General features: G+C 30.1%; 2 protein-coding genes across 4 annotated transcripts in view; both read right to left on the bottom strand.

Moving 5' to 3' along the window:
• Positions 1 to 621: 621 nt before the first annotated feature.
• Positions 622 to 28,500, bottom strand: LOC107436494 (palmitoyltransferase ZDHHC6). 2 transcript variants are annotated; one of them, XM_043050684.3, is made up of 9 exons: positions 27,896 to 28,500; positions 26,312 to 26,403; positions 24,055 to 24,211; positions 20,092 to 20,223; positions 16,959 to 17,012; positions 16,074 to 16,226; positions 7,377 to 7,564; positions 4,174 to 4,217; positions 622 to 1,548 (listed from the first exon to the last, which is right to left on the bottom strand). In XM_043050684.3, exons 1-9 carry the CDS (start codon positions 28,133 to 28,135, stop codon positions 1,451 to 1,453), a joined length of 1,158 nt encoding a protein of 385 aa, XP_042906618.2. In that variant the 5' UTR covers positions 28,136 to 28,500; the 3' UTR covers positions 622 to 1,450. The 2 variants fall into 2 exon arrangements, with proteins under 2 accessions (XP_042906618.2, XP_087017499.1); XM_087161373.1 differs by having other exon boundaries at positions 28,374 to 28,392.
• A 16,408-nt stretch (positions 28,501 to 44,908) lies between these two features.
• Positions 44,909 to 60,948, bottom strand: part of LOC107444278 (uncharacterized) — a 684,996-nt gene continuing 668,956 nt past the window's right edge. For both annotated transcript variants that reach the window (XM_071182438.2, XM_071182439.2), the window contains 8 exons: positions 58,576 to 58,671; positions 56,186 to 56,296; positions 54,385 to 54,581; positions 53,334 to 53,482; positions 50,957 to 50,999; positions 47,827 to 48,013; positions 46,525 to 46,660; positions 44,909 to 45,063 (listed from right to left, as the gene is read on the bottom strand). In XM_071182438.2, coding sequence (XP_071038539.2) covers positions 45,012 to 45,063; positions 46,525 to 46,660; positions 47,827 to 48,013; positions 50,957 to 50,999; positions 53,334 to 53,482; positions 54,385 to 54,581; positions 56,186 to 56,296; positions 58,576 to 58,671 — 971 coding nt within the window. In that variant the 3' untranslated portion in view covers positions 44,909 to 45,011. The remainder of the gene's footprint in view (positions 45,064 to 46,524; positions 46,661 to 47,826; positions 48,014 to 50,956; positions 51,000 to 53,333; positions 53,483 to 54,384; positions 54,582 to 56,185; positions 56,297 to 58,575; positions 58,672 to 60,948) is intronic.

Raw genomic sequence — 60,948 nt, 5'->3', positions numbered from 1 at the left:
ATTCTATTAAAAACGTGAGCACTTCAAGAAAACTAAATTTGTTTTTCTTGATTCTAAGGTTTTCTGAAAATGACAGCACTCTTTGATTGGTCCTAACCTCGTGAATTCAACAATAAAATAGCTTTATAAGATAAGATTTTTTTCATTGTCATATATATATATATATATATATATATATATATATATATATATATATATATATATATATATATATATATATATATATATTAAAAGTATTAATACTCAGAAGTCAATAACAATAAAAAATTCAATTATGTTGTATGTTCATTAAAAAATTTTTTAAACGACAATATGAATGCAGCATGGATTGTCTTGCTTCAAAAGAAAAAAATCATTAGTCACGTAGAAATATAAGTCGTCTTATCAGAAATAAGGTTATTCATCTTAGGTTTTTGCAAATGACACATTTGGAAGCACACTTCTTTTTTGACTTCTGGTATCTAAATCTATTAGCTCAGGAGGGATTGGTTCTTAATGAAGAGAAAAATTAAGTGGAAATGTGACTTTCTATTATCAAAAAAGATAAAACAATTAAATAAAAAGGGATAATTATTGGGTAATTCTGCAATACTGCAAAAGAAAACAAAAAAAAAATTTCTTAATTGTTTCACAATAATTAGACGGTAAATCAATGGCACAAATAGTAATTTTGTTGACACATAACAAATGACACTCTAAATTGAATATTACAAAGCTTAAACAAATAGTTTTTCAATTTTCCATGAATGATAATATTTCATTTTATTGCATAAAATTTGCTATACATTTCAATTATCAGATCAAAATTCATTCACCTGAGATACACTTTGTTTTGAGAGTGACTTTGTGTTTATGGATTTATGTGCTGCAAATATAGGAAGACAGGCCAGGAAAAAAAACTTAAATATGATAGTTTTAAAATGAAAAATAAATAACAGCAAAGTATTTTGGTGCAATTTAACAGTAGACATAGAAAAAATTTGAAAATAATTATTCATTAATATTGCAAGTCTTAGATGAGATAACAACACACTAACAATATAGTTATCTTAGAAAACAATATATTTTTGAATATATATACTGAGACATATATAAAAAAAAAGTCATTTTTTGATGAAAAATTGACTATGTAAAGTTCTAAATTAAAAACAAAATAAAGATAAATTGAAGTTGTCACCAGGAAAATACCACATACAACAAATTTTCACATTTTTAAGAGTTATTGAAAATTAATAACAATTAAAAATGTATACAATACAAAAATTATCAAAAGAATTAAATTCAAATTCAATCTATAAAAAATACATACATTCAGTTTTTGATATGAATGTGAAGTTAAATTTTAACAACCTTTTTTACCATAACGATAATTAAATGAAATCATTATTTCTCCTTTGAGCAAATGGCACCATTTCAGATTTAAGTATTGATAGGTAATTTTGTGATAAAATCAAGATAGTTTTTTTGCTAGTTTTGAAATTTCACAGTCAGTACTGGTAAATTCTACAGCACAACATCTTGGAAACCATCCTTTAATTTCATCTTTACCTATAAAATAAATATTTTCAGTATGAAATCGTTTTACTAAAATTAAAAATTAAGTTCATAATCAAACAATATTTTGTTACAAAACTAATTTTAGCAATTTACTATTTTCTTCACTTTGTTGATGAAATAAATTTTAAATCATTGCTTTATGGATTAATACTTATTCTATCTCTCCCCCCCCATAAAAATGGTAAAATTGGACTGCATTTCTGTTATTAGTGATATCAGTATGTCAAGTTTGCCTGAAAATGAAAGCATTGGAGTTTGCAAGGTTTTGAACAAAATAGCAAAACACAAAGCAAATGGGCAAAATACAAAAATACTGAGAAATTCACAACAAACAACAATACAAGTAATAATATTACTTAAACTAATATAAAATGTAAACTAATTAAACTAATAAATATAATTTTTTAAAAATATGTTTAAAAAAATACAAATGATTTTAAAAACAATTGGTTTATGCTTTCTGTCATAAGTTTTCTAAAATTAGATATTGTAAAGTAGTTAAATATGGAGAACATTAAAATAAACAGTTAGAAAAAAAGCAGATAAAAATTGAAAATACAGTAAAAAAATGTATTTGTCAGTTGGATCTCACATTTGAAAGGGTTAAAAAAAGTTATACAATTCTAGAACATATATAGTTAACTAGTTTCAGAATAATAGGTATTATACATTATAATAAAATTTCTGTTGCTTTTGTCAGTAAATCTCACCTATGTTATGCCCGAAACCCAATATAAACGAGTAAGCACTAGTTAGAACCATTTTAGGACATCAAAACAGTAACTTTAGGAAGCACATAATAAGGAATTTGATCAGACCTTGTAGAAATTATTTTAGAAGAAATTCACACCTCATAACAGACCCTTAAAATTTTTTTCATTGTTGAAGTAGATTCATCACAAAATAGTTTATTGTTAAAACAGAACTTTTGAGAAATATTTAATCATTAAAACAAATCCTTCATAAATTATTCTACAACAAAAACAGACCCTTCACAAGATTTCTTATTTTAAAAATGAACTCTTCCCCAAAAGTCCACTTTTGAAAAATAGAGTTTAGGGCAGCTTTAATTGATAAATTCAAAGCTAACATTCTTTGAAAGGCAGGGTTTTTGAGTTTATTTTACAAGAACAAGACTCTGACAGAAAAAAAAATCCCATTCCACCATGAGTATATACGTTCAGAAAATAAATATATTTTTTACTAATTCACAAAAACAGGACTGGTTTTGTCAATGCCATCTTTAATTCCATCATTTAAAGCTAAAACTCCTTGAAAGAAAAGATTTCAATTTTTTTTTTTAAATAAAAATAAGGTCTTAATTTCCATGTAATCACAGAAACAGGACTCTGACAGAAAACCCCCATTTCACAGTGATTATAGATTCAGAAAATGAGTCCATTTTTTTATAAATTCACAAAAACAGGACTAGTTTAGTAAACGCCGTCTTTAATTCACACATTTAAAGCTAAAAAGGTTTGATTTAATATGACAATATTTTAATTATTTTGAGAATAGTCCAAAACATGAAAAAAGGTAGAGAGCAACATGTGTGATTTCAGAAGTCATATGAATATGCATTGCAATTTAATATCGAAAGAGCAACTAATTACTTACTAAATTAATTATAAAACAACGTTAATAATCTCCATTGCATTAAAAACATAATCTCAATTTAGAACATTTAAATTGCCTATAATTTCATGAATATGTACCATTGTGTAGACTTCCAAAAAAAAAAACACGTTAATTTGGAATAAATTCTTTTTGAGACAGATAAGTAAGAAATGTTAGATAGATTTGTAATAATTTGCACTTAATGACCCAATTCATATGAATCCAAATAATGATATAGTACAGAAAGTCATTTATTTTATAAATACCTGTAGTTTAGTATCATTATTTTTTAAAATCTTTTGTAATATTTTTAATGCATTTTGACAGAAGCAATATTATGAGAGATTATCAAATTTATAAAAAAATTAAAAGCATAAAAAGTTCATAGTATAAGTATAAATGAAAACACAAGACAAATAATAAAAAAAATTTCTGAAAATTAATTACACATTTGTCCCCCCCCCCCAAATGTTAAGCTTTTAATTAACTCGTAAAACATTTACCATCGCTTAGTTCTACAATGTGTAAAAATAATAAAAACATCTGAAATAAGCTAAATATCTGAAATAACGAGAATATCTGAAATAGTCTTGATACATGAAATAACATCATATTTATAAACAAATTAGAAGTATAAAAAGTTCTTATTAAAATTATAAATAAAATAATTTTTTTTTGTTCTAAAATCTAATTACAAATAATCTTTTTTTCAAACTTCAAGTTTTTAATTAACCTATAAAAAGTTTGCCATCACATATATCCATAATGTTTAAAAATAAGTAAAATATTTGAAATAAGTTGAAGACAATTGAAAGTAAATTTCTTCTTATATAAAAACTCAAATAATTTAGAAAGAAGAAACTAAATACATAGAAACATATCAGCAGCACAGAATCTCATAATCGATGCTCTCAGCTCATGGCTGTGGCCAGAAGTTTTATTTGGAAAAAATATACATTTCAGCAATATTTACTACCATAATTAAAAAAAAAGTATTACCTGAATTATCTAAAGGATTGCACTTTTCACCATATAACCATCGGCTATAATTTAAACAAAGAAGAAAAAAGAAATAATCAATGAAAATCAGAGGTTAAAAGAGGAAAAAACATAAACCTGCTTTTAATAACAATACAAAGAAAAAAAGGTAAGCATAGCATTTTTTTTGTTGTTCATTAGAAATAAACTCAAATATTTGCTTTGATGTATGTCAGATAAGAGAAAAAATTTGAAAACAAAGTGAAGGAAGTTTACAAACAACTTTAATGCTTTTAGCTTCCAATTTTCACTTGTTAAAAGAGTAATTTAATTTTAAAATAAAAGCATTATTAGTCAGGAAGAATTGTTTAATATTGGTAAAGTGGCATTTTTAGTTTTGATATCGTAAAAATAAATTTGGAGGAATTAAACAAAAAATTTTGCATTGATTGTCATACGTTGAATTAAATACAGTGTCCAAAGTTGGCTTAGATTTTAGTATTGTTTTAATAAAATAAGATCTTATTATTTTATAACAAATACACACAGTTATGGAATAATAATAATTAAGATTCAAAGTGTATGGTACAATTTGAAAGAGTAAGCAGTAACTATTTATTTCACAAAAATACAAGCTTCAAGATGAAAATCTATGAAATTAATTTTTTCAGTGTTCTTTGTATCATTAATATTTTTATCACTTCTTTAACAAAATTTAAAAAAAAAAATAATGACTTTCCTTTTTAGAAACTTTATGGCTCTATATTAAACAGTTGACACTAGAAGAAACTATTTTCTGATAAAATTATTAGTCCTGTAAGGGAGACTGGCAAAATGACTTTTTTTAAGAGTTTGTTGTATCATAACAATTTAGGCTACATGTCCACTAAAAATAAAAGATAGTTTTTAACTGTTAGTAGTGGAAAAAATATAACAAAGATGCAAAGTGCAAAGCACCATTTTGATGAAATACACAAGTTGTAATAATCTATTGAAAGTAATAGATCCCATGAAGAAAAATTGTGAAGTGGATAATTTAATTATCGATTTTATAGTTATAACATCAGTAATTAAAAAAAAATTTGCCATTTCTGAAAAAAATTACAATTTAAATTCAAGATAATAGCACAATTTAAGATGTTTTGTCTTTATCTGAGGTCCTAACTTAACAGTTTAAGATTTCATATAAAATTCAAAAATTTATTTTCAAACAGATTTTTTGTAGGGGGCAGGGTAACATGAAATCTAGAAATACTAAAATGAAATTGAGAAGTTTGGACTAATCATTTAAATTATTTAACAAACTCATTTAAACTGAAAAAATTATAATAACTTTGTCTAAATGAGTCAAACCTTTAATTTATCAGGGCTCATTTTAAGTGAAATCAAACAAAATAAAAAAAATCTTGTTGCCATCATATCACAGATTTTCAAGAAAATTTTTTGTAGAAATGTTCCTGACAGAAAATAAAAATGACTGAAATAATTATTTCAGAATTTTGGACCATAACTAGTAACCATAGAACTCATAATGTTATTAACATGAAAAAAAAAATCAAAGGATATTTTTTTATCTTTAAAAAATAAAAAGTAGTTTTCAGTCAAAACATATTGAGATACTTTTACAGCCCTTTACTTGATCTCACTTTTACAGCATTATTTTAACTTGATCTCAATTTTTTTCCCACATTATGTTGAATGTCATATTTTTCAATATAAAAAAATTAAAAATTTAATTTTTGCTATAGGCAATGAAACAAATTAAAAAATTGTTTTCAGCCCAAATACTTTAAGATATTTTTATAGCACAAAAACAAACTTTCTGGACCTCAAATTTTTTTTTTTTCGTATCATGTTATTTATTATGTTTTTCAATAAATAAAAATTAAAAGTATATTTTCTGTTTTTGAGTTTAAAAAAATAAAAAGGGTTTTTTAGCTAAAATAATTAAAGCTTTTTTCAATAGCACAAAAACGAATTTTAGTGACCACACTTTTCCTCTTAGTGTAAAATGTCTTTTTTTTTTCCTTACAAAACCTCAAGAGGCAGTTTCTTATTTTTAACCATGAAAGAAATAAAAAAGTGTTTTTCAGCCAAAACATTTCAAGATTTTTTTATGGCATGAAAACAAAATTTCTGTAACTTTTCAGCATAAAAGAACTCTAAAAAGTTTTTCTTGGTCTTTAAAATAAAAAGTGGCTTTTAGCACAAATGTTAAAAATATTTTTTTTTTTATGTGAAATAATAAAAAAAAAAAAACATTCTCTTGATATTTTTTATATTGAAATATATGATATTTAAAATTGTGAGAAAAAAAATGAGGTCAAGAAACTTTGTTTTTGTGCTATAAAACACACTAGAAGTATTTTTGCTAAAACAACGTTTAAGTTGTTCCTAAAAACCAAAAACACGCTAGTGAATTTTTATATTGAAAAATATGACATTCAATATTATGAGGAAAAAAATTCTAATCAAAACACTTTGTTTTTGGGCTGTAAAAAATTTTGAAGTAAATTTTTCTAAAAATTATTTTTTTTCATTGTTCAAAAACAAAAGACGCCCTCTTTTTTCATATTGAAAAAAAATATAGAATTTAACATTACAAGAAAAAAAATTAGACCAAGAAACAGTTTTCGTGCTATAAAAAAAAATCTGAAGTATTTTAGCTAAAACCCACTTTATATTTGTTTTCAAAAACAGAAAACACCCTCTATTTTTTATGTTGAAAAGTATGATATTTAACTATATGAAAAATTATAAGGTGGTGACAGTTGTTACTTCCCTGTAAAATATTCTCGAAAAAATTAGTGTAATAATAAAATGTTTTAAAAACTACATAAATATTTGCAGCATTTTAACAGCCTAATTACATAGTGTTAACTTTCTTCTTCCTATTGATGCCAAAATTAAGAAAATTGACTCATAAATAGAATTGGTTTATAACATATGAACTACAATTTGCAGTTGCACAATTTTCATGAATTGAGTCGAATTTCAAAATGGCTCTCTAATCGTAGCTTTGTTCCAGGAACACAATAAAAGTTTTAGTCCTAAAAATATTTTAGTTGTTCTTCATCAAGAGCTTTTCAACAAAACATTTTCACGAAAGTCTGTAACATGACGCCAATAAGATTTTTTTTTGGTACATATCACTTGAAATGAGCCATAAACATATATTATAATTATAACTGATAATAAAACAATTAATAATGAAAATAGTTTACTTTCTCCAACGTGTTACGTATATTGTATCACCAACAGAAAGGGGAATGCGATACTCATCACTACATGGGGGCGTTAAGCAGGTTTTTATTCCTTTTGAAATAGGAAACCATGATCCAGAATAATTTTTTATAATAGTATATTGCTTCTTTCTTGCCTTCTTGTCTTCTTTTTGAATTAGCTGCTCAATCTAAATAACATAGAGAACTATTATTAATTTCAAAATTTGTACAAGCATAAATATATACAGTGGAACCCGCTTAAAAAGTTCCCTTTTAAGAAGTTTTCCCGCGTAAGAAGTTATTTTTTAAAAAAACCAATTACCATAATGTTAAATTTACTTTTATAAGAAGTTTTTTTCCCGTTTAAGAAGTTTCCACTCCTAATTTCAATTTTTTAAAATTTTATTTAAAATGTCTTATTTAGTTTTAACTTGCCCTTACAAACACATGTATGGGTACTGACCACTGACCTTCATCACTCCTTTGTTACAAAGAAAGGTGACTTATCAGGAACAGGTGTGAGCAAAGGAATGTGAACCTTTAGATGAACTATGAAACTGATAAGAATGTAGGGAATAGCTTTGTCATTGTGTCCACCTTAAATGAATAGCCTGGTGACTCACGAACTTCACTGCTGTCCACACCCATTCAATAACTGAAGAGAAAGATACATCTAAACATTTAGCAGCATTTCGTTGAAAATGTTCTTAGTGTAGGCGCTTATGTTATCTTAAAAATCATTGTAAAAAGTTTGATTTTTGTGGAAAATGTCCTGTAAAGGCATTAAGCGTAAAGCTCTATCTATTGATGACAAAGTAAAAATTTTAAAAGCTGTTGACAGCTATCCTCAATTAACACGAGTTCAAATAACAAAAAATTTAGATCTTCCTGTTACTACGTTAAATGGCATTATTGCTAAGAAAGACATCATCTTAAACTCTTCTTGTTCCGGTGCATCCCAGAAAGTAAAAAAAGTGAAGAAAGGAAAATACGAAAATATTGAAGAGAAACTGATGATATGGTTTAAACAAGCAAGATCCGCCAACATACCTGTCAACGGAACTCTTCTTAGAGGAAAAGCATTAGAGATTGCGGAGAAATTGAATGTTGATTTTACGCCTTCCAATGGATGGATTGATCAGATGAAAAAAAGAGCTGGTCTAGTTTATAAAACAATTAAAGGAGATTGTAACAGCGTTGATTTACAAGAAGCTGAAGAATGGAAAGCTAAATTACCTGAAATTATTTCAGGGTATCAACCAAAGAACATTTTTAACATGGATGAATGTGGACTGTTTTTCAATCTTTTACCAGATAAAACTTTTGCCTTTAAAGGTGAACCCTGTCATGGCGGAAAAAACAGTAAAGAACGTTTGACAATTTTAGTTGGGGCCAGTATGAATGGTATAGAAAAATTACCGATTTTAGTTATCGGTAAATCGAAAAAACCAAGATGCTTTCGAAATGTTAAGTCACTGCCTTGTGATTATGACAGTAATCAAAAATCCTGGATGACAATTAAAATTTTTGAAACGTATTTGAAAAAATTAGACAGTAAGATGCGAAAAGAAAAACGAAACATCATAATCTTCGTAGACAACTGCGCTGCTCATTCCAAGGAGAATAAGTACACTAACATCAAGTTGCAGTTCTTACCACCAAATTCTACTTCTGTTCTACAACCAATGGATCAGGGAGTTATTAAGGTATTTAAGCAGCATTATAAAATGCGACTTGTGAAACGGATGCTGGAAGGACTTGAAAATACTGGAGAGCTAAAAAAAGTCAATATGTTAGAAGCGATTGAGTTAATTGTATCAGCATGGGAATTAATAACACCATCTGCCATTGCTAACTGTTTTCGGAAAGCTGGATTCTCTGACGGAGATACAACTGAAGAATATCTCTTAGAAGCTGAATATGAAATATCAGATGAAGACGAAGAAACAAACGTAAATTTTGTTAATGATTGGAAGTCATTCAAAAATAAACTTAATTTCACAGCATCGTTTGAAGAATATGTATCCGTTGACGACGAAATTTTACCTTGTGATATGCTGACATTAGAGGATATTTGTGATGTTACAAATGATACAGAAGAATTCAGTGAAACTGAAGAAGATATTGCTAAACCACCTAGCTTTTCTGATGCCAGGAAAGGGCTGGATACTTTTAGGAAATTTATTTACACTGTTGAAAATGTACCCCCGGAAATGTTTAAATTTTTACAGCAGTTGGACAATTTTCACTTAAAGGTAGGTGAGAAAAGACAAAAACAAACCACTTTACACGATTTTTTCTCACAGAAATCTAGTCAATTATTGTAACAACGTATATTACATTGAATGAAACAAAAAATAAAGTAGGTTACTTTGTTTTTATTTATTAGCAATTTTTTTTCTAAATGAATATTAAAATTCAATATTTATTTCATTAGGCTGAGAATTTAATATAAGTTACACAATTTCAAATTTTTTAGTTTTTTATTAATGTGTTTTTAAGTTTCACCGTTTAATAAGTTTTCCCGTTTAATAAGTCGTTTCTTTCCACTCCCTTGAAAAACTTCTTAAACGGGTTCTACTGTATATATTTTTAATTAATTACTTTAATTTTAATGAAATGAAAAGTCAGATGTTAATCAAGGAAAATTGTGAAAGTCACATTAAAATTATATACATCAAAAACAAAAGAATCAAAAAAAAAATTTAAAAAAAACAACAATCATTTTTCAAAATTTAGAACACGCTTTACAATTGTTTTAAACACAAATCTTATTTTATAATACTTTTGGATTATATTTTTTAAAAATAGCTATTTAAAACTTATTCATTTTTTGTGATAAAAACTATTTTTGATTTTGAACGATGAATAGAATCAAAATACAAATACAATATTCAAATAATATTTATTAAAAGCCTTATAAAAGCTGTATCTGAAACAAAAAAATTAGAAATTTTTTTATCAAGAATATTTTACCAGCTCCTACTGATATAAGAAAATAATAATGACCATATTTAATGATTCATAGAAGATATCAAAGGGGGAAAGAGGTGTCGACAAATTAATGGGTAACAATTAAAATTATTTTTGAAAAAGATGCAAAGTTGTTTATAGATTGAAAAAGAATCAATCCAATAAATAGAGGGCTGTTAAAAAAAGTCCCAATAAATAAGGGAACATTAAAAGTAATCAAATTTTTTACCAGTTTAATATTGATTATTCTGTCATTGGAACTAAAATATGATTCTTGGGCTATTATTTCCATATCTAAGAGCTGCAGTGGCTCAGGGGATAAAGTATTCTCCTCCCAACTGGATGGTTTAGGTTTGAATCCCAGCAGTAGCCGGTAAATACAAATCCTGCACCCGGTGGGCATTGAACAGTGCTGATGTAAAATATCCACTATGATAGATAGATAATTGGTTAAAATCCTCTTGTCGTAGGGTTAATAGCAGAAGGTTTTCACGGTTATTCTCTCCATGTAACGCAAATTCAGGTTGGTTCCAACAGCTAGCAAAGCTAGCTTGTTTCAATTCCTCCCAATTACATGATCCATGTTCGAATCTCAACGGTGGCTGGTTGATACAAATTCAGCTCCTAGATCGCACAGACCACAGTGCTGAAACAAAATATCTTCAGTGATCATGGGTTAGAATATCCTTGCTGCAGGGCTAATGGTGGAAATTTTTCGAGGTTTCCTTCTCTGTCCAACACAAATGTGGGTTAGTTAGATCAAAAAGTCCTCCCCAAAGATATCAAAAGAGGCAAGAGGGTGTCGACAAATTATTGGGTAAATTTTCTCCATCAATTATATCAAAAAGATAATGGGTAAATTTTCTCTAACAATTAGATCAAAAAGTCCTCCACAAATGCTAGTTTGTCCAAATGCTTTATCCAGGGGTTTCCTTGTCTTTTAGGACGACTTAAAAAATACAAGGCTACAGAGTTGAACATTCCTTCCTCAATTGCACGACAGCCCCGGGTGGGCCCTGGCCATCTCAATCAACTTCCTCCAGGCCTGCCTCCGCCTGGCAGTTGTCTTCCAGTTTGAGACTTTTAAGACTGAAAAGTCTCTTTCCACGCAGTCGGCCCACCTCAGCTTTGGTCGACCTCTGGGCCTTGATCCGATGGGCTGAGCCAAAAAGATTATGTTTGTCCAGCGCTCTCTGTTCATTCGAATGATGTGACCAGCCAATTTAATTCTTTGGATTTTTACATACTTGACAACATCAGACTCTCTAAAAGCCTGATAGAGTTCTGAGTTTGAACCTCTGTACCAAGTACCATCAACTTGTTTGCCCCCAAAAATGGATCTTAGGATCCGACTTTCGAAGATTCCCAAGGAATTCTCATCTTTCTGTTCTGTTGTCCAAGTTTCTGAGACATATGTTAGGATAGGTCTGATTAAGCATTTATAAATCAACAGTTTAGTATCTCTTTTTAGTAGGTTTGATTTTAAATATTTTTTTAATCCATAAAAACATTTACTTGCACTATTGATTCTTCTTTGTATTTCGGGTGCAATATTGCCATTAACGTTGACTTCAGAACCAAGATAAAAAAAACTGTTTACTTTTTCAAACTTGTATTCACCAATTTGCAAGTGAGTTGTAGAATCAGTTATTTTGGTGCATTGCATATACTTGGTTTCCTCCTGTTTAATAATGAGATGCATTTTTTCTGCCTCTTTTTCCATGGATAGAAAAGCTTGCTTTAAGTCAGATTGTGTTCGCGCTATGATGTCAATGTCATCGGCAAATGCGAAAATTTATACAGACTTATGAAAGATATGTCCTCTGCTATTGATTCCTGAATCTCTGGTAATTTTTTCTAATGCCAAATTGAAGAGTAGGCATGCCAATGCATCGCCTTGCCTTACACCATTTTTTACCTCCATTGGTCCGAGAAGTCATTTTGGATTTTAACTTTCTGCATGGTCTTACACAGTGTAAGTGTGGTGAGTCGTACAAGCTTGTCCGGGATATTGAATTCTCGCATAGCTTCAATGAGTCGCTTCCGGTTTACACTGTCGTAAGCAGTTTTGAAATCCACAAATAGGTGGTAGGTACCAATTCCAAATTCCCTGGTCTTTTCCAGAATCTGTCTTATGCAGAATATTTGGTCAGTTGTAGACCTGCCCTTCCTAAAACCGCACTGGTATTCACCAATGATGTTTTCTACATAGGGGCTAAGTCTGTTAAATAGAATTTTTGAAAAGACTTTATATGCAGTGCAGAGCAGGCTGATACCCTGGTAGTTAGAACATTCAAGAATGTCTCCTTTTTTGTGTATAAGACAAATAGTGCTGTGTTTCCATTCTTCAGGGAGTATCTCTTTTTCCCATACTGATGTTAGAATATTATGTATGGCCTTTAACCCATCTGGTCCTGAGTTTTTGATGAATTCTGGTGATATCAAATCTGGGCCAGGAGCCTTGTTGTTCTTAATTTTTTGAATTGCTTCTTCAACCTCAATCATTGAAAGAGGTGCAATACACTCTTGGTTAACGTTTGGTGAGCAGGACTCTGTCTGAACGCACTCTACATTAAGTAGGTTGTCGAAGTGTTCATTCCACCTATTAAAATGTCAGTTATATCGCTTAAAATATCTCCATCTTTATTTCTGCAAAGGTTAGTTTTAGGTTTGAACTCCTGACGACCAAAGTTAATGCCACGAAAGAAAGCTCTGCTCTCATTAGACCCTCGGAGATGTTCGACATCCTTAAAGAGGTCTTCGTGAAAAACCTTTTTTTTCAACCTATGAACTTTCTTTTCTTCTCTTCTTGCAGTTTTGTATTTCTCTACTGATGTTCTCGAGTGTTTTTTACTGAGCATCATATTATATGCATCGTTTTTTCTTTGGGTCGCGTTCCGACATTCTGTATCAAACCAATCCTTTTTCTCAGCTCTTTTTATTTTGCTTATTACATTATCACATGAGTCCAATAGGGCTTCTTTGAAAGAAGTTCACTTTCCATCAATGCAATCAATATTTCCGATTGCTTTTTCATTAAGCTTTATAGTTAGTTGTGACTGAAAGTCATCCCTGACTCTAGGGGTCTTTAATTGTTCGCAGTCAAATTTCTCAAGATGTTTCCCATGACATTTACGTGCATTAGATAGCTTGGCCTTGATCCTACTCATTACCATGTAATGGTCTGAGTCAAAGTTGGCCCCACAATAGGTTCTAATATCTTGTATGTCCATCACATGTCTAGAGTCTATCAATATATGGTCAATCCGGTTGGAGGTATCTCCATCTGGTGATCTCCAGGTCGTTTGGGGAATTCTCTTGTGTTGGAAAAAGGTGCTGGATATGACCATGCTATGTTCTGCAGTGAAGTGAATGAGCCTCTGTCCATTGTCATTTGTTGTTTCGTGCAGGCTGTATTTTCCAATAGTGGGCCTGTGCTCAGCTTCCTTTCCAATTTTAGCATTTAAGTCACCCAGAATAATTTTGATGTTGTTTTGTGGACAGGAGTTATATAAAGAATGCAGGTTCTCATAGAAAAGTTCTTTCTCATCATCATCCTTGACTTCAGTAAGTGCATGGGCATTTATAAGACTGTAATTAAAGAGTTTTCCTCTTAGCCTAATTTTACATAGCCTTGAAGACTTTGGCACGAAATCCATGACAAGATGCCGAATCTATTTGCCCACAACAAAACCTGTTCCAAAAATATGCCTCTTCTTATCACAGCTATAGAAGATTGTGTGATTTCTCTTCTCGATTATTCCATCGTTAAGCCACCTCATCTCTTGCAGAGCCATTACATCAGCCCTGTAATTATCCAGCTGTTCCGTTAAGAGTTGCAGCCCTTTGCTTTTATACAAAGAGCGAATGTTCAATGTTCCGATTCTCAGTTCCATGTAAGATTTGCCAGGTCGTCTTCTAAATTTCGGTCTGGATTCATTGACTTGAGACTTCGCAACAAGATTTTTTTACAGGGTAGGGTTGTTAGCCCTACGCCCAACCCCCAACTTAGAGGACCAGTCCCCTGATATAATCCCCAGGAGCAGGGTACCCGGCTATACCCCCGGACACTGGGTGCCCATTTTAGTCGCCTTCTACGACACGCATGAGCTACGTTGGGACTAGATTCTCACCCCCCGGTCACCACACGGGGCAGAGTTGAACATTGATAGTCTTAAATTCCGAGTTGGGTCAACTGTTTACCGTCGGATATAATTAAAAGTCTTTGTTGAAAAATAACTTTATCACATGAAAAGTTGTATATATATAGGGATATCAAAGTAATAAATTACTTTTAAAGATTCAGACATTTTTATTTAATTTAATTCAGAGCGAAAAATTCAAACTATGCACAGATATAGAAAGTTGAAAAATAAATTAATTAATTAACAAAAAGCAGGAAACGAGAGGAATTTTTTGACTCATGCAACTTTTAGAACATAATCAATGGATTCAAATAGAAAACTATTGCACTGTGTAATCTGGAATGGCTGCCCTTAGTATACATATTTTTAATTGTTAAAAGTCATTATTAAAGAAAAATTCTGCACAGTAGGCCACAAATTAATATTAAAGTGAAAAGGAATAAAAATGTTTTCAAAACCTGACTAATATAATTAAAGCTGGAAAATACAAGGAGAGAATTAAAATCATCAAAAAAAAAAAAAAAAAAAGAAAAAAAAAAAAGATTTAACTTATTTAGAGACAATAAAATACACTTTTAGTTAGTTCGAAACTACCTTTAAGCTTACCTTAAAATAAACTGATTTTAATACCTTCTTTGCTGTTATATAATATAATGATTAGCATGAGTTTATAAATATTTTTGTTTTCCTTTACGTAAACATAGATTTCCATCTTTTAATGCTTTCACATTACATTTTTTATTTCATTTTTTACAAGGGTTCTATGACTATACAATAACGGATGAGACAATAAAATATTATCATCATCACTTTGGAGTTTGTGATATGAAATAAAATTTTTCATACCTTACAGTCTGAGCTTTTTGATAATAAAATTAAATAACAAATAATAATCAAAGATTTTTTTTCCTGGAAATTATCATTGCAAAGAAGTTTTATAAATAGAGAAGAAACACTGTTTGATTTTCATAATTAATTCATGAGATATAATGAAATAGATAGAAATATAATTAAGAACCTTAACTTTTGGCAGAGTTCCTGGCTAAACTATTTGTGCCATATTTTTCATAATTTGCACCTAACCCTTATATTTTGAGGGATAATAATCCATATCTGTTGAAAAAAGTATATTCAAAGAAGAAACATTTTTTGCCTGTCTTAACAAATTTAACGAGTTGCTTGCACCAATAAATTAGTCAGTAATAATAACCAAGAATGCATCTTCATATATTAAAATCTCATAATTAAATCAAAAGCTATGCAGGGTGATTATTTTTTTTCCAGCTTAGTAAGTTCAATGTAAAAATTGAAGACCTAAAGGTGGGAAAGCAATGAACCATTTACTTGTTTAGAGATAGGCAATTTTTGTTTTATCACCGATACTTCCTTGTTTCTTATGAAAATGAACCAAAACTGTGTTGCCCTTTTTGACAGACACTGGTGTTTTTCAAGCAGAATGAAATTTCTTTTTGAATTACCTATATACAGTAGAGAGATTGTTATAAATTGTGGGTTTTCACTTTTACCCCAAAGGTCTCCAATTCTTATAATACTGAAAATTAATAAAATTTAAACTTACAGTAAGGGTATAAGGATGACAACCAGCAACAATAGGCCAGTCTGTTAAACCATTACCAAGTCGATCCCAAAAGACTTGTTTCAGATTTTTCCAATAACCCAAGTGATAAGGATAAATAAATTTTTCATCTTCATGGCGTGGTCGACAAACAGCCTAAATACAAAGTTATTCGAACAGTAAGATAAAAATACTTTAAAATTTGATAAAGCATTATTTATTTAAAATAATGAGTTTTCGTAGAAACTCTCTCCAGTGTTTTCGAAAATTTCATCAAAGTATTCATTGCTTTGGGGTAGACTTAACTGGCTTTCTTTTCTAGATGAGATTTATACTCATGGATTCTAAATAACTGTCTTAAGTAAAAATTTTCGGAACACTAGAGAAAGTCAACATACCACGGCTCTGATTCTGGGTTTTTTGTTCACTTATTTTTTTTTATTTTTATTGTACAATTCTTATTATTAGTTTTACTCTGTCCAAGAAGGGCATGAAATTTTGATTTCACAACAGCTGTTTGAATACAGTAAATAAGTATTTTAGCAATTCATTGCTTAAAGTCATTTAAGAAAATTAATACACCATAAATTTAAAAAAAGAAATAAAATTTATTTCCCCCTACTTTTATTAGAACTAAACTGGTAAATAAAAACTTTCACTGATAAAACTAAAAAATTATTTCACATCTATCTGAATTATTTGACCAATTAAATGTAACTATTCAATGCTTTGTTTAGTGATTTGACACACATGCTACTGAGAATAATCAATTTTGGATGAAATTTTAAAACTTAAAATTAAATCAAATTCATTAAAAATTGACACATGAATGCAGATGATTATGTAATTATAAATATGCATAGAAATAATTAAATATACATGACTCACTTTAATTACAATCCAATTTTCAATACTAGTTTCATTCTTAAATATTTGTTTCATCTAAAAGAAAAGTAAAAAATTAGACCATTTTACCGTTCAGCGATGAAGAAATATAAAACAACATTCGGAAAAAAAAATGTATTGTTTAAAAGCTATGTCAAATTTATAATTTAAAATAATTTTATTTTTTATAATTTAATAAGCCAATTTTTTATCGAGCATTTCTCAATCATTTTTAAACAATTTTAGAACATTTTCTGAAATTGAAGTCATAAGAATATTCACAAAAAATTAATAAAATATTTAAGCAAAGAGAAAAATTATTAAATTAAAATCTGATAAATATACAGGTGCAATTACAGAAAACCATTTCGCCTGATGAAAATAAAAATGCAATACCAATAATTATTTCACTCTACCAAACAGAAATAGGTTTTAGTTAAATAAATATATATATATTATATTATATATATATGTGGAGAAATAAAATAAGAGATTTTACTAGTGACATTTTTTAGGCAAACACATAAAGTTTTGATTCATCATGCATAATCATGTAAGTATTTAAAACTATTTCATAATCATTGATAAAGAGCTGATCCAGTTTTGGGTTTACGGCTACTAATGTTCAACTCCGTAGCCTTGAAATTTTGAACTTAATCCAGAAGACAAAGGAATTCCTTGATCAATCAAGTATTGGGAGAAATTTGCCTTCGTGGAGGACTTTTTGATGGAATTAACCTGCATTTGCGTAACACCGAGAGAAAAACCACGAAAACGTCCCACCGATAGCTTGTTTGTAAGGGGAGATTTTAATTATTAACTCTAAACATAGCGCAGTACTGGCAATCGCACTATCTGTTGAGTAAGAAGAGAAGTATACTTGCCATCAGTGGATATTTCATTAACAATTTTTTTTTTAAAAATTTCTTCAACAAATAAGGAGAAATTTGAGAATATACATGTAAACAGGAGATAGTCGTAAAATACGGGATTCTTCGTTAAAAAACAGGAGACTTGGCAAGTATGCATATATATAAGGACTTCAATAATAATGTCTCTCATAGTCTTATAAAGTTTTCATGATAATGTATTTGATCCATAATGAGTAGGTTATGACTCAATTTTTGATAAAAGCTCTAAAAATGTACACTTTATGGCACTTGACAACAAAATTCTCTCTACATAAATTATAATTAGAAATATAAATAATTTAATTCACATATGTCAGAATAGGAATATCTTTATGATAAGTTCATGATCGAAAAGAAATAATGAAAAAAAAATGAGAATCAAGCAGACTGGTACACAAACAACCCATTATAAACTATATACGAACTATAAACTACAAATATGTTACACAAACAAACAATAATAAAAAATTCAAACTATCTTTACATTTTCTTGCATAACTTTCATTTTAAATAAGCTTAGTTTAATACTAAAAAGAGGTGTTCCAAAAGTAAAACTTTTCTTTTTAGTTTTGCATAAAACAGATAAAAATTATATTTTTAAAATATCTTTTTCAGGATTTACGTTTGAAATTTATTTCCATATATTGTAGTCACCTTATGCACATTACATTTTAAAAGAGAAATGCTGAAATGGTAATCAGTCTTCAGCATACAATGAGTAGTTGTACTTTCATTTAAAAGTTACATTTATTTTCTTTTATATCTTAACTTTGATTTATCGATTCGTGTAAAAAAGTATCACTAGTTACAATGTAAATATGGAGAACAACCTCTTCTTTTCTTTTCCAACTTTTTCTATTGATTTTTTTTAACAAAATTTTGATACTCACTAATTTAAATATTGTATTAGCTAATTCAATTTGGCTACACATTTCTTTCTCTTGTAAGGCTCTATAAACACAAGCCAAAATAATAAACATGTAACCATACTAAGTCTGAACAAAATAAATGTAATACTAATATATTCAGTATGTAGTGTGTCTACCACTACAAAAATACAATTTCAATTCACTAGTAAATAAGACATGTTAACTGGATTCAATGTTGGGGTACCTTTTCATACACGAAGGTTAACATGGTCGAAAACAACTATCCCCACATTAGTGTCCTTCGGACGTGATGTGAACATGCCTACCTTGACAGAATCTCTCACTTTGAAATGAACACGCCTATCTTAACAGTAATGCCCACTTCAATTTGAACAGTCCTACTAAGATGGATGGTCCACAATGAACAGTTGACTTGCTACTTGTGACTGTGACATTATCCACATCCTTGAGCTGTTGCTTCTCAGTCTCGATCACACATAACTTACATATACACTCGTCTGCTAAAGCACTTGTACATAACACAAAAGCGACCATGACAGTGAACTTAATACAGCTCTCCCGGCTTCTCACTATCAGCAATGAATCAACTAGTGGTTCATTGAATTCTATCACACATATAATTCGGGTAGGGGAGTACTCTAGGGTGTCTACCACTAAAAGAATACAATTCCAATTTCCTAGTATATAAGACATGTTAACTCGATTCTATGTTGGGGTACCTTTTCATAGATGAAGGAAGGTTGACATGGTCGATAACAACTCTCCCTACAAGTATTTTAGTTTTACAAAAGAAATCTGAAATCTGACTCAATAACTAAATTTTTAAAATCAATATCCAAAAGTATAACTAATAATTCAAAACTTGCAATATACAAAACCTAGTATTATAAGAATGTGTAGTTTATTATATTAGAGAATGATAAAGCAAAATCAGTGTATTCTTTGGTAAGCCATGTGCAAGATTTAAAAACTCTACTTTTTAAGAATGCCCCTTTAGTTTTATCTTCAAATAAATAAAAATGAAGTAAACAAATTTCCTTATGCCACACTAACAAAAGTATTACAAAGTTTATGCTTATAATTATCAGGTAGCTATAAGAAGTACTTAAAAAAATAACTGTAATTTAAACTGAATTTAAGATTCCAAAAGTTTAGATTACAGATTATACTGCATTAAGGAATCACATTTGAAATTGTTTTCCGTGCTTAAAATTAAACAGTTAGGAGAATTTTAATTTTTCAATTACTTTTTTCTTAATAACACAAAGAGATATAACAAAATGGCTAGGAATAGATATGCAAAACCAAGAAAAATAAATAGATAAAAGCAATTACCTGGACATAAAATAGACCACCAACTGCTAGAACAACACCTAGAGCTAATCCAAGACTAAATACAGTGAAGCCTAACTGATATATTGTAAGATAAACAACATATCTTCTATCTCCATGTAAAAAGTACCAGTTCTGAAAGAAGCAATAAAAATAAAACCATTAAAGAGTTTATAAAAACATGAGTTCTATAACTGCTCACAAAATTTTTTCAAACAAACCAAAACCTAACTTCAAACTTCTAATTAAAAAAATCAAAAAAATATTATTTATTTTAATATTTAATATTTCTTTTGAGCATCAAGAATATAATGACAATTTAACAGGTTTTCTTTTTAACTGATTTAATTCAGCATTTTAAATGATTATATTAATTTCAATAAGATATTAATTAATAATTTATTAATTTAATAAGATATATATTCATTTTCATTTATATTCATTTTATACATTAATATTCTTTATCTACTTATTTAGTAAAAAACCATGTTCTCCAAATATAGAAAAAAGAAAAAGATATCTTAAAGGCCAAGTGTTATCAATATAGTTGTAGCGTATCTACCACTACAAAATTACAACTACAATTCACTAGTATATAAGACATGTTAACTCGACTCTATGTCAGGGTACCTTTTCATAGATGAAGGTTGACATGATCTGTAACTACTCTCCCCACATTGGTGACCTTCGGACATGATGTGAACACGCCTACCTTGGTAAAAACGCCCACTTTGATCTGGATACGCCTACATCGGCAGTAACGCCTACTTCATTGGATGGTCCACATTGAACAGTTGACTTGCTACTTGTGACTGCATCATTATCCACCTCCTCACACAGTTGCTACTCAGTCTCATCTCGATCACACACAACGTTGGCTTGCATACACTCGACTGCTAACGGCAACACAGGAGCGACTACGACCGTGAAGTTAATACACCTCTCACTCAAAAAAAAAACAGTGATCTTAATACAGCTCTCCCGGCTTCGCACAAAAACAGCAATGAATCAACTAGTGGCATCCATCGAATTCTATCATAGCTATAATTCTGGTGGGGGAGTACTGTAGCGTATCTACCACTACAAAATTACAACTACAATTCACTAGTATATAAGACATGTTAACTCGACTCTATGTCGGGGTACCTTTTCATAGATGAAGGTTGACATGATCTGTAACTACTCTCCCCACATAGTTAAGGAATAAAAAATTTAGGAATATGGTTATATTTGGAGGTTGTCCCTGAAAGAGTATAAATTACTGAATAGAATAGGTTTGTCGATGTATTTTTCTTTCGTATTTGCCATTTTCACTAATATGCATTTAAATGTTTTAATTTTTATACAACTTAACTATTTTCATGTGGGATTGGAAAGCATGGGAATTATCTACAGACAATTAGAGAGTTTCCAGTAAGAGATGGTAGCGGTGGTTTTATGACCTGTTATATTTTTGGAGATCTAGAATTCTCTTTGTTCTCACTAATGACTTAAATTTAGGGGAAGAATACTTAATATTGTAGGTTAATAAATCAACAAATAGAGCCAGACCAAAGTTTCTTGGAGACAAGGAAAAGCAGTGATGAGTAATTGAAAAATGGTTTTCAAAAAAGTAAGATGCTGTGGGAATGCTTAAAAAGTGAAAGATGATGTTCAGTGTACAACTATTTATGAAGTTTTAAAGATATACAGAATGTTATTACATGTGATATTTAAAAAAAATAAAAATTGCGAACAATAAATTTTGTTAAAATAGAACATGTGAAGACTCTCTACCAAAGAATCTATATTTATAAAGGGGAAGAAGTCTAGCATCCATTGATGTAATGTAAACCAGTTCTCCAAGGTCAGGTGCGGTCCTTGTGTATAAAGGGGCACAACAGCAAAGATTCTTGAAAGGGGTTTGCATCCTCATCTCCTTCTAATCAATACTGGGGTTGGGGTGAAGAAGAAAAGTTCTCCTTTTTAATTGTTGGTTTGTTCTACATTTTTACACGATTGATAAACAGTACTGTATTATTAATTAAGATATTTCTTTGAGAATACATTTATACCATTCTCATTAATTAAATCTGCAAACACATTTTAGCATAGGAAAAAAGAATAAAACGGGGGTTGCTGAGAAGCAACCAACCCAATCCTGCAAATCTGTCCAACAACTGGTTCACAGGTGATGTACCTCCTGACTGTCACTTTACATCTTATGCACATGCGCTGGATCATAGTTCAACTAAATCTGAGTATGCTGCTCAACCTGTAAGTTGTTTTTCTAGTATAGCATACCAAACCGAGCAGTTCCTTGCGTTAGTTACGTATTCGAAGAGCTGGACTTCTTTTCCTTTCTATATACTTTGTTTCTACAGGGTGCATAGCCAAATCTTTCGACAAAATAATAAGCTATACAGATAATAATAACGACCTATACAGAATAATTTTAAGTAGGAACTTAATAATTATACATAATGCTTTATTTAAAAAAATTTTTGAAAAGTTTCCATAGTAAATGTCAAGAAGGTTGGAGGCTTAAAGTGATAAAATAATACAGTTACTATCAAGAAATTGAGTGAGACAGGGATGAGAGTAGTCAGAAAGTAAAAAAGAGGAAATCCAAAAAACAAAAAAAAAGAAAAAAAAAAGAAAGAAAAAAAAATTATATATATATATATATAAATATATATATATAAATATATATATATATATATATATATATATATATATATATATATATATATATATATATATATATATATATATATATATATATATATATATATATATATATATATAAATATATATATATATAAACAAAAATTTGACAAAAAAGTGCGATTTTTAAACTTGTAAACCATGTGAATATAAATCCCGATATGAGACTTTTAAATCACGTAAATATGAAACTCTACATCGAATTTAAAAAATGCGAAAATACAAATCATGATTTCTTAATTTTTTGATCACGATGCATAATTTTTAAATCGCGCGATATTACAACCACAAAAACGAATCACGATATTGGATTTTAAGCTCACGTGAATACGTATTGCTACATAGGGCTTTAAAAGCTCGTAAATACAAATCGCGATATTGATTTTTTAAATCTCGTAAGTTAGAATCGCACTGTACAATATTTAAATCGTCTGAATAAGAATCGCAACGTTCAACTTTTAAATCAGGTAAATACGAAAATCGAGATTTGATAATAAAATCGAGATTTTAAAAATGCATAAATACAAAACACGATATTGGATTTTTAAATGTCGTAAATAAGAATCATAATATACGATATTTAAATAGCGTAAATAAGAATCGCAATGTGCAACTTTTAAATCAGGTAAATACGAAAATCGATGATTGATATTAAAATCGCGTGAATAAAAATCGAGATCTGAATTACGAAAATGCGAGCTATCCAGCCGACGGAAAAAAATACGGAAAATCTTATTTTCTGTGCGTGAAATCGGAGAAAATAGCTAAAATAAGTAAAAATGCGGAAGGGTTAGCAGCTAGGGCGTAGATTGAATTTTTTGTTTATCTTTGAAAATCGTAAATAAATATAATTATTTTACTTCAATGACTGAATTTAAAAAAAACGGGATATTTATTTAAAAAAACGAAACTTTTAGAGAATCGGAGTTTTTGATAAAAAGGCTGAAATTCGAGAGACAAAAAAAATCTCATCCCTGTATAAAGGTCAACCAGTTTTATCCCAAGGAAATGATTTTTAGAGAAACTTCAGAGGGAGGAAAAGGGACTTCAACAATTTCCCTCCGCGGAAAATTAAATTCCTCATAAAACATTTTAACTTGGGCAAAAAATAAATTTCAGCGGAAATTAGCGGGAAAAATCTGCAAAAAAGCGGAAATCCGCGAATCCGCGGAAGAATCTCATCCCTGGTGAGAGATTATTTTTTATAATAATGGTAAAATTAAAATTTTTTCAAATGAAAATTTAAAAATCATAACTTACCACCTGAAAAGCACGATATAAACCAAGAAAAAGAAGAACTGATGACAAAACACAGCCACAGACTGCAGAAATGAGGAATAATGTGAATGTTTTATGATTGCGATGACCGCAGCAATTGTTGATCCACGGACAATGATGATCCATTTTCATCACACACCTTGAAGACAGAATAACGTTATTTAAAACTTAAAAAATGGGTTTCAGACTGTTTTATTTGTAAAAAAATACATTAAACTTTTTTTTCATGAACAACAACACACAAAAAAATGAAATATCCACTTAATCTTTATAAATAAATGAGTTGATACAATAAATAAGTACATAAAAAGGACGGATTTGTGTAATAAAAAAGGTTGCTTTATGAAGAGAGGTTAAATAAAAGATAGAAAAAATTTTATTTTTTAAAAGCGTGCTATAAGATTATATTTATTAAGATTTCAATGTGTTAAAGATATTGTAAGCATGCAATATTTCATTGCAACGAATTTTAAATGCATCATATCATTTTTCTTAGTTATTTTCTTTTATTCAATATTAGTTTTTCTAATTTTAACCCCATGTCAATCGTGAGATTTTTTATGAACTTTATAACTTTTCTGCGAATATTTATGAAATTGCATATTAGAAGCTTAATGAAAGTGAAGCAATAATATGTTAAATCATAATTTATACTTTTAATAAAATAATAATTTCACAATACAGTCACATGATAGAAAATCACATATCCTAGTAGGTATTTATATGATTTAAAATCATAAAGCAAGATTCCTATTTACACGATTTAAGATCACACATAATGTTTGTATTTTCATGATTTTATATCAATTGCCTTTTGCAGTTTCGCGATTTAAAAGCCACTATTATGATTTGTGTTTGAGTGACTTAAAAATTATCCAACGGATTTTGTATACACACAATTTTAAAGTAACAATTAGAGATTCATAATAATGTAATTTTAAAATCAAACATTAAGAATCAAATATGTGTGATTAAAAAAATTACACATGGAGATTCACACTCACATAATTTAAATACATAATTAAAATCTCACATCAATAATTTTATTAAAACATTGATAACATTCTGCTGTTAATCCCTCCTACATACTTTTTTCCTGATCAAATTTCAGGTATTTTTCCAATTACTTAAAAAGTGTTTTCGTACATAATATTTTTGAATTTCTATTTTCAACTTTTTTTGGTTTTCGTCCAAACTCATCTCTATGGCATGAATCAATATAGAGTTTCACAAAAATTAAAACATTTTTTTAAAAAAAATCCATGATTTTTCAAACTAATTTCACCAAAATCAGGTGGCCAGAAAAGGATTGAAACTAGTTAGAAGAGTTAATCAATTGTTTGCAGAAATATTTTTAAGCCAGATTTTATGTGTGTATAAAGTTTTTAATTTTATCTAAGTCTAGATTGGAGTTACTCATATATGAAACTTGTATAGTACTTCTTATTAACCAAATAGCTTTGAGATTTAGTGCGTTCTTTTATTAAATTTATCAACATTTCAGTAGACACACAGAAATAATATATGAAATTAACTTCACAGATTCAATTTTTTCACACACAACACATATACTTCTCATATTCTGTACAGCCAATACCCATTCTTGAGTGCTATTTAAATGAAAATGCCATCAAAAATGATAACCAGATGCACTAAAATGTTGTGCAACACTTCAAAATTAACCTGAACATTTCTAAATTAACAGAACATAGTAGATAGATTGGAAAGAAAAAGAACAGGACTATTCCTTGACCTTAAAACACAACAACAACAAATAATAACAAAAAAAAAAAACAAAGTAGTGAATCCAGGTCAAATTTATACTAGACAATCACATTTACACTTGGAATAAATATCAAATGAAGGCTTTGTGCATTTCTTCAAAATTAGTAAGACAGTAAACTATTATTTAAAATAAATGGGAAATTCCTTGCAGAAAAATATACTTCCTTCAAATATGTGTATTCTCCGATTTAATTAAATAGGTAGCTTTTCTCAGGAAGATTAAATTTGACTAATATAAAAAGAGAGTATTCTTCAGAATTGTAATTTTTAGCTAAATTTTTGTAAGAAAAATTATTATATAGTATAAAATTTAAAACAAAAAATTATAATCACTACATAACAAAAGGATTTTGGTTAAAATTAGACCATTTAAGTGGGAGAAATAATTTCATAAAACTATCAAGGACAAATTAAAACTAACAAACTTTGAAATAAAAGAAGACCAATTTCTAACCTTTTACATTTACGACAATGATGAGCTCTCGGTGCTTTGTATCCTTTGCATAAAGAGCAAAACTGGAGGTAGTTACACTCATTAGTATCTGCCTATATTTAAACAAATAAAAATTACGCACACTAAGATATGACAAAAACAAACAATATGCATCTAATTCTTATAAATTAAATACATACTAATGATAGATATGAAATTTCAAAAATAAAGGTTGCAGTATCATAAAGGAGTCAAAATAATTTGGAATCACGATTACAGGTGATTAATTATATAAATCACCATTACAACAGCAATCAAAATTAGATTGCATTGCAATCAAAATTACAAATAAATGATTATTGTAATTGACAATCGAAATCCCAATTTTGTAATTATGATGACGGGTATTTGATTGTTGTAATCTCGATTACAACTGTAATTAAAAATTATAATATGTTGCAATCATGGTTACAAGTAACTGATTACAGTAATAAAAAAAAGTAATCGATTACACTTTTGCCCAAGTCTGCCATACGTATATATCCCTATTTTGTTTCTTAATTTTTTTAATCAAAGAGACATGAGAATACAGTGTTCTCCTTAAGCGTTTTTAGAATGGCGGCCTACCCCACCTGCCCTTTGATCTTATAAATGTGCCTTCCTTGCTCTTTTTGTAAAAATAAGCTGCCATCCTTTAAAAACACTGCCTTTTTATTTCATTTTTTCTGGAAAAGGTTGCTTTCTTAACCATCTGTTTCATTGAAAAATCCACTTCTGATTTATTTAGTTACTGATAATTATTTAATTTTCAATTTCATTCCTCAATTTTAGTTATCTTCTGTTGTCCAGTAATATAGTTAAAATTTAAATGATATTCGGCCCTCAGAGATATTCAAATCTTTTATTTGGGGGTATATTGAGTTCTTTTTAGCAATTTTAAATTTTACCATTCTTTTTTTTTTTTTTTTAACAAATACCTTTTATTTAAAAATGCACCTTTAAATAATTATTTTCAGTTTAAAATATAAAAAAACTTTCAAAATGCTACTTTTTTTCAGTTCATTTTTCTTAAAAAAAAATTTCAAACACAAAGATTGTCTTTTAGCTTGCCTTCAATTATTCTTTAGAAGTTTCAAATTTTTTGGTTATTTTGATACTGAATGAGAATTACTTAGTGAAGTATACACATCAAAGGGAAGATTTCCGTATAGTGATCTGCGGCAGAATAATCATCAAGTCTTAGCTACATCCGGGCAGTGGCCAGTGAGAAACTAAAAAAAAAAACATCACAGAATGGGAGCAACTCGAAAGGTATAACCACCCACGAGCAAATATCCACAAGTTTTTTTTAAAAAAACGTTTGAAAGTTTAAAATCTACTTGGCCCTTTGCCGATTGTAGTTGGCGCAACAGATCGCGATATGGAGATATCACCACATTAAATAGCATAAAAGGATAATTTTAAAAATTGAGGATCAAATCAACTGTAGAACTTTGGAGAATGGATTAATGATAATTAGGATGGAAAGGTGATTACATTTTCCTAATTCTTACCCCTGTCTAACAAAAATAAAATGTAAGTAACTAGCAAATAAAGTACACTTACTGGGGTCCAACCGAAAGGAACGTAGCCAGGACCAATGAACATGGCACAGAAAAAATTGTACAAAGTGCTACCAACAAGAAATAAAAATAAACTATGACACGCTGCAGCATTTAAAGAAGAAAAGAAGGGAAGCCACATAGCAGTTACTTGAAGCGTTGAAAACGTAATACAGTTTATTATTATCATAGCAATCATAGGCCCCCAATGGCAAATTCGGTTAAAAAGTTCTCGAATAATCATTTTAATGCGAATAAAATTAAAAACTTTGAAAAAGGCAATGAATATAATTAGAATCGTTGGAAAATTGAAGGTCAAAATCTTAATTAACTTTGAGAAGTTTAAATAAAGATGTCATCACGGAAGTATAAATAAGAAAGATTAGGTCATGATAATTTAAATTCTATATGATCAAAAAAATGAGAAGAAATTGAAAACAAATTTAAACGTAGACTATTATGCGTAATTAATGAATATTTACTCCGGGAAATAAGTTTTAAAATTATAATCATAGGTAAGTTATTTCTTAAAACATCAGATCAGAAACTTTGTCTGCTCTAGTCTACTCGTAAAATGGAACGATGTAAACAAAAGTGAAACTAAATTTGCAGTTACAGTTAGTTATTATTAAGAAAAAAAAAGCAACAAGCATGGTCAGCCTACTAGCATATAATTAAGGCTTATTTGCACTAGCAATGTATGAAAGTGGCCACCATTTGCTTTCATATTCAGGATCATTTCGATTTAAACTTCTTTTTAATTATTATCGGGATTCTAGCGGGATATCTACACACCAATCCTAGTTCGTAGCCCTATTTTCAGGACTCTGCTACTTAACAGCCAAGGGGAGAATGATACATAATTTTGACTTCAGTCAAACTTAAAGCACAGAGCCTTATCTGGTTGAGCTTCTCCAAACTTACACACCACAACTAACGAGAGGACTTCCAGACAAGAACGATTTTACACCCACCTTGCTGTGAATACACACCAGTGATCTTATCGGCCCTGATAACTGCAACATAGCATTTCAGTAATTATTATTAGTAATAGTACTTTATTTACGCAGCAAAATAGTGCATGTGGAGGAAATAAGTATAGACTCGCTTCTTATTATAAAATATAATATATTAACAGCTTTGAATGATAACAATAACGTACATATTAAAAACAGGAGAATTATTAAGCAGCAGCAGAAAGAAAACATTAGTATTCTTTTTATTTGTGTTCCTCGTTGCTATGGGATACGAGACTGGCAGCGTTGAGTTGTAGTAGGCAGGTCACCACAGTACTCCCCCTCCAGTGCTAACGATTCTTTTCTTACAAATATTTCGGATTGAAGCGCACTCGACGTCCCGAGCGTGTTGTTGTCGTAGCATTTGCTAAGTCAGACGTCGTGGTTTTAGATGGTGTTGATGAAACATGTGTTACAGTGGCTTCAGGTTTCCAGATGAATGCTGGTTTAAGGCGGTCGATATTAACGTTAACTTCTTTTTCGTTTACTAAAATTTTGAATGTTTTTTCGTTTCGAGCTAGTACTTGATGTGGTCCTGAAAATTTTGGTGCAAGAGAAGGCTTTGGAGCATCACATTTGAGAAAAACATGAGATGAGTTTCTAAGTTCTTTGTGTACGAAGACAGTTTGTTTGCAATGAGCGCTGGTAGGAACTGGTCGTAATTTTGACATGCAGTTTCTAAGTTGATGCACGAATGTAAAAGGGTCATTGCTGTTAGGTGGATTGACTGAATGTACGAAATCTCCTGGCAAACGGAGAGCAGTACCATATACTAGTTCGGCAAAAGAGGCATTCAGATCCTCTTTCAACGCTGATCGAAGACCTAGAAGTACAGTTGGTAACACCTCAGTCCACTGTATTGCAGTGTGGCATCGAATTGATTGTTTTAAAGAGCGATGAAATCTCTCGACAATTCCATTTGAAATTGGATGGTAAGGACTGGTTCTTACTTTGTAAGTTCCCAAATACTTAGCTAGCGACGTGAAGAGTTGGGATTCGAACTGACGCCCTTGGTCAGTAGAAATCTGTTCCGGAACTCCAAATCGAGAAATCCAAACGGAGTAAAACGCATTTGCCACAGTACTAGCTGAAATATCCACTAAAGGAACAGCTTCGGGCCAGCGAGTAAATCGGTCAAAGCAAGTAAGGAGATATGAATATCCTTTAGAAGGCGGCAATGGTCCGACCAAGTCGAGATGCACGTGATTGAACCGAGATGATGGCAAATTAAAAGTTTTAAGTGGGCTGGTGGCGTGTCTGACAATTTTAAATTTTTGGCACTCCAAGCATGAACGTGTCCAGCTCGCTATGTCTTTTTGCATACTAGGCTACACAAAACGTTGTTGTATAAGTTTCCTTGAAGCCTTGATGCCAGGATGTGAAACACGATGTAATTGACTAAAAATGGCATGTCGAAACCCTGGGGGAACATATGGTCGAATTCTCGAATCCTGAACATCCCAATAAAGTGATTTTCCAGGTGTTAGCTGCATAGGCTGCAAGTTGAGATTGTTGGTAGTTTTGTTTTTCAAGAGGGTCTGTAGTTCGGTGTCTTGATATTGTTCATCTGCAAGGACAGCAAAGTCAATTGGCGAAGGAATGGCTAATTCTTCGATACGAGACAAGGTGTTTGCTACGATATTTTGTGAACCCTCCACATAACGGATATCTGTTGAAAATTGGCTTATGAAGTCTAGGTGTCTCATTTGACGAGGGGAGGCTTTATCTGAACGCTGTTGAAAAGCATAGGCTAATGGTTTGTGATCAGTGAAAATCATAAAAACGCGTCCTTCCAGCATATGTCGAAAATGCTTTACAGCTTCATAAATTCCTAATAATTCGCGATCGTAAGTGCTGTATCTGGTTTGGGCTGGTGAGAGTTTTTTTAGAAAAATATGAAAGTGGTCTCCATGATTTTTGATCTTTCTGTTGTAAAACTGCTCCTATACCTGTTGTCGATGCTTCAACGTAGAGTGATAATGGTTTAGATGCTGAGGGATATTGCAAATTAGTTGCTGAAATTAAATAATTTTTACATTTTTGGAAAGCATCGCGTCCGGGTCACCAATGTGGGGGGCGGAGTTATCGACCATGCCAACCGTCATCTATCAAAAGGTACCTCGTGATAGAATCAAGTTAGCATGCGTTATATACTAGTGAATGATGTTTAATATTTGTAGTGGTAGTTACGCCACAGTACTCCCCCACCAGAATTTTATCAGAGATATAATTCGATGAACAGATCTCACTAGTTGCAGTACTTGTGATAGACCGGGAGAGAGTCACCGGATTTTTTGAGTGCTGAATGTGAGAGGTGTATTAACTTCACAGACGTGGTCGCTCCTGTGTTGCCTTTAGCAGTCGAGTGTATGCTTGCCGACGTTGTGTGTGTGTTTGAGACGAGACTGAGCAACAGCGCAGGAGCGCACGAGCGCCTCTACCATGTACTATCGGTCCCTTCGCAGGCTGATCAAAGTGGACATCCACCCATTCACTGACCGCAGCCAGTGATACTTGGTTTCGGTTATCTCTTCACAGTGAGCGACGCTTTTACAGACTACACCGCCGGAGCGCTGCAGGATGTCCACACGTACCATCCAACTATGACTAAGCACCTAGCCTGTTTTCTAGATAGGTAGGTACATTCATTATGTAGCACTAGAGCTGTGAAATGGGTTATTGGCGATGGTCTGGGAAACATCTCTGAAGAAGATCCGGAGACAACAGACATACTTCACATATCGTTTTGCAGGGAGGACGATTTACACACCATCCATCCATCCACAGATCATCGTAATTTAGACCTAATTTAGAGCACGATCAATCACCTATCCAGTACCCCCATATGTATTGATTTCTAATGGGACCTTGGAGGACTTTGTGACCCCAGCATATTTAGCGTGCACCAGTCACCATCTTGTTCATGGGGAGCCTTCGGCAGGCTGGGATCGAACTTACGACTTCTCGGACCTGGGCCCAATGTCCTACAGTCAGGCTATCCCACCTCTCTGTATTCTTAGGAACTTATGTTTTAGAAACTGTTGTAGGAATGCCCCGTTATATAAACCGTAGGCAACGCCAGAGCTGGAATTCCTCTTTTTTATTTTCCATGCCAAAACCAACGAAAGTTTCTCGCTCCGTATGCGCCGTATGTTTACTCAGCTTCTAGGATCGAACTCGTGATCCCTCGATCTATATCAGTGGAGTGAGTAACGCCTTAAAGGAAGCACGCGACGAAGATCAACCTCGAGCTGTCACCTGTGCAGATGCGAATGCTGTCGCCAGACGAAGGATACACAACCAGCATTTTAGCAAGGCAACTATCCCCGATCTAAACTGCCCAAGAAACCTCTCTTCTACAATAGCTAAGCTACGTACTAGACATTTCAAGGGCTTGAAGATCTCACGCACTAATATAAAATTCTATCCCATCTGCAAGTACTGTCCTCATTTGCAACTAACTCCAGACCATGTTTTTGATTGCCAGGCCATTATCGGCTCCCTCTTTCAACTTGGAGCACCTCCCATCGAAATTCTCCATGGCCATCGGGCTCCAGAACTTGCAAATCTTGTTATCAAGACTTTTGGAGGACTCTAATCTTCGCACTAGCATAGACACGACAACAGCAACAACAACGCCTTTTCTGACTGCACCGGAGTCAGGGGCCCCCACCAGGGGTGAAGGTGGGCGCACGATGCGCCCTCTTAAAGCTTGGGGGGGATTTTTACACTAAATAAAACGAATAGTTTTGGGGGGGGGGGGATTTAGAATTTGCCCAAGAATGCGCCCAAGAGCTTAGGGGGGATGGGGGCCACTGACCGGAGTACCTACGTGAAGACCACATGAAAGACTATATGTGATACCAAGAAAGGAAGATAACCATATTGATTTAATAATTAATCTACTTTCCCGGGTGGGTGAATTTCAGGCCCAAAAAAACACTCATAGTTATGAATTTAATACCATTTTGAAGAATGATGCAGTGATGGGCATAATTTACGGAAATTTTATTCACGAGTAAATTTAGTCAGAATGAATTCATTCTGAATGATTATTCATATGCAGATTCAGTCATTTTTCATAATTCATTATGCAAATTTATGCAAATTTTTGAATAATGATTGATGAATAAATTCATTAGTCATGACTAATTTTTCTGATATATGGAGATACGTTGTATGAGTCAACTAAGGTATATACATTGCTATTACATAGTGCATACGTAAGTACATTGTGTGAACATACGTATTGTATCTATACATTTGTACGTGTTTTGCATGTACACATACGTAAGTACGTACATATATGCATGTATATGTACGTGCGTGCGCATATTTTTACATGCACACATATGCATTTTGTGTGTATACGTACATTATGTATATAAGTACATTGTATGTGAATCTGTACATACATACGTACGTTTGCTTAAATAATGCTTGATAAATTGCATGCATATGTGCATACAGACATACATTGTATGTACTACTTATGTATAGAGACGTACACATAATTATACAATGTGCTTGCACTTTTAGATACAATGCACGTAAGTCCGATTATACTATGTGATAACTATATTTGTAAACATTAAACTTTTTTTGCTTATTCATGCAAGCATTCATATACAGATTTCGCTTGTATACATGTGCGCATAAACATGCAGCGTAGCAAAGTGTGTATGCATGTACAACATATTTATGTATTCGTGCAGTAACTATTTTTACAATTATTCTTATTCGAGATTACTTGTATTCGTTAAATCACAATTGCTGGTAAAAATAACTGCTTATAATTGTACATATTGATAACGTTGATTGCTTAAAATAAGAGATTTGGGCCATTTGTAAAAAGCTATCGCATCTTGTTGTGATTACAGGTAATCGTAATCACTTTTTGTCTGAAATCGTTTCTTGTGTAACTTATAAAAATGATTATAAGTAGTTTATTAACATGTACTTTTTATTTGTAGCTGTCACAATGGTGATTAATAAGAGTATTCCGTGCCCATTTCTGCTGAGCAATGAAATTATTTATTTATTCTTGTCTAATGAATAATGATTGAGAATAATGAATGATTTATTCTTTATTCAAAATATTTCTGACTAATGAATAAATCTTTATTAATTATTCAGGAAGAGTTTGAATGATTATTCATTATTCTTAATGACCAATGCCCATTTCTGGCTTTAAGGACCATTCCTATCGGATGCGATTTTTTCACAATTATGAAAGATACAATTTTTGCTTTTTCCTGGATGAGGAAAAAAGGTGTGGAAAATGCCTTTTTTGATGTTAAACAAGAGTGAAGCAACTCTTTATGTTTGAGCTACAAGATTTGTAAGCAGTTATCTCTATTACGTTACTAAAGAAAAAATAACACGCGTCTTCTATTGCACCAATTAGATTCTTAATTTTCTAAAAGCATATTTCCTATGAATTTTCATTTAAAGAAAAAAAAATACTAGTCATACAATGCGATATAATTTTTTTAATGATAAGCAAAGCTCATCACGAAAATATTTCATTGAATAGTAAATCGTATAGTTATACTAAAAAATAAGAGGGGAGATATTTTAGCTATCTTGTGCTTAAAGCAATTGAACTTTTCAATCTCTTTATTGACGGCAACGATTTTAATTTGGATGTGTTTCACTTTCTCCTCATCACAAAATTAGCTTCATGTCAAAAGCCATGACAATAAAACAAAAGAAAGACAATTATTTCAAAAAAATGTGAAAATGACTTTATTCTTTTATTTTCATATAACAATTGGAAAGATAACGTAGCGAATTTGCTTGTACATAATGTCAAGCAAAATGCTTTACAGTAAAAAGGGTATTGAAATTTAAAATCTTGAATATTTGGAACTTCTTTGTATAAATTTTGTATGTATTCAGTGCTATTGTCATTTGGCACATAAATAATAATACTGCAATACGTGCTGAAATAAAATGGGATTTTGTTGTTGCTTTAATACTGTTGCTGCATGGCACAAAATTTACGTATTTATAATGACTAGATAAAATTACAATCATTTCTCTAAAAATTGCTTAATTAGGAAAAAGATAAACAAAAATAAAATAATAAAAAAAGCATTACTGAGATAAATCAATAGCTTTCAACTTAAAGAGTTAGAAATTCTGCACATTAAATAAGTCCATGAGTTTTATAAATATAACCCACATAAATTGTTTAGCAAATGAATTAAATCAGAGCTTTTTGCTTTTATTTACTCTATTAGTTTTAGTAAGAAAGTTATAGATATCAAACCCCTCTAAGGCGTAATTTCGAGTCTAAACTTTAAGAAAATGATAAAATTCCATGCACGTTTTAACTAATTATGCAATGCAGTTACTTGTTTTAAACTAGGCCCAGCATCTTTTTGACAATTAGGTAAATGAAAATATGAAAATATTTTAATAAGTATAATTAACCTGTAACCTTCAAATTAAACCAAGCACAGAATATTAAAAATTACCATAATTTGGACCTCTTCCTACGCCATCTTGGATTTTAAGTTAAATTTCTAATTTGCGCTTTCTCTCCATTTTTTTTGTTGCTCTTAATGATAGAATGTAATTAAATAACACTATACAATCAAATGCATACCTCATGAAAAAGATTTTAAATAAAGGGATCAGTTTAGTTGATTAGGCGAAAAAGTGCTTGATAATTTTGAGAACTTAATAGATTTTTTCTCAAAAATGTATAGTAGCAAAATTATGTGATTTGAGTCTTTGAGTAAATAATCATTAAATTTTAATTTTGTTGTCGTTTAAACAAACGAAAACCGATTTGATGATGAAATTTTTTGCCAGAATATTGATGAAAAAAAAAAATAAACAATTCATAAAAAATTGATAAAATAGAGCAAAAATAAAGATATTTATCAAAAGTCTTGAAGCAAACAAATGTAAAATATTAAATTTTCTTTCGAAAAATGGTGATCGCAGAATCGTATTGCTATAATTTGCACCACATGACTTATATCTCAAATTGTGATTGGGTGACGATTTTATATTGTATTTTACATATTTCGAAAGATATTGTCAAATAGAGTAAATAACCGTAATCAGTTTATTTGCAAAAATTGAATAAAAGAAAATCAAAAGCAAATTTAAAGTTTTAACTCCCTGTTTTCATCCTATTAGTAGTTGAGTTCGATCGCAAGGTGGCTTTGTAAAACAATATTAAATAGAATTTTGAACCAATGGAAAAAAAAAAACTTTTCAAATATTAACTTATAACTTGTTCTCATTTAAGGTTTTAAAGCAGAGGCATAGATTTTCTAAGTAAGTGGTAAAATTACAATTCTACAAATTTATTTTAATTCTAAATTTTTGGAGACTGATAATATTTTTTTAGGCTTTGGGACAGCTTTCTTGACTATTCAAAATAAAATTTTATAACTATAATATGCATTTGTACTTTGAAGTTTATGAATTCTGAATAAAAGTAAGAAATCAATAAATCAGTTCAAGAAAAGCTTGATTTAAAAAAAAGTCTGTTTGGATATTCTATTCTTTTAGCTTTACAACTTTGCCTAAAACGAAATTTTTTGTTAAATAGTGTATCATAATATTCTATTCAAAAGCAACAAACTTTGAAATAGAATATTATGATATACTATCTCTAGTATCAAAGAAAACTTTTTGCAATTTCGTTTATTTTTTTCACTTTTCCTTATAAGTTGAGAGCCCTAACAAAGTTTAAAATATTTGTAAAGATTCATGTGGAAGGAGAGTTCCTTAAAAAATCAAATAATTCAAAGTTGTAATGTATAGATAAAATGTATTTTGCCCCCTCAAATATGTCTAAATAAAGTTCTTTAAAGTCAGCATGATAAGCTAAATTTTATCCGATATTTATATTATTTTTTATTGAGTAATTAACTTTTTATAGTTGTAGATTGTTTATAATATGAATTTTTTTAAAAAATATAATTTTATCCAAGCAAAAGTTAAAGGAAAAGGCCCTATTGATATCGGTCACCGACTCATTAGAAAAAGTGGCTAGCAGGTTACTAGATTCCATCGGCTACTGGCTACTAACTGAAAACTTAAATTTTCAGGTCTAAGGCCTCTTATGTCAAATACTAAAGTAAGTTTTCCATAATAAGATGAAATGTGAATGGAAAAACGTGCACTCCTATCCAAATAACGATCTTTTTATCCCAATATCATACCTATTTCAGTTAAGTTTTTAGATAAATTTCACTTATTCGGAATTAAAGAAGTTAAAAATGTCTGACCTAAATCGGTGGGTGTATTTGAAATATTAGATAGCAAGAACAATAAAGCATTTTAAAACAATAGCTTAAGTTATTGTTAACTTAGTTCGTTTATAAAAATTTAAATATTCTTATTTTTTCTAAAAATATTTCATGGAATACTAACCAGAATAACTAATGCATTCATCAAATACCGGTAGAATACAGTATGAGCTATGTATTGGAGAAATGAGAATAATAAGGATTGTACCCGAAGTGTCACTCGCTCATTGAGCTGAAAAGGTTTTATATTAATATATTTTGGAGTTAGGAAACAAACATGTGACATTAGGGGGCGCTGCTAATGCGAATGCCCGGACTGGTCAATACAATACCAATTTTATATAAGTTGATACGTTTTGTTGCTTTTGGTAAGAATTTTAAAATAATTTTCAAAGAAAAATAATGAAAAACTCATCGATTTTTCACCTTAAAAATACAAAAGATAAAATGACGCAAGATAGAATAATTTTCTTCTTAAAAATCGTTAATATTATTTATTTTGTCGCCATTTTTTTTATTCATTATCGAATAAAATAAACATTTTTCGAGTTTTAAAAACCTCAATATTATTTCCTGATCAGTGTTTTTCCATATATTTCTTTTAATAAAAATATTCATGCTAATCATAATCAAAATATAATATTTTTTTAAACTGAAAGCTATTAAAATGATTCTGAAGAAAAGACCTAAACTGTCTGTACAGAAATTTAATTGCCCTATTTTTCACACTTTAAAATACTCATTTTACATTTTTAAATGAAGTTGTTAGAGTATTAGTTTTAAAATACTTATTAACATAATTTGATAAGTGATTTTTATATATTTCTCATGAAAACCACGTGACGGAAAATAAAGTATGCAGGGTCTCCCACACGGCTGTCTAAGTTATACATTCCTGAAATCCTTGTTCAAAAGAAAGACTCAAAGTATGCATTTTGGAAGTTGCAAAGCAATATTTAAGGTATCTGACTGGGTTTGGCTCAATTTTTTTTAAAATTGTTTTTAATTAAAATTTCAATTTTATTTTTGGGAAGTAGGGGTGGGGTCCTAGAAAGATGAAATATTTTTTCCAAATTAAAGGTAAATTTGAGCACAATAGTTAAAAATTTTTATATCATTCTAACAAATCTAGATGCAATGCATAAATATCAAAATAATTTTTTTCTAGATCAATAATAAGCTTATTTGTGCTTCGAACAAAATTTTTTAAAATAACCCAAATATGCTATGAAATAGAACTAAATATATTGTTTACTATTGATTTTTTTTTTACAGAAAAATTCTAAACATTCTTACGTAAAACATGATTAAAATAATAAATTCACACTTAGACTTTAGCTTTTAGTTCAAAACATAGCTAACATTATGTATTATATACATAAGAAGCGTCAATAAATTAGAATAATTTTTTTTTGTAAGTGTTCGTGTAAAGAGATTTTTCTCAAAATTAACTTTCTTCCGAAAATGAATTTAAAGTATATAATCGACGAAAAATACTGAAACAATTTATTTTATATGAATAAAATAATAAGGAATCATAATACTCATTCCTAATTTAAAGAGATTCAGAAAACTATTGAACAAAAGTTCAAATATAGACAATAAAAAATAAATCGAAATTTTTGTCGAAATCCCCTATTTACACCCTCTTGGCTACTTGAAAAAAAAAAGAAGAAACAGATTATCGAAATCTTACAAGCTACTTACTATTGTGCAAACCATAAATACCTGCTTGATTGCTGGTGGAAACAACGAAGAGTTAAAAGATGATCATTATATTACCATATTATCTCAACAGGCAATCAAATAGGTTTTGATGTGTTACTCGACGCCTGCCTCAATAGTGATTCATCAAACTTAGAAAGAACTTTAGCTTTTTTTTGCTTAAATATTACTTTGCAACTTTTTAAAATATTTTCGTTTCATTACCTTTTCTGACACGGAATGTACTGTAAAAACTCCTGTAAAGAGTAACGGCATTTAGAGTGTCAGTACTTTTTACCGTAAAATCCATTTTTTCCCTTGCAGTTTCGAAATAGAAATTTCCTTTTTTTGGGGAGGGAAAAATTGCTGCTTTAAACAATTTAAAAACCAACTAAACTAAACAAAAAATACGTTACTACTTAAACAATTAAAACGTTTTTACTTAAAAATTTAATATTTTTTCCCCAACTTTATTTCATTAGCTCTATATACTCCATAAAACTTCTTGAGTGACACTTCAAGTACTTTTTATGCAAAAAATAAAACTTCATTTTAAAATATTTATTTTAAATAATAATAACAGAAGTAGAGCAAAGAGAATTATCTAACTATTTAGATAAATGTTCAAAGCAATTTTAGGAACCAATTTATATATTTAATGAAGAATAACAACACTGAAAGTCTAAATCTATGAATTAATGGTCTATTTTTTTTATAGGAGATTTAAATTATATTTAAATATATCTTTTCTATTTATAGAAGCTCTGAAATCCATAATACTGTAGATGATATTTATGTACATTTTTCATCTAATCTAAAATTTCTAGTAAAGAATTTGTTATGTGATAACTTTGAACGCTTGAATTTGTACAAAGATAATTCACTCTTTTAGCCATCTGATTTGCAAAAACATATTCTTGTAGATTTGAAAAAAAGTTTCGTTATTTTTTTTATTCAACAATATTGTCTTAGGTTTAAAATAGTTAATGTTTGGTAAAATGTTAAATTAAGTTCAAAAAGGCAAAAATTATATTTTTACATGAAATTCAAGTTACAAAATCACATTCGAAGCTTTTTATATTAAGCAATAATCTAATTTTCTGGTTTACATTTATTACAAAATTTATTTTAAAAGTACTTTTGAAACAAATATAGGTTTTTTCAGGCTAGATGCCGTAAATTCAATTGCCAAGTTATTGTCTATTTTAAATAAAGCACAAATAGTCAAAATCGTAAAATTAGGTAAACTAAAATAACAATAAAAACATATAGGTCTGCTGGAATTATAAAAAAAGTTGTTGTGTATTAGAGGACAGTATTTAGCATTAAATTACAAACAAGGAAATTCAATGTACACTCACTGGGGGAAAAAAACAGAGAAAAAAAAGTATGGTCAAAACTACTAGAATATGATTAAACTTACCGAGTTTCAAGCTCAATAGAAGCATCGAAAATCTAACTAATTTTTACGGAAGCGTTTTGATAATGAATTCGGTTAAACTAACCATAAAATACGGTTAATAATCCCAAGAAATTCTAAATCCTAAGCAATCCCAAATAGAAATCTTATCTCAAATAGAAATACCAAATCCCAGAAATCTCAAGAAATCCTTAATAATCCGAGGAAACTGAAGCGGTTATTTATTACTTGACTGTAAACTTCATACGCTTCAAAAATATACAAAAATGAAATGACTGTCGACATGCTTCAAGAGCATCAAAAACAAGTGCTCATTTTCAAGACTTGAAAGACGTGAAAGTAACAAAACAAAAATGAAAAAAAAACAACATAAATCTAAAGTAAAAAAACAAACAAAAAAAAACAACACAAATCTAATTAAAAAAATACACAAATCTAATTGAAAAAAATACACAAATCTAATTAAGAAACCGCATCTAAAGTTATCAATTATTAATTATTATTTATTACCAATAATTAGTTATGGAAAAATAAAGTTGAGAAACAAAAACTAAAGAAACTACAGAATCCGAGATAGAAAAAAAGATAAAAAAACACAGTGGTCGAGAGGCCACTGTGTTTTTTGTTGTTCTGTAGTAAAAGTATTACAATGGAGATCGAAGTAAAAAATATAAATCAGCGTAAAAAGTATAAAAATGGGCGCCTATTTTCAATGCGCTTGAAACATATAAACTGTCATTTCATTTTTGTATATTTTTTTAACGTTTGATGATTTCAATCAGATAACATGAAATATATTGTCATAATACATTATGAAATTTAGTAAATGTGGCAAAATTTGATAAATTTATCGGGATAAACTTAGAAAATGGCATTAAAACCATTTATTTAGGTACTTTACAATTTTGTGTTTTTTACTAAATGTTTGGTAATAAGAACTATAATTGTGAAAACCAGAATTATCAGTAAATCGTTATCATATGAATATATTTTAGTTTTAATACCTTAATTATGATTTTCTTTATCAGAATGTATCTGTCATACTGTATGGAAGTTTAACTAGAATTTTTTTTCTCTGTGTACTTTTTGCGTTTTTACACATATAGAACAATTAATTTATAATAAATATTGAGCGGCCGAGCAGTAAAATATATTGAGCAAACATAAAATTATATGTATATAAACTTAAATAATTAATACAATAAAAATGTCATAACATAAACAATAAGCCAGTATCTGCTGCATATAACAGAAAATAAAAAGCAGCAGCCTGTATTAACAAAGTTTAAAAATATCACACTAAGTTTGCATAAACATAAATAAATGATTTAGTCAAATTAATACATTTTGTTGTGCGACAAAAAGTTCAAGAATTATAGTAAATAGAGTGTCATAATTATACACAATGTGAATTGTTTTGTCCAAATATAAAACTTGGGTTTAGGTTTTCCTTACGAAAGTATTACAATATTTTCAAAAACTGCTCAGTTAGTTTGATAATGAAAGTGTTTTGAGAAGGTTATTATTTGCTATAGTATTCAAAAAATATTTCTGTTAATAATGAAATTTATAACATATATTTTAAATACATATTATAAATAATAATTTAGTTATAATAGTTATTTAATACATAGTTTAAAGCATTCTGTAAAAATAATAGTTTAAAATTACACACATTTTTAACGTTAATTTAATTACTTTCTATTAACTTTGACTAAGAAATTTCGATTACTTATATAATAATGAAAAAAATGTTTCCAAAGTATTTTGAAATATACCATTCTTTTCATAATGAAGAAAATTTTATACTTAGCAATTTTTTATTATTTCCATAGAAATAGAATGTCTCTTTTTTTATAAAGAAAACGCAGATCTTCCTTTATTTTCAATTAAAAAAACTATTTAAAGCTATGCATTTTTACTATAATAGATCAATTTATTTTGATAAATCTTGAAGTTTAAATACTATATGCTTTTGATGCTGCTAAATTAACATTAAGTAATTTTAATGCTCAGCATTTTTTTCTATCATTTAACTTTTTAACAATTATACTTTTTTGGTAATTTCTGAATTACCTTAAACTTACACTGCTTCAAAGCTCTTTTATAGTAGTACTTGAAATTAAATCCCAAAGTTCAATTGATAGGATATTTTGAGTATTTTTGGATCACAATAAGTAAACAATTTTACAATAAATTTAGTTAATGTTAAAGTTTAAGTTAGAAAAGTATAAACATTATGATCGCAAATTCGTATTTAAGCATTAAAACCGAAACGAAAAAACATTAAAATTTATCAAATAGCCGATGAGGAAGACGATATAAGAAACATTTAAACCTGAAGTAATCTGGAGGTTTTTCTAAAAAGCTGATGTTTTTAGTCCAATTTTCCTCAGTTGCTATTTGGTAGCGTTTTTTTCCCACTTGCATAGTAATATGTAACTCTTAATTTGCATTTTTTTTAAACTTTTTTCTTGAAGTGAAGTTTAACAAATATATTTTAAGGTGACTTTTACCGAATATCCTATGTTATTAAACATAAGAATTTTTCTTATTTTACAAGTACATAGTATTTAACTTAATCTGTCCTTAAAATTCTCTCACATTGTGATTTCTTAAGACACCCTATTAAATCAACAATTGTTACAATTTTGGGCAGTATTTATATTTATTTTAAAACATTTATAAACTCTTCATGTTCTTAAACTTGATACTATATTTTCCTTTCTTTCATAGCAAATATATTTTAATTCACGAACGAAACGAACTTCAATCCATAGTCCATTAAAAAAAAAAGCTAGAATTTTAGAATTACATAGTATAACATAGTATAAACAGACACAATTCACTTTCATTTCATCGAATACTGCACATATAGACACATTTAGTATAAAAAATGTCTCACATGTTTGGCAAGTTTACAGCTTACACATACTCTTATATAGACCTCTGTTCACAAGTAAGTCATATTATCACTAAGAAAAGTTTTTGATATAATTATGAACAGTAAATGTGTTAATATCTTTTCATTAATATTGCTACGTATAATAAGCCAATTTTAAAGTTAGGTGAAATGCGTACTAAAGTCTCGCATTTATCATGACGCATTCACCTTACTTAACAAACATTTTCTTCTTCGGTTTTGAAGTCAGTTTAAACAAAAAAATGTTTGTAAATGAAATCGTATATAAAGAAAGGTATATAAAGATTTAAAAATTATCTGGGAAATCTGATTAGTTTTCGTGATATAAAGAAAATGTTTTCGAAAGTTCTCTAAAAACACTTTATAATAAAATCAATAGTCATTAATTTTGACGAATTTAAGTCATGTTATCGAAAAAAAAAACTTTGTATAACAAACAAAATCAAACAAAAACAAAATCAGCACTTTTTGTCTTTTTTTTTTTAAAGTGAAAAACAAAACTACGAAAAGCAACTGAGTGAAAATGAACTTCTGTCTTCTAATATAAATATTATTATAATATAATTTATTGCAAGATCGTTAATTTAGTATAGTTGTTCTAAAATATTCTCATCTTATATTTTCAGAAAAGTTCCAGAAATTTATCACAAAATTATTGCTCAAACAGAAATTAAACAAGCATTTCATAAATGGAAACATATCATAACAGATCGAATGATAAATTTTATTCTAATAACACAAAAATTAAACCGGATAATTTTTGAGTTGAAGCAGTAAAAGAATAAACATAAAGTTGTAATATAAAAATTTAACTAAGAAGTATTCAGCCATTTAGCTACTATAAGCCATTTACATAATCAATGACATTCAATAGTTATTATAAATATATTTGGTAATATAGCATACATATTTGGTAATATTTAATAATATTTAATTTTTAATATTATTAAATATAATATTTGGTTATATTTAATAATGATACTAAAATAATATAAAATTTAAATATAAATAATATAATAATAATATAAAATTTAAATATGAATTTTGTTAAGTATGAAAATAAATTAAAAAGAAGCTAGTTATAATTCATAGAATATAAACCTAGATTAAATCAAAAAATATTCTGTATTGTGAAAGCTGACAATTCCAGTTTTGGAATTCAAAATCTTAGAGAATGAAAAAAAAAGTTCTTTTTCATTAGCATTGAAAGAAATTGTTAATTATATTTAATTGCATGATGTATGTCAATTACTTTGAAAACGCATTGATGATTGCTGACTAAAATTTGGAAAGAATATGATTTGCCTATGATGCTATTAGAATAAAACATTAAATTATAAAAATGGATAATGATAAAAAATTGGCTTATTACAGTCCTTTTCATTTATTTAACGTAGATTTAACGGAACTGAAATGTAATTTTATTTTATTTATTTTAAGTTATTAAAATAATATAATAACTTTTCTTTGTTTCCTGGAAGATTTGATTCGACTCAAGTAATAATACTGTCATTTGTTTACGCAAAGCATAAATATAATTCGATCGAACAGATTGAAGTTAGAAAATGCATTTCATCATGGTTTGTTGATAACTTCAACAATATGATTATCTCTTACAACAGTATTCGCATTGTACAAAACTTCATTGACATCCACAAATGGCATATACAATGATCATTTTACATAACTCTCATCTCTTAACTGAGCATATATTGGACCACGTGTTTTAAATAATTTTTTTTTACACATTATTGATATTGATGGAGCTAGGATCACCATCGTTATCCAATTTTAATCCATCTATCAATTGAATATTCTAGTGCGGCTAACCACCTGAAAAACAAGATAAAAAATATTGAGAAATAAAATAATTACATTGGTCTTGAAAAGTGAAAGGCTACGATGAAGAATACAAAGATAATTAAAAAGCATATCATTAAATGACCCAATTGTGAACTGTAAAAAAATAATAATGTATCTGAACACCAAAAATGGTGGTAACCAATTTACACTAAAGTGGTGTAGTTAAGCACCATATGTAACTCATGGATCTAATGTTTCATTATACCTATGTTCTTTTACACTACTTGGTGTGAAGTAGCCGCCACCATTTTTGTTATTCAATAACATTCACATTTATAATTACAGTAGGGTAAAATATACCTTAGAGTCAGTAAAATTATTTTTACAATACAATATAAGGTAAGAATCATTAATTGAAAATGCATGTAAACACCAATTTTTAAAATTAAATTAGTTCGTAAATAAACATGTGCGTTGCACAGGATAAATCCAAACCAGGCTTAACAAAGTGGATAGAAATTATACGTTAAAAAATCAATTAATACATTTCTAAGAGATTTAAAAATTGAAGTATAATTATCCTTATTACACATATAAAAATATACAAAATTATTTAACGGCGAAATTTTGTTTCTGTTTATAAAAATCAGCGTCGAAAATGACAAATAACTCTAGCTAGCTTATTCCAGATTCTAAACAAACTATTCTATTTGGCGTTTCTTGATATTCAAAGAGCGCCAACATTTCGGAATTGAAAATAATTCTGGTACAAAGAAAAAGCGCAAAAGTTTGGTATAAGTTTATTAAATATGAAGTGTTTCGATTTAAATTACATCTTTTAAATCGAAAGCTCGACTTGGTTAACCCGGAAGAGTGCCCTTGCACAATTTTTTGGGTTGTTTAACATCATATTTAGGGAGATAAAGCAATATAGTTTTTAGATTTAGTTATATACATATAGTAATATATACATATAGTTACATATATATATATAGTTATATATACATATAGTTATATATACATATAGTTATATATACATATAGTTACATATACATATAGTTATGTACATATAGTTACATATAGTTATACATGCATTGAGCTTTGCAAGTCTTGTAATTACCACCCTTAATATGTATTTATGTAGTCTTTGCCAAAACTGCACATAAGTGAAGGATCACTAATTAATATTTAAGAGGAGGAAACTGGACTCTGATTCGTCTTAAAAATAATGGATCCAGCTTCAAGTAAATAAGAAATCCCAAGCTTGGAAACAATTAGTCGAATTTTTATACGTTTTTAAATGAGTTATGTTCTAAAAGTTACACCTCCAACTGTCGCTTAAACTTTTTGTTCGTAAATGATGTAGAATAAAACTCTTCTTTATGAATATAAACTTATTAACTTCACGTATGCATAAACAGCCTCATTGATGTACATTTTCCGCTGTATATATAAGAAAATTAGGTTATTAAAAATCATGAAATGCGTTACCTTTTCTTATCAGTTTCTGAATCTGCTAGAAAATAAAGATGCTTCAGTCTGGGTTCCGGTGGTACTGCTTCAAATGTATTTTTCTTTCCTTGATAACTACAGCTTTGGACCTTGTAACCATGCAATTGAAAGAGACCTAAAATGGACATAAATGAGCATGAAAAAGTTATCTCGAAAATGAATCAACAAAACATTAAAATAATTTATTGCATTAACTCACATGATCACAAGAAGTTGATGAAATAAATGAAATGGGACTAAACGATGAAGGAATATAATTAACTTATTTAATTTAACAAGGTCTATGGTTAATTTATAAACAGCAGTCGTAATTCGTTAAGATGGAAACACTTAGCATAGATTTTCGCTTAAGACGAAGAAAAACAGTTCACCTATGACGTTACATGGAAAAACAATTGCATTGTATAGTACGAACATAGATTTTTAAGACGAAGTAAATATTAATCCTAATGAAAACTTTATTGTGACTCCATTGCAGCGACCTACCTTGTTGACGCAGGTTTGTAATTTTTTATGACCTAGATAAGTAAGGACAAACGCCTTTGTTCTTACACTCGGGACACAAAGATTCAATTAACAGTTGATTGTTTAAAAACCGTTTTTGAACCAAGGACTCGCTAGACTTGCATAGTAATGTGTCAAGGTTTAAAAGGATGAATTCGTTAAGAACTGAGTAAGCATTAATTGATTAACGATTGAATTTAGTTCAATAATATCATTCCTTTACGGAAGAAAATCTTGTTTAAAATAAATTAATGATTAGTTTTTTTTAATGAATTTCATCGCCCGGCTAGATTTACATTAGCTTAGGGTGGCACCTTTAGATGCAGAAATAAGGAATTTGTACATTTCGTTTACACAATATAAGCTAGTCGTCATTTTTGTTTTGTATTTTCTATTGAATAGTGATAAGTGAGCTAGGATGGCTCAGGGAATAGAGGGTTCGTCTTCCAATGAGGTGACCCAGCTTCGAATCCAAGCGGTGGCTAGTTGAGAAGGATTCATCTCCCTCCTCGCACCAACCTCAGTCCCCACGCAAAATATATTCAGTGTGGGTTAGAATTCCCTTTCAATCTGTCTAACCGTGGAAGGTTCTACTGGTTTTCGTCCCCATGTAAAGCAAATATGGGTTAGTTATATCAGAAAGTTTTTCGCGAAACTTCCCAATGCTTTATTCAGGAGTTCTCTTGTGTTCTAGGTTGCGTTCGAAATAACAAGGCCATGGAGTTGAACATTGACGCCGATTGTAAAATTTAAAATAAAAATGAATATTGGCATTACCTAAGGCAACTTTGGCGTTGCGGTCGGCGTAAAAGTAAAGTGATGCGCCTTTTAGGAGGAAGAAGCGCTTACGCCATGCTTTCCAACGCTGACTCAGCTTACTCAGTGGACCCTGGCAGATGACGTTTGGAATTGAAATGGGAGGCAGTTGGGCATTCCGCAGGCACTCGTCCACGTACGGGTCCGCCTGCAACAAAAATTATTCTTTGTGCTATAACTGGACACTAGAATAAGTAATAACAACTAGATGTAAAAACTAGTAGTAGATTGTTGAGTACATTGTGATTGCAATTTGAATCGGGCTGTATTTAAATTCAGACAGTAAAAATGTTACGAAATGCTACAGGTTCGTTGGAGGAAGAAAAATATAATAAGTATAGCACACTGAGAAAAAAGAGCAACGTTAAAACTACCAAAATATGGTAAAATTTACCGTGTTTTTTAGCTCTATGGGAACACCAAAGAGCTTGGCAATTTTTGTCGAAGCTCTTTGGCAATGGTCTTGTAATTATTATAAAATGAAAATGGTTTTGGTATAATATTTAAATACAGACCACAAAAATGTTCCGAAATGCTACAGGTTCCTTAGAGGAAGAAAAATTTAATAAATGTAGTGCACTGAGAAAAAAGAGCAACGTTAAAACTACCAGAACATGCACTTTGGCAATGGTTTGGCATTAACAATAAAATATGTTCTCATAATATATAAAAAAATTAGGTAAGTGTAGTTAAGTTTGATTATTTTATCATGATACCTTAGAGCATAGATTCTCAGCCTTTTTAACGTAGCCGACACCCTAAGCAGCAAAAAATTTCAACGTCCCCTTTGTGAAAATCCAGTTATTTAGAGTATTGGGATGGAGGGGATATGCTGAATTATAAGAGGCAACATTTTCAAGTAATTTTCTTACGCGTTAAATATTTTTTTTTTTAAATCAAACAAATATAATTAAAAAAATATAATTAAAAAAACACTCGAAAATGTTTTTTTTACTCTAAAAAGTAGTCGACTAGGTAGGAGGAAGGGAAGGCAATTAAGCATTTTTTGACGATAGTCCACAGTTCTGGGTTAAGGCGACTGATGGTACCTTGAAGGTAAAATTCTGTGAGACTATCACCATTTCAAAGTTTCATTAGTTGAAAGTTCGGCCGATTCCTTTTGAATCTGAACCTCTGCAGTTTTAGCATTCACAAAAGAGTTTAAAACCCATTGAGGGACTTACGGAGACAAAACATCCTTAAAACGCTCAGCAATGTGCAAAGACTCAAGGTGTTGACAATATTCTTGTATATCATCAGAGGGAATTTCACCATTCTTTTTAAGACCCAATAAGATTGGAAATTAGCTGAAATCATTTCGACCGAAATTTTGATTCAACAAAATGAGTTTTTTTAGAACGGCAGAAATAACTGATTTTCTATTGACCAAATCGAGCTCGTCTCCTTGAAGTTGTAAATTTACATCATTAAATTTTGCAAATAAATCCGTCATATATGCAACGTCAATCTTAAATTCCCGCAAATCTGTCTCAGAGCTACGTCTCTGTCTTCGAGGAACTCAAGCGCAGAGTCGAAAAGATTCCAAAACCTATTGAGACAGTCGCCTTGGGAAAGCCAGCAAATTTTAGTGTGTAGCAGTAAGCGATTGAATTCTTCATCATTTTTCTTACACACTGTCTGAATAATCGATTGTTAAGAGCATTACTGCGAATTTCGTTCACAGAAGAGATCAACATATTGCAATGACTGATGAAAACGGTCGCTGAACTTTTTTTCCAACTAAATGCTGTCTGTGAATGAAGCAGTGAACAGCTAAAATATCTGGTACCACCCTCTTCAAAAGGGTAATAAGCCCACGATGTCGACCCACCATTGCAGAAGTGGCAACAAACATAATACATATTCGCAAGAGGAATGTTTTTCTCTTTAAGATAATCTTCGACAGTATTAAAAATATATTCTCCTTTGGTAACTACAATCAAGTTTCTTGAAAAAGCATCTCTTGAATAATTTTTCTTTCCTTCACAAACCGGACGTAAGTCAACAGTAAAGCCTTATTACTTGTTGACTCATCCACTTGAAGGAAAAATACGTTGGATATCAAAAGTTTGCATAAGGAAACTTCAATGTCTTCAGCCATCTCATCAATCCGTTGCCACACTGTATTGTTGCTTAATGGGATATTTTTGATTACATTGGATGCGACTGGATGGTGTAAAACTGTTTTTAAAACTTTCCTGACAGTTGGCAGTGTTAACTCTTCGCCGATGGTATGAGCTTTTCCAGATTTAACAATTAACTTTGATATATTATAGGAAGCTATCAAACCATTTTCGCATTTTTGTGATGAGATTGCTAGTGAGCATGAGACCGAAGGTGGCTTCAGAAACTTGTTCTTGATGTTTCTGAAGAATGACAAATCTTTATTTTGCTTGTCAGAGTAAATTTTTTGCTCCGGTAAACGGAGGGTTTCATTGCCTCATTAGATAAAAAATTATTAAAAAGTAAACACATAGGTTGTTGAGAGTTAGGTACAGTTTGGACACAATTTTTATTTTCATGAGCAATGTTTGAAAAAAACTTCAAAGAATCTGTTTGAGCATTTTGAAAATTGTTTTTCTTAAGAATCTAAGATAGTGTTTCAGAAGAGTGTGTAATAATTTCTTTTAATATTTTCACAATAAATAGAAGTATTTTACAGTAATAATACTGAATTCCAGAGGAAATGAAAAATTTTAAAGTAAGTAATGCTTCGTTTAAATAAAGAAAATTAATATTTTTATAAGGTAATCTAGAGCTCAAAATGCTTTTATTTTATTTTGAAAAACAGATACGATTTTAATAAACTTTCTATTACTAGAGGTGTTAAGTTAGTTTATTTTAAAATAGATAAGTAAGTAATGGCAGTTTCTCATTAATCATTCAAAATAAAATAAAAATTACTGTAAAATAAGAAAAAAATTAAATTTAAAATAAATTCAAACAGACTAAAAATTAAACGAAAAATGAATTGAAATTAAAAACAAATTGAAATTTAACTAAAATGCTAAAAACTAAAATGAACAGTAAATTAAGAAAAAAATAATGAATGATTAGTTAAAAAAATAAATGAAATTATGAATGAAATTACCCGTGAAGCTGTTGCAGCAACTTGGTTCAAGGCACTGATCCATCTGAAAAAAAATGAATGATTTGATATTTATTGGCAGAAAATATTTATTAATATATTTATATAAAATGGAGGTGAAAAATATCTATCGATGTTTCTCATAGTAATATGATCAAGGACCTGATTGAACACTTCATTCGCTTTAAAAATACACAAATATGAAACAACAGTCGACATGTTTCACGCACTTCAAAAACAGACGCCCATTTTCAAGACTTGTCAGACGCTAATTTAAAGAAACTAAAATGATTTGAAATAAAGAAAAAACTAAAAGTTGTCAGCGAAAAATGGTAAAATTAAGGCGAGAAACGTAACTCGAAGAACCATAGAAGCCGAGAGAAAGAGGAAAAAGACAATAAAACAGAACAGGAAGCAAAAGTTTTTATTTTATTCATTTGAATTCTGATTCCCTAGTTAACGACATTAGTTACTCCCCTTCTCTCCATAATGCGTGGAAATGTATTTTAAACTGATTTGCCTCTCGGCTACGGGAATTTTTCTTGCTCTGTTATTCATCTTTTTTCGTACCACAGTTGACGAATCGTAAAAACACGATTCCCAGTAGAACAGCGAAGTCAAGGCTGTGGTCAGTGTGCGCGTGGGTGACCACTTTGATCAGTCTGTGAAGGGTACGAGGGTGTGCGATATTGGTCCTCATTAAACTGTTCTACCGTAAAGTGCCCGACTTCGACCGCAGATCGTCAGGCTACCGAAGAAAGGGTGCCATCCGCTCTACAGAGGATCAAAATTGTGATGGTATGTCCTCGGATTATCCTCAGCGATGCTTCCCGGCCCGTCGCAAATAGATCATTGTGCAGCTCTAGTGCATCGTAAATGAGCTACAACAACTTTTCCCCTTCTCTCGTTTTCTGTGGTTTTTCTAGTTTTGTTTCTCACCTTCATTTTTCCATTTTTAGTTGGCAACTATTACGTTTTTTTTTAAATTTCGAATAATTTTTGTTTCCTTACATTCACGTCCTGCAAATCTTAAGAATGAGCGCCTATTTTTGAAGTGCTTGAAACATGTTGACTGTTATTTCATATTTGTAGATTTTTGAAGTGAATGAAGTTTTTAAGCAAGTAATATCTAACTGCTTCAGTTTATTGGGATTATTTATTTTGATCAAGGTGTGTTTGTTTGAAAATTTGTTTGTACAATAACATTTATTACTGAAAAAAAAGAAAGCCATATTGAAATTGAGAGCAGGAATCAGGTATTTTCGGCATTATTTTCGCAGGCAAGAAAATTTTTTCAAAAAGTCTTCTTTTTAAATATGATTTTAAGCAAAATCAAAAATGAGAAGTTTAAAAAAAAACATTTCCTTTCAGAACTTCTTTTTTTTTCTTTCAGTGCTTTTAACTTGTTTGCAATGAATATAACAGATATGAAATTTTTCTTGCAAAATTAGCATAAACATAATTAATTTTATTGCAATAATATTGGGCAGTTTTTCAATTTATCTCATTATTTTGAATGCTCAATATGTGCATATAACCTCATTATTTTGAATGCTTTTGAATGCACAATAGCTTATTATTTTGAACGGCTCATTAAATCCTTGATTGACTTTATTTAACAGAGTTTTTTATACAAGTTGTTCCCAAATTATCGCCCTTAATATAAATTTTTGAACTCAAAAACGAAGTAGAAGGAAATTTACAAAGTTAAGGAGCACAAATTAATATTAAAATGAGGGAAAAAAAACGTCATCGAATTCTAACGAATCATTAATAAGAAAGGCGGGACAAAAATTAATTATTTTGTTTGTCAAAGAAAGCAGGTAGGAGCTGAAAGGATGCTTATTAGAGACGCCTCCTAGTTTCATCAGGCAATCGTATTGGTTTCAACGCTTTTCCTCCTACCTTTCTCATTTGCGATTAACAGTTATTCATCTTCACTTAATTATTAATTTGTGACCCTTTCTTTACTTATTTTTAAGAAAGAAAAATGTTATCGAAAAAGAGATGTATATTAAGGGCGTTGATTACAGAACACTCTGTATAAATCGAAGATTATCTTTTCTCAAAGATAGTAATAAAATATTAATTATTATGAATTGATTATTAATTAATTATTATGAATTAATTATGAATTAATTATTATTAATTGATTATTATTTATTTATTAATTATTTATTAATTAAATATTAATAATTAATTATTTATTTTTTTAAGTTTTCGAAGTTTTGGAAATCATATGTTTTTGTTCTTTGTTACATATATAGGTCAAAAACTCAAATAATTTATGAAACATAATTAATCAATTATTTTTATCTTGGACATAAATTAACTATGGTACTTGGATTGAAGCTTAAAGAAATCAGTGAATTGTGATTACCTTGTGGCGGTATCCTCATCGTCGGCAGAAAAGAAAAATGGGCATTCGCCGAACTTGGACACCTTGAAGGCGTGTGGCGCCCCGGCCTCTGGGACGCGACTTATTGACTGATTTTGAAGCGCCAAAGCACCGAGGGGCTCGTCTATTTTCTGAAATGAATGATTTAATAAGAATGAAATATACCACTTACTTGAAAGCAGATGATATAGAAGGAAAAAATGCATGTGAATTGTTTCCTCCAAGTCCGAAAAAATAAGCGAAGGTAAAAAAAAAAATGCAATAATAAAATTTGTTTTGAAAAATAAAATGTTTTTTTCTCCAGTTGTAGAGGTTTTTCAATTCACTAAGGATTTTTCCGGATAAGGGGAAGAAAATAGCTTACGTAATCATTCCTCATCCTTCGTAATACGGAAAAAAAATTCAAGTTCATTTTTTGTTTTCTTATTGAAAACATAGTTTAATATTTCCTTATTCGTATCCCCATAGAAGAATATAGCTACAAGAAATCCCACTTTTGTTATATTAGACATAGCAGAATTTAATTTTACTTAACCACATTTTGATAATGAGTTAGAGCTCGATATTACGATGCCTAAAAAATTGCCCGAAGTTGCAAAAAAGTAGACATTTAAAAACTATTCAATGCAGAAAAATCAGCGATTACTCTTAAATGTTACTGCTAGACTGTAAAAACTTATTCATTGGAGTTAGAATTAAGGTATTTAAAATAAGACATGCAGGGGAAAGGGTATTAACGTAAAAGAAAATACATTTAATTCCCACTGAGTTTTAAAATATCAACCCAAAACAAGGAATTTATGGCAAAATCGCACTAAAAACTACAGTGTTAAAATCTAAATTCTAAATTTACCAATTATCATTGGCTTAGGTTATCCGAGTATCTTCAAGATCATGCTCAAAATGGTAGTGTTAAAATTGAAATCCTAAATTACCCAACCAATACTGGCTTAACCAATATTTCCCAACCAATATTGGAAATTTTACATAATATCCTTGTATCAAAAGTTAAATCGTTTCGACAAGGGCTTACCTCACAGGTTTTGTACCAATAAAGGACACCGTCAAGTTTTACAGCGAACCAACGCCGGCACCATTTGTGACTGTATTGGCTGCTCACACTTAACCTCTGAAGAAAACCAGAAAACACAGGAGGATTTAAACTATCACTTAGCACCGGAGTTAGAACATGGCAGGTCCGACTCACCTCCATTTTAAGAACTTCTGTCCCTGTGAAAAGAGATTTATAATTGGTGAGTTTATTTATTCAGAATGGACTAAGCAGGCATGGATTCGTAATTAATTTTGAATTAGTGTGATATTTCAATGGCAGTAACAACGTAGATCAGATATTTAAGCTTATAAATCTTTAGGGACTACGAGATTAAATAGAAAAATTATTCTTCGGTTATCTGAAAATCATATGTTACTTAGACTGTTTCATTACATTTTAGTGAAGGTAAAAACAAGTCAAACTAATGTGTCTTACTACAACAGCAGATATTACAATGTCTAGAGTATGCTACAATACTATATTATACAATACTATACTATACAATACTATGTCATACTATACTATACTATACAATACTATACTATACAATACTATACTATACAATACTATACTATGCAATACTATACAATACTATACAATACTACACTATACTATACAATACTGTACTATACAATACTACAATAGCGTCTTATTACAATAATGTCCTACTACAATCGTGGATACAGTAATATGTCGTACTACAATAGTGAAGAAAAACAGAAAAACAACAATAACTGAACTCAAAGGAAACTTAGAAAAAGTAGAATATCATCGACATATTTGTTTTTAATTCTTTTGTCTACAATTTTTGTTCTTATTTGTTTGTGTTTACAAAAAAGAAAATTTTAGAATGCAAACGGGTTTTGAAAGATTTTGCTCATACAAATTCTTTCCTGTAGATATCACCACACAATGACGGTATTGTCATTTCATGTATGGCTTTTAAAAAATATGACTTTCAAACTTTACATTGCAATCGGTGGAGGCATTTAAAAACAATAATGGTTTTCTTATGGGTGAAAAACATTTGAGAGCTTGTGTATTGATGACATAAGTGTTAACTTGTATGTGGCACATTTGCTAAATTAAAATTTCTTGTAACATATATCCGGGTTCACGCTTTGTCCTAAACACAGAGGCTGTAAAAGCTCAACCTAGCAACTCAACTATTTCAATAAATTTTTAGCGATTAGCATACTGCATGGAATTTCAAAATGTCTTGAACCATAATGTCATTTGCTACTTCCTTAAGAAAATATTGGCTAGTTTAAAACGATAAGTTGAACTATATTGTTGTGATAAATTTGCACTATATTTCAAAATGTATCTCAAGCCATCGAGATTATGGTTAGACGTTGGACCGATTTTTTTAAAATGTGGGTAAAAGCTTAAAGTATGAGATAAAAACTTTTAATCAATCCGATGGCTAATATTTTTTTTCAATGCCCACCCGGATATTGAATTTTTGTCTTTCGGCTATCAGAAGTTCAGATTTGTTGATCACTCTCTCGGGGGTACCATATTAAGTGGGCCAACGTTGCTCCCACAGTAAGAAGAACAAACAGTTCAGAGAAGAGAATGAAATAATATCTAAGCCGTATCCGGGATTCGAAACCATGACTTTTCTGACTTCAAGTAAGCTCTCTGACCACTATACAGCCGATCGGCTATTGTAAAAACAGAAATCAAGGGCAAAACGAAGAGTGGCTGCAGCCCTCTTCGGATTTAGCAAATTTATAATGTACGTAATTAATGATTCTGAGGATTTAGGATTACTTACCTGAATGAGCCAGTTTTACTACTTCCGAATGATTGGCATCCAAAACATTAAGACCATTGATAGAAACTATAATATCTCCTATCTCAAGGCCACAGATGTCTGCAGGAGTTCCTAATTAGAAATAAATCATGTAAATTTGGAGTATACAATCAGTGACTCGTTATTGAGTATGTAGGCTCGTCATTATAAACCCATTAAGTAATGATTAATAGTTTCATTAAGTGAGTGTTTCTCAAAAGTATCTAGATAAATAAGCGTATTTAAAACAACTGAATGATTTTATGGAGACAGATTACACAGTAAAAAATTTCGGTAATAAGCATCGGCACCCTCAGTGCCGGTACTTTTTACTGTAAAATCCATTTTTACCAGAACATGTTAAGAAACAAAAAATCTGATATACCGTAATTACTTAGTAATAATTACCGTAAAATCACTTCATGACTATAATTAAATAAATGCTAAACTAAACTAAACTCAGTGGCGCGATAGCTCTAAAAGGCCAAGGCCTACTGTGCCCACCTCAGTTTTCTTGACCCACTGAAGGGATGAAAGGCTGAGTCAACCTTGCCCGGCCCGAGGATCGAATCAGGGAGCGCGAAGCACTACCGCTCAGCCACCAGGCGTCATAATTAAATAAATATTACTGTAAGAATTACGGCATAACATTTTAAGGTAAAATTGAATTTTACGGTAAAATGGATTTTGCGGATAATGTGCCCTTTGAGCCGGTACTTTTTTTACAGTATGTAGATGCAAAGAAGAAGAGTGATATTTAAGCTTTCATGCATCATCAAGTAATTCGTTTGAAGGGAGCACTTTATTTTAATTTTACTGATTTTGATCTCATTTAAAAATGGTAAGTAACATCCGAAATTCAACCTCAATTACTTTCGCTTACAAAACCTACAAAAATATAGGTTCAGTATGAAGATGCAATAAGTAAAATTCAAAATTTATTTATTTTAAAATGAATTCTCTCATTTTTTTTTAAAAACAAATTTTAGTTTATTGTATTTATCTTTTAATACTCACGAATATTTGAATACTTTCAAAGTCATTCAAATACAGATTTTTTAAATTAATCGAATTTTAAAATCTTTCTAGATGGAAATGATAAAACAACATCTTATTACCATATTTTAAATATCCCACGAACCGATAGATTTTTACGTTTTAATTAGCTTCAAGAAATTAAAATTGAAATATGGTACAGCTTCAATAAATGGAAATTACACTATGGAATAGCACTGTAGAATAGCTTTGGAATAACACTTTAAAATACAGTGAATTTAAAATGAATTGAAATGCAGTGAATTTGAAATGCATTTTAAATACATATTTGAATAAAACGAGAAAATTAATAAACATAATAATCGAAACAATGATAGTATATTTGAAAGTGAAATATATTATATGCTTTATCTATTTATGATAATTGTATATTTGCAGGCGAAGTCACGTGTGGGTCAGCGAATCAGGTTCGGCACGCAAGTGCGACGTGACGTCGCTTGCAAACATACCTTTTAATTTGATCCGAATATTGAGTCAACCTAATAATAAACCCGAACCCTAAAGCTATAAAGTAAATATGTTCGGCACAACCACGTGATTTGTTGGGAGTACGTAATGGGATACCTGCAAGTGACGTACTGTGGGTATCTCGATCCTGATTGGTTGCTGAAACATGGCCTTTATTTACGTTAGCAACTGCTCTACCCATCCTAATTCGAGTACGCCGAATTCTCTTAACTGATAAATTCTATATTCTTTAACAAAGATTTGAATTCTTTCCCTATGTATTTCTTACTTTAAAGATTGGCATGAAGCCATATAAAACATAAACAAACTACTTATGCATCGAAGTTGCCAGGTGCACAAAACAAAAATTTATCACTGTTACAATAAAATACATCAACAAATAATTAATCTAAGCTAAGTAAAAGACGTAGACGGGAAAGAATTATACTTCAACAAATTTGATGTGCGATGCGACGTTAAATATAATTAACTTCACGTTAATCAACATTCTGACTTATGTGGAGAAATTTTGTACGTTACAATTACGCCATTACGTTAGTACGTTAAATGCGCCATTTTGCTTATAAGTGATCAGCTGGCGCTGACGTCTTAGGTCCCATGTGCGGGTATTCGCGATCTTCTTCTTCTTGAAGAGCAACAACCGAATTAAAAACACGGAATGTGTAAAGCTTAAATTCAATGTAAATAAAAAAAAATACAGATTATTCCTATTCTGAGAAAATAAGTAGTCTATTAGAGAATAGTAAAATTTCTGGCTCTATGAGAACATCAAAAATCTCAGTCATTTGCATACACATTACAAATTAATTTTATTAACAAAAATTATTCAGGGCATTCTTTATATTTACCTTTTTCTATGTAAGAAACCACTACAGGCTTACTTCCATGAATTCGGAAGCCGAATTCCCCGTTATTTCTGTGAATTACCATTCTTTTGTCTACCTCTAAATATAAGAAGAAAATAATTAGAAGAAATAAATGTTATACTTAGGAAATTCAAATTATTATGAACTCAAAAAGTCTGAAAATATTATTTAATCTTACTCAGTGTAATAAGTAAAAAACTAACTCCCTAACCTTACAGTCCATGTTGGACCATGGCCTCACTAACAATTTTTCTCCAAAGTCGCCTGTCTCCAGCTCTTTGTTTCCAGTTTCCGATCTTTAGAATCTTAAGATCTTTCTCCACCTCATCTAACCATCTCTTGGTCGGCCTTTTTCTTTTCCTTTGGCCCTTGAACAGCCCCTTGAATATCTTCTTAGTGCCTCTGTTTTTCTCCATTCTCTCAAGGTGTCCTAGCCATTGAATTCACACTCCGATTCCCGACATGACTGTACCCATAAAGCCTCCCACTCTACTTGTCCCAGTTACCTATCAGAACTTCAACGCCTTAAAGCCAATAACAACTTCAATTTCAACTTTTAGGAGAAATTTATCTTTTCTCACATTTATTTTTCCATTCAATACGTAACCATTTTACCGATTTTCTACTTTAGTCTCTTTTACGGCCTTTAAGTTTATTTTGTTTTTCTTTTTATACTTCTTTCTTTCTTTTTTTTAATTTTGTGTAATTAACTTGTATTGTATTTAATCTTTGTATTTTTAAACATTGTGACTTTGTAAATATCTAAATTGTTAATAAATTCTTGCTGACTGGGCTCGTTCCTAGGCTGGTGTGGAGCCGGACCAGTAGTCAAGCTTTGGGCTACATGGTAAAGGGTCCATAATGACCAAGGCACATGTCCAAAGCTTGGAGAAAAGAAAAAAAAAGAAAGCCATTGAATTCTCTTTGCTTTTACATAATTGATTACATCTTTTTCTCTAAATAGTTTTGAAAAATTTCGAAATTGCGTCGCCTTCTCCACAGATCACCCTCTTTGACAGGTTCAAAAATAGTTCGAAGAATTTTTCCTTCCCAGGTAATCAGCATTGTTTCTTTTTTCTGGGTTGGAGTTCATGCCTCTGATCCATAGATAACGGTTGGTTTTATTATAGTTTATAAACCCGAAGTTTTGTTTTCTTCTTTATTACTTTTGATATTAGCAATCTCTTAAGTGCACAAAAACTGCGATTTCCAGCATTTAGTCTTCGCTTAATCTCTGGTTTTCAGTGACAGCTGAACCCAAGTACTTAAATTCCCTAACTCTTTCAAATTTTGTCTTTTCATTAATTTGTAGTTCTGTGTCCATATCCGTTCCCTTACAATCCATTATCATGTATTTGGTCTTATCAATATTTATTTCTAAACCAAAAAGACTAGCTTCTTTGGTTAAGTCTTTAACACTAGATTGCCTAAGGAAGTCATTTTGAATGCTTTTAATTTCAATTAGAAAAACAATGATGTATATAATGACACAATTTCTTAGAATTTTGTGACTTTTTGAAAAACATATGATTTTTTTTATTCTTAATATTTACTAATAACTTGTTATATAACTGTAAATAATATAAAAATGTTAAAAATTAATTTTCAGCAAATTTATTTACCCATTCACAATCTAGTCATTTTGACTGCTTTTAGGCAATATGGGTATATACTAAGTGTTAAAAAGGTCAACAAGTGCATTTTTGCTTTTTGCTATCAATATACATCATCGGCGAAAGCAAGGACTTGTTTCGTTCTATTAAAAATAGTACCACCTCTATTTGATATTGTGTTACGCATCACTTTTTCAAGGCATACATTAAACAACAAGGTCGAAAGAATGTCACCCTGTCTCAGTCCAGTTACCATATCAAATTCCATGGACATTTTGTTTTGTACCTTTATTTTCGCTTTAGTCGATGAAGTTGTCATTTTAATCAACCTGATTAATTTATGAGGGATGTTAAACTTGCGCAAGGTCTCTAGAATCAATTCTCTGTTTACTGAATCATACGCAGTGCAATAAGTACCGAAAATTTTATCAAAAATATCACTTCTAGTTTTTAAAATTTTGGAAATTATCCCAACATTTGTGATAAATAACTATGTATCAAAGAATTATTAAATTTTTAATACAAAATTGTTTAGAGAACAAGTTGCCAACATTATTACGGTAAAGACGATTACTAGTACTAGCCATTTCAAGATAATCTGGGTATTTGATTGTTGGGCTCAGAACAGATTCTTGATACTGATAATTACATTGTTCAAAACTTTTTTGTGTATATTGGATACCAGATTTGGCATTAAGAAAAAAAACTAAAATTTTCTACAGTGCATTTAGTCACAGTTTTA

Source organism: Parasteatoda tepidariorum, chromosome 4 (genome assembly GCF_982258835.1).
Source record: "Parasteatoda tepidariorum strain Cologne lab strain chromosome 4, Ptep-v5.0, whole genome shotgun sequence".
NCBI classification, from domain to species: domain Eukaryota; kingdom Metazoa; phylum Arthropoda; class Arachnida; order Araneae; family Theridiidae; genus Parasteatoda; species Parasteatoda tepidariorum.
The sequence above is the reverse complement of the archived record's forward strand: the minus strand, read 5'-3'. Positions and strand labels throughout refer to the sequence as shown.

Excerpts from the sequence above, each read along its gene's own strand:
- LOC107436494 (XM_043050684.3), bottom strand. The coding sequence starts at position 28,135 with ATGATTATTCGAGAACTTTTTAACCGAATTTGCCATTGGGGGCCTATG. Across the intron at positions 7,565-16,073 it reads GTCATCCTTATACCCTTACT|ATTGAGCAGCTAATTCAAAA; the intron begins GTAAGTTTAAAT and ends TATGTTATTTAG. Across the intron at positions 1,549-4,173 it reads CAATCCTTTAGATAATTCAG|GTAAAGATGAAATTAAAGGA; the intron begins GTAATACTTTTT and ends TTTATTTTATAG.